The sequence below is a fragment of the Aegilops tauschii genome, chromosome 1 (genome assembly GCF_002575655.3).
Source record: "Aegilops tauschii subsp. strangulata cultivar AL8/78 chromosome 1, Aet v6.0, whole genome shotgun sequence".
Classification (NCBI taxonomy): domain Eukaryota; kingdom Viridiplantae; phylum Streptophyta; class Magnoliopsida; order Poales; family Poaceae; genus Aegilops; species Aegilops tauschii.
The window spans coordinates 120,604,207-120,676,295 of NC_053035.3; positions in this window are offsets into that span (position 1 = coordinate 120,604,207).

The following is a 72,089-nucleotide window of genomic DNA, read 5'->3' on the forward strand; positions in this document are numbered from 1 at the left end:
AGTTGATGAAGAAAACTGATGACTTTGTCTGGAATGATGCTGCTAATACTGCTTTTGAGGATTTGAAGAGACAGCTGGCGGAGCCCTCAGTCCTTGCTGCTCCGGTTGACAAGGAGCCTTTATTACTGTATGTAGCTGCTAACACACAGGCCGTCAGTGTGGCTGTGGTGGTGGACCGCAAGGAAGAGGGTAAGGAGCATCTGGTTCAGCGACCGGTTTATTACGTTAGTGAAGTGCTCATCGAGTCCAAACAGCGGTATCCACATTGGCAGAAGCTTGTTTATGGTGTGTTCATGGCAAGCCGGAAGCTTAAGCATTATTTCCAGGGTCACCCTATCACTGTGGTCAGTTCTGCTCCCCTTGGAAATATCATCCAAAACAGAGAAGCCACAGGAAGAGTGGCTAAGTGGGCTATAGAGCTCGGGCCTCATGGTCTGAAATACGTACCACGCACTGCTGTTAAATCTCAAGCCTTGGTGGATTTCATCAACGATTGGACAGAGCTACAAGTGCCCGAAGAAAAGCCGGATAACACATATTGGACTATTCACTTCGATGGGTCCAGGCAATTGGAGGGCTCGGGGGCTGGAGTTGTATTGGCTTCCCCTAAAGGTGACAAGTTTCATTATGTGCTACGATTGATGTTTCCTTGCACTAACAATGCGACTGAGTACGAGGCCTTGCTCCATGGTCTTCGGATGGCTAAGGAGATGAGCTTGAGCCGGGTAAGGTGCTTCGGCGACTCAGACTTAGTGGCTCAACAAGTAAGGCAAGTGGGACTCCAAGGACCCTCTCATGGCGGCTTATCGCCATGAAGTTGATGCCATTGCTGGACACTTTCAGGGTTACCAAGTAGAGCACATCAATCGCAGGAAGAACGAGGCGGCTGATGCATTAAGCCGGCTGGGCTCTCAGCGAAAACCGGTGCCGCCTAATACTTTCCTGGACATCTTGCATAACCCTTCTGTTAAGGTACCTACAGAGGAAGATGTGGCTGTCCCTGACCCGGAGGCACATTTGGTGGCGGCTCTCCACATCACCCCGGACTGGACGGTGCCATACTTGGCTTACATGACCCGGGGAGATTTGCCTGAGGACGAAACTTTGGCCAGACAAATAACCCGGCGGTCTAAGTCAATGGTTGTTATCAATGGTGAGCTGCATCGCCGCAGTGTTACGGGAGCGTTCCAGCGTTGTGTTTCCCCTGAAGAGGGTCAAGAAGTTTTACGTGAGATTCACGAAGGAGATTGTGGCCATCATGCTGGCTCAAAATCCCTTGTGGCCAAGGCTTTCCGTCATGGTTTTTATTGGCTGACGGCTCATGCTGATGCGGAGGACTTGGTCAGTAAATGTGATGGTTGCCAGAGGTTCTCGCGACGGGCTCATGTGCCGGCTCAGGAGCTGAGGATGATACCAATCACTTGGCCATTTGCGGTCTGGGGGCTTGATATGGTTGGGCCTTTTAAAAGGTCCAAGGATAAAAAGACCCACCTCTTGGTGGCAGTTGACAAGTTCACAAAGTGGGTTGAAGCAGAGCCAGTTAGTAAGTGTGACGCAGCCACGGCGGTTCAGTTCATGAAAAGGGTGATATTTCGCTTTGGCTTTCCACACAACATTATAACTGACAATGGCACCAATCTATCTGAGGGCGCTATGGAGGAGTTTTGTCAACGAGAGCATATTCAACTTGATGTTTCATCAGTGGCTCATCCTCAATCCAATGGTCAAGCTAAGAGAGCTAATCAGGAAATCTTGAAGGGCATTAAGCCCTGGCTTTTAGTCCCTTTGCAACGAACGCCGGGTTGTTGGGTGGAGGAGTTACCCTCCGTGTTATGGAGCATCAATACTACTCCTAACAGGTCTACGGGTTACACGCCTTTCTTCATGGTTTGTGGAGCGGAAGCAGTCCTCCCCAGTGACATCCGTCATGACTCGCCTCGAGTGGCGGCTTATATTGAGGCGGATAATGAACAGGAGCGCCAAGATGCTCTTGATTTGTTGGACGAGCAGCGTGACATGGCAGCAGCTCGCTCAGCAATTTACCAACAAGACCAGCACCGTTATCACAGTCGCCGGGTTAAGTCCCGGGTCTTCCAGGAAGGTGATCTGGTGCTCCGGCTCATCCAAGATCAAACAGATGCACACAAGCTATCCCCGCCTTGGGAAGGACCCTTTGTGGTCAGCAAGAACTTGCACAACGGGTCATATTACCTCATTGACATTCGGGAGCACAAAGATTCACGCAAGTAGGAGGAGGAGACCCGTCGGCCGTGGAACATAGCTCAGCTTCGGCCTTATTACACTGGAGCCACCAGCTCTCATAATGTACATATTTCTATAAGCCATGTATATATTATGATAAGCAATAAAGCAGGACCTCTGTCCTTTTTCTCCTCCAAAGGTAAATGTGTTGTTTCCATTACAAGATCATATGGTAACTTGGAGGTGAATCCGGCTTATGATCGTATTCGAATCTAGTCGTACGCAATATAATCACTTGGGGGCTTCCTGTTCAAACATAGGTCGTATTCGAACCAAAGAGAACATAGCTGTCGATACCCACTTGATTGGCAAAGTGCCGAGCTCATTGGGGAGTTTTCTTTGATCATATTTGAATCATAGCTCAACCCCCTTTGGGAACCGACGTGGATCGTATTCGAATCAGCGTCGTTAAACAATTCTTAAGGTCATTTGGGGGCTTCCTGTTCAAACATGGGTCATATTCGAACCAAAGAGAACATAGCTGTCGGTACCCTCTTGATCGGCATCGCCAAACCCACTAGGGGCTATATGATCGCATTCGAATCTTAGCTTAACCCCTTTGGGACGGGTCTCTGGTCGTATTCGAACCGAAAGCCCCTAAGTTTTGATTTTCTGATTTACAACAAGTTCTTCTGGTTGTATCAACAGTGTACACGGCGGTTCTTATTCCGCCGACTTAACTTTGATTCACAGTGTTAGTCACACACAATCAGCGTTATCAAGACTGGTAAACCGGAGTTGAGGTACCAACCTTATTCTCCGGGTTACGTAAACTGGAAGCATACTTGAAGGCCTGTAAGTATGCTATTATGGTTACATCAAGGACATAATTGAGGACCAGTCTTCGATGACTTAGATTCATATTCCGGGTTATATGTATGAGACTAAGATTCTCAGTGCGGTAAGCCGCCTAGAGACTTGTGACTTGTTTTTCTATGCAGGATGGTTAAAGACAGCTATTTGAGCTTAAGGAAAATAAATGATCAATTATGACCCGGAAGAATATAAGGAGGCAGCTTCAATGGAGCTAAGCATTCAACACATGCACGATGGCACGACAAAGTTAAAATGTTGGTCCTACTCTATTACAAGACTCCCCGAGTCCAAAAGGGTGAAGCATTGTTTAACACGCATAATCATGGGCCGTCTAAAGAGTCAAGATGCTTGCCGGGTCGAAGCTTCCGGCTCATCCCTCTCCGCTCCTCCGGCTGTTCCCATGACCTGGAAGGTTGACGATTTCCAGTCAATGCCGCTCAAAGCTTCAAATTGAGCTCCTCGTCAATTAACCCGGCCAGGTCAATTTCTGGGGCAAAGGTGTGCTTATGAGTCGGCGGGACCAAGCTGATGGCTTCATAACGCGGAGTAGGGATCCTCTGATTCTCTGCGTCGTAGCCCGGCTGGTACTTGGTCAGATCGGTGTCATTCCCAATTAGGGTGGCCACCGGGCGCACGATCTTCACACAGGCAGCAAAGTCTTTTTGGTCGAAGGGGGTACCGTCTTCCTTCAGGCTGGGGTAACCAAGTGCAATGTCAGCCGGGTCTAGCTCTGGAAGGAAACCCTTGGCCCGGCTCAAAGCAGCTATGGCTCCGGCTCTTGCAGAGGCCCGTCGCAGCTCTTGGAAACGCTGAGGAAGAACGGCAAGCCGGCGAAGTACGTCCGCTAGGTGAGTCGGAACCTCATTGGATAGGGCCACCACGGCCAAAGCGCGCTGTGACCCGGTGTAGAGTTGCTCCACCAGGGTGTACACGGCCTTCAGCTTGGTCAGCACATTCTGATTGAGGTTGGCGCTTCTGGGACCTGTTTAACAAAGTAAGATAAGCCGTTATCAATGATGGGAGTTATGAGACATAAAGACTGTAAACTTGTTCAAAGCCTGCAGAATGACTTACCGAAGATTGCGGCGACCATCTGTGACACATGGCGTTTTAAGCCGGAGAGTTCGGCGGTTCTCTCCGTCAGAGCCTTCTCCGCCTGTTCGGCCCGGCTTACAAGAGCAACCTTCTCTTCGGCCCAAGTCTTCCTTTCAGCTTCAAACTTCTTCTTCAGCTTCTCTTGAGCAGCAATGCTGGATTCAAATTTGGCGTTGGCCTTCCGGGTCTCAGTTTCCTGAGTCTTCAAGCAGTTCTTCAGCTCAGAGATATCAGCCTCAAATTTCTTGCAAGCAGCCTGTACAATTTCCGGGTTATAGTATGAATAATTATTATGCAAACTTAAAAGTCCCAAGCACTTTCCAAGCAAAAACACTTGGCACTTGGGGGCTAATGCATGTCGAAAGTTTCTATCTACAAAATTACCGGTTCATGAAAGTAAGCCGGAAGTTAAGTCTACAACATATTCTATCATAAGTAGTAGACTTGGGGGCTAGAGTATGGTAAAGAGGACTATGCAGTAAGCAATAGAGTGGTACCTCAGACTTCTGCTGTATCTGCTTCACCATGTCAATCTCCAGGTCCCGGCTGCTGTGCACTTGATTGACATAGCCGGAGATGATATCTCTAATGCTCAGGTTGGCATAGTTGGTGATGTCCAGCTTGGCCCTGCGGCGCTCTAGCAACGCTTCCTTTGCAGAGCACTTAGCCAGCGCAGTGGGTCTCCCCGGCTCGACAAACTCCGTCCGAGTGATTACCACGTCCGGGTCATCGGCCGGCTGAGCCGGGCTGGAGATGTCCGGGTTGGTGGAAGTCTCCACGGCTGGCTCGTCGGTTGGAGCGGTGGCTTCAGGAGCAGAGGCAGCTGGCGGCTCTTGAGCTGAAACCTCCGGCTCAGGCAAGACCGTCTCTTCGACCGGTTTATTCTTCTTCGCCCTCTTGCTGAGCTTTGCCTGGGCACTGAAAGGACAAAAGGTTAGTACAAAAGTATGAGTAAAGATAAGCACAATAAGGGGTGATCATCATTACCCGGGTACGGTCTTGAAAGCCGGCAGGTTCGATTGCATAGAGTCACCAGAGGAAGGTGAAGTTTCCTGATAATTTGAATCAGAAGAATTAAGCGGTTGACGTATAACTCCCGCCAAAGGATGAAAAGGATATAAGTTGGAGATAACCTCGGTCCGGCGCTTCCTTGACGCTTCAGGTAAGCCGGAGGAGAGGTCTGCATCCTTGTTGGTCCGGGTGTGCTGCCGGCTCTCATGAATCTGTTGCTTCAAAAGAAATTGAGGATCTTGATAAGCTAAAGGATGTGAAAATCTTACTTTCCGGGTTACTCTTTGGACTTTCAGCCTAGGCAAGGGCTCCGAGTCGGAGGAAAGTGTCATTACCTCTTCAGTCACCGGGTTACTTGCTCCGGTGTCATCCTGCTGATGATCAGTATCAATAAGGTGGATAGGAATAAACAAGAAACAAAACAAGAGCTTACAGGTTCAGGGGTTACCTCTGACTCGGAGCTGTCACTTAGTTGAAGCAGCTCTGAGGCAGTAGGCCTGCTTCCCTTCTTGCGGGGAGCGGCTCTCCTTGCGGCTTTCTTAGCCTTTCTGGCTTTTTTAGCCGCCTCATGGTCATACTTGACCTTCCAGAATTTATCATCAGCCTAAAAAATACAATGAAGACTTCTTAAGGTTCAGATGAAAACTATCTAAGGAGAAAATAAGGTGTTCAGATCAGTGGCTTACCGCTGGGGCCGGGTTAGTCTTGCAGAAGGGGCTTAAGCCGGTCCTCCCACAGTCGGCTAAGCTCTCATTCAGGAGAGACTTGGTCATGTCGTCCACAACGTCCTCAGGAAGATCATTGGGGCTGTGCCGTAGAGGGTCATCCTTCCGGCCCGTGTAAGCACACATTAAACCGGGGCGCCGGCTTAAGGGGATCACCCGCCAAGAGATCCAGACCCGGACCAGATCAATGCCGTTGAGGCCATTTCCCAGGAGAGCCTTAATTTTGTTGATGGTGGGGATCAGAGGTTGACGCTCGGCTTGGGTCAGCTTATCCGGCAGAGAGTGATTTGGCTCCAGACGCAGGGCACGAAAGCCGGGCAGAGGGCTCTCGTCAGCCGGAGAAGTGTCCTGGCAATAAAACCACGTCTGGTTCTAGTCCTTCGGATGGCTTGGCGGCTCAGCATAAGGAAAGAGGCAGTCTCTCCGGCGTTGAATGGAGATTCCACCAAGTTCCAGGCTCGGCCCGTTGGCACACTCGTTCTGGCGGTTCAGATAAAAGAGCTCTCTAAAGAGCAGCAGGCTGGGCTCTTCTCCAAGATAGACTTCGCAGAATACTTGGAAGTTGCATATATTTGACACGGAGTTGGGTCCTATGTCTTGTGGCCGCAGATCAAAGAAATTCAGCACATCTCTAAAGAATTTTGAGCCGGGCGGTGCGAAGCCCCGGCTCATGTGATCCGCAAATATCACCACCTCCCCATCCCTTGGTTGCGGTCTCTCCTCCGACGGATCAGGGGCACGATAAGACATGATTTCTTTCTTGGGCAAGTAACCCGTCTTTACGAAATCAGCTAAGGTGTCGTCGGTGACGTTGGACCTCATCCAGTTGCACGTGATGGGTGCCTTGGGAGCTTTGGGAGGCATTGTGAAAGATGAAGCCTATGACAAAAGGAAAATGTCCGGTTCAATTATTAGCCGGCAGACGTTTACAGTTTAATATTCCAATGGCGGCTTATGAGAGGGGCCTAATGACATATGGTTAAGTGCATCGGGTTATCTAAGCCGCTGGAGGTATCATGAGTAATTCAAATTGTCTACAGCTTTATCATAAATGAGCCGGAAAATTTACGGCGCATGGTTTCTTTTGAGCCGGAAATATAAGCCGCCATAGCTCAGCAGATGCAATTTTTCACTAAGTGTGGTGAAAACAAGTTTCACAGATCGCAGTAATTATTTTGGATCAAAACGGTCGGCTAAAGAAAAAATTTCTAGACCTAGAACTGACGCAGAAGAAGTTCATGGGTTCAGAATGGGATTTTATTTCAAGCAAAGGGGATCTACTAGTGCAAAAATGGATGTGCAACAACTACCGCAGGAGCTCTGTACTGCTCTCAGATCAAATGTGACCATAGTGGAAGAAACTACAGAAAACTTGAGAAGAACAGCGAAGAACTGCGAAGAACAGTGGAACCCTAATGTGGATCTACGGTGGAGAGGTGCAGTGACTTACAGATGCGGAGTTACGGCGGAGGTTCGTCGCGTTTCTCTGGTCACGTCAGGTTGATGCAGCGGCCTGAGTTGGTGACGGCAAGGAAACCCGCGGTGGTGGCGGCGGAGCTCGGGCGACAACACAGTGGCGAGAGGAGGAAGAAGATGAAGGCGACGAGTAACTGGAGGCTCACGGGCCGGGCTATTTATAAGGTGAGGCTCATAAGTGGGCGCGAGAAACGAGGAGGCCACGGCGTGATTATCTCGCCACAAGGGCGCCTCGATTTTCGGGATGACCATTAAAGATAAGATCCGTTGGAGATGCGACAGAATAAAAAATTAACTCAATGGAACATGACGTCACGGCGGGTTACCCAGAATCCAGAAGATGACGTCACGACGGGTTATAGCCTTCACACAATTGTAAGCCAGAAGATTTTCTATCGAAAGGATTGAAGATTGACATGAGCCGGCTCAAATCAATCAGGGGCCTAATGTTGAGGATATAACCGTTGGAGTCACCCGCGCAGGAGGGGCCGGGTTACCCATGATGGTTACTACGCGAAGCCCAGTACCAAAGATGAAGACGGCGGGTTAATAACGGGCCCAAGACCCGGAGATGGCTTAAGGCCCGTAGTTATAACCGCCATTATGGTAGAACTTGTAGTGTAAGGCAAGAATAGTTGAGAGTCCGAGCCGGACACTCTTATGAGCCGGCCGGGACTCTGAGAGCCGCTGGGCGTCAACCTCTCTATATAAAGGGGCGACCCGGCGGCGGTTTAAGAAGGAGGAAGATCTCGTCGAGAGCCAGGCATAGCAATTAAGCTCCCTGGTCATCGGAACCATAAGTAATACCACCTCAACTGGACGTAGGCTTTTACCTTCACCGTAAGGGGCCGAACCAGTATAACCCTCGTGTTCCTTGTCCCGTTTAACCCCTTTAAGATTCCTAGTTGCGATGGATCCACGACTAAGTCCTAGCACGAGGACATCTGCCGTGACAATTCCACGACAGATACCTTCAGCACTCCAGATAAACATGAATAGCAAGAGGTGGAAGATTAAGAGGTGCACCGGCATGAGAAAACATTTGAAACGAGGAAAAGAATACGGTCAACACTGAAAGCTTGACTTGAGTCCACCGGAGAAGAAAAAGAATGAAGAATGATAAACTTGAAGAACATCTTCATGAGAACCACCGGGTAAGAACATTGATTGAAAAGAATGAGGGGACTTCACATGAATAAAATGGATACTTGGTTAAAATATAAGAGTCCTTGAAGAAAAGGGTGGGAGGGCGGGAAAACAAAGGCAACTTGGGTCGGATGAAACAAACACCGTTGCAAAGAACTGAGAATTGATCTCACGAATGTTGAAATGATCGGATCCACTTGAAGAGAAGCACGCCGGTTGGAAAAGAGTTGACATGACAACCTCAGAGATCAAGAAGGATTAGCATCCACATAAAAATATGAGAACACCACTTAGAATAAGGTATGGAATCAACACTTGACAATGAAGCAACTCGAATACCACAATTCAAAACAAAACAAAGTATTGGCTTGCAGAATAAGCCGGAACAAACATATGATAGAGATTTCGTCCGAAGTTTTCGTGGTGGGGCCCACACGGGCTCGATCGTACAGCACCATCATGTACAAGGCAGTGCACATGACATACGAAGCATCCCCGAGTCGGCATAGCCAAGGGCTCTTTAAGACACTACGAGACCACTGTAAAACCAACCGTGGAAAGGCGGACCACTAGACGTCGAACCCCAATCTCATATCATGCGTCTATCGGAAAGATCCTAGGAGCTACTTGAATTCCCACTTAAAAACTCCCGAAACTTTCTGGTTATGCAATCTGGTGTTGGGGATACAGGGGACACAAAATATATCACCCAAACTAGCAATCCCTAGATCCAGCTGTATCCATCCGTCAACTCATAACCAAGAAACCTTCGGAAATCGTGTACCTCAACCTTCGAAAAGCATCCGTTATACGAGTTATGACAATACTCCCGAACTCCCGCCCCAGTACTGGGTGGCGTCGAGGTGATCTCACCAACAATTGCATAAAAGAGATTTCAATGTCGGCGAAACTCAGGTATTCCAGAACTGCAATGATAAAATTGTGACGACAACACCTCGGAGCTCAACTCCCCGGGACACTGCCACAACCCCTAAATGTCAGGAGGCACCAAGAATAATGTTCTCTTCACAAAATCATCGGAACGATTCTAAGATACCCGCGTGATCCTAATTTTTTTTAGTGAAATTTGAGGAGAGAAGAGTCAAAACTTCTACGTCAGGAGGCCTCACCAGAGCGACGAAGGGACTGAGGAGTAAAAAGAATCCTACTCTCCGATATATATAATCCTAAGACTCAAAACATTTTTGTTCTAGACTCAACAACGCCAGCGATTCGATCAAGCAGGGGCTCCTAAGTCGGGGATGGCTCTGATTACCAACTTGTAACGCCCACGATGCGGCTATATCTCCGACGTGTCGAGGCACGACTTAGAGGCATAATGTGATGCCCGGATAATTAGACTACAGTAGTTCCCTACTAATGATGCCATGTCACCTCAGTTACTGTTGATAATCTCGCGTTAGTTCGAAACCAGTTTGTATTCAAATTCAAAATCAAGCAAACAATAAAAGTTTTCAAATGTCAAAACTAAAATGTTCTAAAAGTGACAAATAAATCATATGTAATATTGGTGGAGGAACCAAGTCTTTATAAAATGTTTAAATGCACCAAACTAATTAAATCAGTAGCTAAAACCATTAATTAAATGCCTTTTGTATTTTGTAAAATATTAAACTATATTATTTTGGGATGAAACTTTTTGTGGTTGTGACATAATTTGTAACAACAATTTAGGTGCCACTTTGGTATTTTATTCAAACTAAAATAAATTGGAAGTTAAAAGAAATCAGAAAATAAAATAAATAAAAAAGATAAAGAAAAACAAAAAAAAATCAAAAGGATAGACCCCCCAGCTCCCATGGGCCTTGGCCCATACCAACTCAGTCGGCCACCCCCTACCAGGCCGGCCCAACCCCCCCCCCCCACTCCCTTAACCCCCTGGACACCCAAACCCTAACCGACACCCCCTCCCACTTCTCCCTCCCCAGTTCCCCACTCCCCTCGCTCCCTCCCCACTCCCCGATCCCCTTCTGGATCGGGGCAACCACCTCACCGCCCGGCGCCTCCGGCCACCCCCTCGCCGGCGCCTGCCTCCCCGACTCCCCCCGCATGGCGCCCGCCCCACCTCTACCCGAGCTAGATCGGGATCGACCCCGCGCGCCCGACGCCTTGCCACTACGCCCATCGCTGGCGCCCCGTCGTCCTTGACGCCCGTCTCCAACCACCGCCGCCTGAGGCCCCGACGACGGCGCTGCTCTCCCCGTCGCCCCGCCCCGCTTGACGCCCCCGCCGCTTCGACGCCGTGCCCCTACCTCGGGTCGTCGTCCACCCGTCGCCTCGCCGGCGCCGCCCGAACCGCTCCACCGTCGCCAACGCCGCCTCGGCGCCCCCTCTCCCCATCAACGCTGGTGAGGCCCTGGGCCTCTGCCCTTCTCTGCACGCGGCCGCCTACTCCCCCTCCCGCGCGCCCACTGCCGCCCGGCCACGCCACCAACCCCGCCGTCGTGCGCCGCTGGTCCGTCCGCGCCGTCCCGCTCCCCGTGCCCTCACGCCGGCGCTCGTCCGCGGCACTGCTCCACCCGCGCCACGCAGCGCCTTGCTGCTGTTCGCGCGCGCCCCGCGACCTCCCGTGGCCGCGCCCGTCGCGCCCGCGACCTCCCGTGGCTGCGCCCGGAGTTCTGCTCCCCTGCGCCTGCTCCACTTCCTCCGCCGCCCTGCGCCACTCCGGCCGGCTGTGCCTCGCCGGCGCCGGACGCAACCCCCACCCCGTGGCTGGCCTGGGCCAGTGCCCAGTCGGGCTAGCGCCCGCGCGCCCGTGCCCGCTGTGGCCAGGGCCACTTACCACTGGGCTAGTGCCCCTGGCCCTATGACATATGGGGCCCACCCCTAGAACGTTAAAAAAAGAGAATTAAAAATAATATTAATAAAATAAATAAATAATAATTAAATTAATTAATTAATTAATTAAGTTAATTAATCATATTTAATTAATCTAATTAACTAGTTAGTTTAATTAAATAGCAATTAGATTAGTTAAACCCTAATTAGACTAAACAGTCAATGACGAACGGGACCCACACGTCAGTTGACCAGTCAACTCCCCTGTTGACTGCTGATGTCATGCTGACGTCAGCGTGCACTATTCTGGATAATGTTGGATTTAAATAAATAATTAAAATCAAAAAATGATTAAATCTTTAGAAAATCATATAAAATAAACCGTAGCTCAGATGAAAATACTTTCTACATGAAAGTTGCTCAGAACGACAAGACGAATCCGGATATGCAGCCCGTTCGCCCGCCACACATCCGTAGCATAGCAAACCGTTAACATTTCACCTTCGGTTCATCTGTCCGAAAACGCGAAACACCGGGGATACTTTCCCGGATTTTTCCCCTTTCGCCAGTATCACCTATCCCTACGTTAGGTCACCCCTAGCACAACGTATCACCGCGTCTTGCTTTGTGTTACATTTGATTGCTCTGTTATTTATTGTGTTCCCCCTCCGTTACTTCTTTCCGGTAGACTCCGAGACCGCTGCCGATGTTCGTGTGTTCGACTACATCAAAGATGACCCCTCCTACTTGCCAGAACAACCAGGGAAGCCCCCCCTGATCACCAGATATCGCCTATTCTTCTCTATACTGCTTGCATTAGAGTAGTGTAGCATGTTACTGCTTTCCGTTAATCCTATCCTGATGCATAGCCCGTCATTGTTGCTACAGTTGTTACCCTTACCTGCTATCCTACTGCTTAGTATAGGATGCTAGTGTTCCATCAGTGACCCTACACTCTTGTCCGTCTGCCATGCTATACTACTGGGCCGTGATCACTTCGGGAGGTGATCACGGGTATATACTATATACTTTATATACATGACACATGTGGTGACTAAAGTCGGGTCGGCTCGTTGAGTACCTGCAAGTGATTCTGATGAGGGGGCTGAAAGGACAGGTGGCTCCATCCCGGTAGAGGTGGGCCTGGGTTCCTAACGGCCCCAGACAGTTACTTTGTGGCGGAGCGACAGGGCAGGTTGAGTCCACCTAGGAGAGAGGTGGGCCTGGCCCTGGTCGGCGTTCGCGGATACTTAACACGCTTAACAAGATCCTGGTATTTGATCTGAGTCTGGCCATTTGGTCTATACGCACTAACCAACTACGCGGGAACAGTTATGGGCACTCGACGTCGTGATATCAGCCGAAGCCTTCGTGACGTCAGCGACTGAGTGGCGCGCGCCGGATTGGACTGGAACACCTACTAGGCTAGGTCTGCTTTCGGCCGTGTTCGCAACGTGCAGGTGTGCAATGGGCGATGGGCCCAGACCCCTGCGCCATAGGATTTAGACCGGTGTGCTGACCTCTCTGTTGTGCCTAGGTGGGGCTGCGACGTGTTGATCTTCCGAGGCCGGGCATGACCCAGAAAAGTGTGTCCGGCCAAATGGGATCGAGCGTGTTGGGTTATGTGGTGCACCCCTGCAGGGAAGTTTATCTATTCGAATAGCCGTGTCCCTCGGTAAAAGGACGACCCGGAGTTGTACCTTGACCTTATGACAACTAGAACTGGATACTTAATAAAACACACCCTTCCAAGTGCCAGATATAACCCGGTGATCGCTCTCTAACAGGGCGACGAGGAGGGGATCGCCGGGTAGGATTATGCTATACGATGCTACTTGGAGGACTTCAATATACTCTCTTCTACATGCTGCAAGATGGAGGCTGCCAGAAGCGTAGTCTTCGACAGGATTAGCTATCCCCCTCTTATTCTGGCATTCTGCAGTCCAGTCCACCGATATGGCCCTTTACACATATACCCATGCATATGTAGTGTAGCTCCTTGCTTGCGAGTACTTTGGATGAGTACTCACGGTTGCTTTTCTCCCTCTTTTCCCCCTTTCCATTCTACCTGGTTGTCGCAACCAGATGCTGGAGTCCAGGAGCTAGAGATCCCGAGGATAATTCTACATGGAGTTCGGCTTCGAGGAGTAGTTAGGAGGTCCCAGGCAGGAGGCCTTGCCTTTTCGATCGTTGTTACTTTTGTGCTAGCCTTCTTAAGGCAAACTTGTTTAACTTATGTCTGTACTCAGATATTGTTGCTTCCGCTGACTCGTCTATGATCGAGCACTTGTATTCGAGCCCTTGAGGCCCCTGGCTTGTATTATGATGCTTGTATGACTTATTTATGTTTTAGAGTTGTGTTGTGATATCTTCCCGTGAGTCCCTGATCTTGATCGTACACGTTTGCGTGCATGATTAGTGTACGGTCAAATCGGGGGCGTCACACATAACCGCATTGTGGTTTTGTCGCAAGAAGGGTCATCTTCACACAATCCCATGCAATGAACAAGAACGGGATAAAGAGTTGTCTTACAATCGCCACTTCACACAATACATAAATATAATTCATACATCATCCAAAAACCACACATAGACCGACTACGGTCAAATCCAAATGAAAATAAGATAACCCCAAATGCTAGATCCCCGATCATCCCAACTGGGCTCCACTACTGATCATCCGGAAAAGAAACATAGTAACGACCACGTTCCTCGTCGAACTCCCACTTGAGCTCGGTTGCGTCATCTGCACTGGCATCGTCGGCACCTGCAACTGTTTTGGTAGAATCTGTGAGTCACGAGGACTCAGCAATCTCACACCCGCGAGATCAAGACTATTTAAGCTTATAGGAAAGGATGGTGTAATGAGGTGGAGCTGCAGCAAGCAATAAGCATATATGGTGGCTAGCATACGCAAGTGAGAGCGAGAAGAGAAGCAACGCAACGGTCGCGAAGCTAGAGATGATCAAGAAGTGATCCTGAAACTACTTACGTTCATGCATAACTCAAACCGTGTTCACTTCCCGGACTCCGCCGAGAAGAGACCATCACGGCTACACACACAGTTGATGTATTTTAATTAAGTCAAGTGACAAGTTCTCTACAACCGGACATTAACAAATTCCCATCTACCTCATAACCGCGGGCACGGCTTTCGAAAGATAATACCCTGCAGGGGTGTCCCAACTTAGCCCATTATAAGCTCTCACGGTCAACGAAGGATAAACCTTCTCCCAAGAAGACCCGATCAGTCTCGGAATCCCGGTTTACAAGACATTTCGACAATGGTAAAACAAGACCAGCAAAGCCGCCCGAATGTGCCGACAAATCCCGATATGAGCTGCACATATCTCGTTCTCAGGGCACACCGGATGAGCAGTCCGTACAACTAAAACCAGGCCTCATGTTTCCCCGAGGTGGCGCTGCAAAGGGCTCTAGTTTGGACCAGCACTCAGAGGAACACTGGCCCGGGGGTTTAAATAAAGATGACCCTCGGGCTCGCGAAAACCCAAGGGAAAAGGCTTAGGTGGCAAATGGTAAAACCAAGGTTGGGCCTTGCTGGAGGAGTTTTATTCAAGGCGAACTGTCAAGGGGGTCCCATAAATCACCCAACCGCGTAAGGAACGCAAACTCAAGGAACATAATACCGGTATGACGGAAACTAGGGCGGCAAGAGTGGAACAAAACACCAGGCATAAGGCCGAGCCTTCCACCCTTTACCAAATATATAGATGCATTAATTAGATAAGAGATATTGTGATATCCAAAAAAATATCCATGTTCCAACATGGAACAAACTTCAACTTGACCTGCAACTAGCAACACTATAAGAAGGGCTGAGCAAAAGCGGTAACTTAGCCAAACAATGGTTTGCTAGGAAAAGATGGTTAGAGGCTTGACATGGAAATATGGGAGGCATGATATAGCAAGTGGTAGGTAGCGCAGCATGGCAATAGAACGAACAACTAGCAAAGCAAAGATAGAAGTGATTTCGAGGGTATGGTCATCTTGCCTGCAAGGTTCTCAGAGTTGTCGAAAGCTTGATCCTCGTAAGCGTACTCAACAGGTTCCTCGTTCACAAACTCCTCTCCCGGCTCTACCCAAAATAAGAACACAAGCAACGGAACCACAATCAATCACGAGAAATGCACAAGCAACATGATGCAAAACATGAATGATATGCAAGATATGATATGCGATGCATATGCGTGCTCTGGAGGAAAAAGGATGAACAAGGCAGTAACTTGGCAAACCAAGCATGCCACTGGAAAGATGAGATGATTTTGGTCGAAATCGATATAAAGATCACCGGAAACGGATGCAGGTTTGCAAATGGCAAGCAAAACAAGAATGACACGAATCTGCGATTAACAGCATGATAGCACTTAGAATATATCAAGAAACTATGCTACAGCACTCCAACATAGCAACAAAGCATATGGCAGTAATCTACAGGAGATGCTTGACAAAAGATGAACACTGAGCTACGACTATATCACAACATAACAGGTTCAAACAAGCATGGAAAAAGTGCAAAAGATATCAGGTTAAGGTAGCAATGTTCAGAGCATGAAATAAACATGTTGCAGGAACTTAACATGGTACAACAAGGCATGGCATAAATCTACTAAATGCATATGACAAAAGTCCCTTACGGACCATAAGCCAAAAAGGAACAGAAGATATGATGGCAACCATGTAAACATAGCAAGTTTCGTTAACAGGTTTCAGACAGCAGAAAACAGAGCATGGCAGAAAACAGTAATATGAGGGCATCTTGGTGAGCTTGACTCACTCACCACAAGGCAATGCATGACAAAAACAAGCATACCTACAGCAAGATGGCACATTTATGAAGCTATCCATGACAAGAGCAAAGTCATAGCATGAATGAAACAACTACAACAACCTTGGCAATATTGAATAACACGTAAACAATCTGCCAGAAATATTTTATAGCAAAAGTAGAACAAGAGTGAGACATGCTATGGTACTCCATAATTGCAAACAAGAGCATGGATGGATAGGGCACAAATATATCTACAAAACATCCTTACTGAACATTACCAAAAGAAGCATGGATCTCTCTGTAGCCACATGGATACATAGCAACAAAATAACAGCAGTCACAAACAGTAAAATTCACTAAGTCCCTGAAATCAGAAACATCACGAAGCCTAGTTTGCATGATTGTGCTAGTCACCACAGAGATCACAAAAATACATGGCATACACCTCTGTAAAGATGGTATGGCATACATAAAAACACATGTAGAGCTCATGCCCATAAGATGCACACATTAAATGCAACAAAAATAACAAATCCTTATGTTCTGATAAGTAACAGCAGGTAACAGCATATAGCCCTCTTGCACCCGAGATTTTGGCATCAAGATGGACACAAATGAATATGACATAATGGAACACAATGAAGAGCATCTCGAGACGAACATTTCGGTATATTACACGCATGAAACAGAGCTATATGCAGAGAGTTATCATGCAATGAACAGAGCAAGATAATGTAAAAACTTAAGGACTTAGAATTTCGGGGAAGGGGAGAAGAAAGTCAACCGTTGACTGGATCGGGATCTGGCCTCGAGCTCGCCGGAGCTACTGCCGGAGACGGAGGACGGGGCGGCCGGCGACGAGACGGAGAGGAGGTGGAGGAGGCGCCGCGGGGGAGGAGGAAGACGGGGGCCGGCCGGAGACGACGGTGAGGCGCGCGGAGACGGCGGCGGGAGGCGCGGCGACGGCGGCGGCAAGGGCGCGGCGGCGCCGGCGAGAGGACGGGCGGTGGCGTGCGGCCCCGGAGGAAGACGGAGGCGGCGGCGCGGGAACGGGCGACGGGCGGCGGGCGGACGCGACGTGGGCCGCGGGGGCCGGCCACGGGCCTCGCGGGCTCGGCGGCGGCACGGTGTACGGCGGCCACGTGGCGCGCTGTGAGAGGCCGTGCGCGGCGGCGGGTTTTGTCCGGCCGGAGGCGGACGTGTCCGGCGGCGCGAGGGGAGCGGGCTAGGCTTTCATCTGCGTGGGAAAACCGGGAGAGACACATATTTATAGGTAGAGAGAGCTAGGAGGCTCCAAATGGAGTGCGGTTTTCACCCACACGATCGTGATCGAACGACCTAGAGCATGGAGGGGACTTAGAGGGGTTTTGGGCTGTTTGGAGGGGTTTTTTGCTGAAACACACAAAAGGACTTTGCAGTTGACCGGTTAACCGTTGGAGTACCAAACGACCTCCAAATGGAACGAAACTGGACAGGTGGTCTACCGGTGGTGTACCAAGGCCACTTGACAAACCTCGGTCCATTCCGAGAACGTTCAACACCCGCTCACGAAAAGAAACAAGAGGGGTGCGCCGGAGGAGGTGGGAGTGCCGGATTGCAAAACGGACAACGGGGAAAATGCTCGATGCATGAGACGGACACGTATGCAAATGAGATGCTCATGATGACATGAAATGAGATGCATGCCAAGAAGAAAATGCAAAACAAAAAACAAAACCCAACCACGGAGGGAATATCATAACACATAGCCAAAAATGGCAAGAGTTGGAGTTACAAATATGAAAAGTTACATCCGGGGTGTTACAACTTGCCTGCCTGCGGCCCATGGCGTGGCTCTGCGCGTGGGCCCGTACGGCCCATCTTCGTCAACAAGGTGTTCAAGACCCTCACGAGGGGCCAAGCCTCGCGAGGGGGACGACACAAGACCTCCTCAGGAGCGGCCTCACCAGGTTGGCTCGCGAGGAGCGGAGAGATCAAGGCGAAGCAAACCTCACGAGGTTCTCGTGACGTGAGCCATGATGATCAAGATCAGGTGGGCGCCAGGCGGGCGCTAGCGCGCGTAGTGTCCTTGTTTCCTCTTCGGTGCTAAGGAAGCAAGCGCAGGCACGGAGTACCGAGGCGTCAAGCAAAGGTTTCCATATCGGTGCAACAAGACCAAGACCAGCAGGACGGCAAGACGGAGGTCACCATGGAGCCCAAGGCGGCATCACCACCAGAGACTTTTGCACGCAAAGACCACTTTTGTCAGGATAAGCTGTACTAGCTGTCCCTTTTCAAATTGGCCGGTTGTTGGCTCCCTTCCCGCTCAATATTTCGGGAGAGGACCAGGGCCTATATAGGTAGAACTAGCCACCACTGTAGGGGGCAGTTGATTGAGAGCCAACTCATTCGGAGGCATCTGATCTTTAGCTGATCCTTAGCCACACACCAAGCACAAGAACACCTCGACCTCTGGAGGCTGTTCTTCCCCCTTTGTACTGTTCATCATCAGCCCGAGAGGCAATCCACCACCACCACACTGGAGTAGGGTATTACACCACAACAGTGGCCTGAACCAGTATAAATCTTGTGTCTTTTGTGTTGTGAGTTCGTCCGCGAGATCTTAGCAAGCTAGGGCGTGGATCGGTAGGGGGGAAAGAACTTCGCGCGCGCCCCAGAGTTTGAACCTTAAGGGTTTTGCCGGAACCCGTGATCCGACAAGGATAATTCAGAAAACAGACAGAAAATACTATTTTTGCTTTATTTAATATAAATAACAGAAAGTAAAAGGAGGGTACAAAAGGTTGTGCTTTCTAACTTCATCCATCTCATGCTCATCAAAAGGAATCCACTAACAAGGTTGATCAAGTCTTGTTAACAAACTCATTCTGAATCGCATGAAACCGGAGAATTTTCGAATAGCACTAGGTTACCTCAATGGGGATATGCACATCCCAAACAATAAGAATATCATATTTCTTCTTGACAGTAGGAAGAGGAAATTCAAAACCTCCAATAGTAATAGATGAAACTTTTCCAATAGAATTGATACTATGGACTTGAGGTTGTTTCCTCGAAAAGTGCACCGTATGCTCATTACCATTAACATGAAAAGTAACATTGCCTTTGTTGCAATCAATAACAGCCCCCACACTATTCAAAAAGGGTCTACCAAGGATAATCGACATACTATCGTCCTCGGGAATATCAAGAATAACAAAGTCCGTTAAAATAGTAACGTTTGCAACCACAACAGGCACATCCTCACAAATACCGACAGGTATAGCAGTTGATTTATCGACCATTTGTAAAGATATTTCAGTAGGTGTCAACTTATTCAAATCAAGTCTACGATATAAAGAGAGAGGCATAACACTAACACCGGCTCCAAGATCACATAAAGCAGTTTTAACATAGTTTCTTTTAATGGAGCATGGTATAGTTGGTACTCCTGGATCTCATAGTTTCTTAGGTATTCCAGCCTTAAAAGTATAATAGCAAGCATGGTGGAAATTTCAGCTTCCGGTATCTTTCTTTTATTTGTAACAATATCTTTCATATAGTTAGCATAAGGATTCATTTTTTAGCATATCAGTCAAACACATACGCAAAAAAAGGTCTAATTATTTCAGCAAAGCGCTCAAAGTCCTCATCATCCTTTTTCTTGGATGGTTTAGGAGGAAAAGGCATGGGTTTCTGAACCCATGGTTCTCTTTCTTTACCGTGCTTCCTAGCAACGAAGTCTCTCTTATCATAACGTTGATTCTTTGATTGTGGGTTATCAAGATCAACAGTAGGTTCAATTTCTACATCATTGTTATTGCTTGGTTGAGCATCAATATGAACATTATCATTAACATTATCACTAGGTTCATGTTCATCACCAGATTGTGTATCAGCATCAAAAATAGAAATATCATTGGGATCCTCAGGTGTGTCAATAACAGGTTCACTAGAAGCATGCATAGTCCTATCATTTTTCTTTTTCTTCTTCTTAGAAGAACTAGGTGCATCAACATTAGTTCTCTGAGAACCTTGCTCAATTCTCTTAGGGTGGCCCTCAGGATACAAAGGTTCATGAGTCATTTTACCCCGTCTAGTCATAACTCTAATAGCATTATCATTTTTCTTATTATTTAATTCATTGAGCAAATCATTTTGAGCTTTAAGCACTTGTTTACTTGAGTGGTAACCATAGAAGCATGTTTACTAATGAGTTTAAGTTCACCTTTAACTCTAGACATATAATCACTCAAGTGTTCAATCATATAAGCATTTTGTTTCAATTGTCTACCAACATAAGCATTGAAGTTTTCTTGTTTAACAAAAAAAATATCAAATTCATCTAAGCGTTGGCTAGCAAACTTATAACGAGGAATATCACCTTCATCAAATCTATAGAGAGAATTTACCTTTACTACCTGTGTCGGGTTATCACGACCATGTATTTCTTCAATAGGTCGTAAATTCTTAACATCTTCAGCTTTAATACATTTTTCTTTCATAGATTTCTTTGCCTGTTGCATATCTTCAGGACTGAGAAATAGAATACCCCATTTCTTTGGAGTTGGCTTAGACGTTGGTTCAGGAAGTGTCCAATTATTTTCATTGGTCAACATATTATTCAATAGAATTTCAGCTTCATCCGGTGTTCTTTCCTTGAAAACAGAACCAGCACAACTATCCAGGTGGTCTTTGGAAGCATCGGTTAGTCCATTATAAAAGATATCAAGTATTTCATTTTTCTTGAGAGGATGATCATGCAAAGCATTAGGTAATTGGAGAAGCCACCCCCAAGCTTGTGGGAGACTCTCTTCTTCAATTTGCACAAAAAATATATATTTCCCTTAAAGCAGATTGTTTCTTATGAGCGGGGAAATATTTAGCGAAGAAGTAATAAATCATATCCTGGGGACTACGCACACAACCAGGATCAAGAGAATTAAACCATGTTTTAGCATCACCCTTTAATGAGAACGGAAATAACTTAAGGATATAGTAGTAACGAGTTTTCTCATCATTAGTGAATAGGGTAGCTATATCATTTAATTTAGTAAGATGTGCCACAACAGTTTGAGATTCATAGCCATAGAAAGGATCAGATTCAACCAAAGTAATTATCTCAGGATCGACAGAGAAATCATAATCCTTATCGGAAATACAGATAGGTGAAGTAGCAAAAGCAGGGTCATTTTTCATTCTAGCATTCAAAGATTTCTCTTTCAGCTTGGCTAATAATTTCTTAAGATCATATCTATCATTGCAAGCAAGAAAGTCTCTAGCACTTTCTTCATCCATAACATAACCCTCAGGCACAACGGGCAATTCATATCTAGGGGGAGAATCTTCATCATCACTTTCATCAATATTATGAGTTTCAATAATTTCATTCTCTCTAGCCCTAGCAAGTTGTTCATCAAGAAATTCACCTAGTGGCGCAGTAGTATCAAGCATAGATGTAGTTTCATCATAAGTATCATGCAAAGCAGAAGTGGCATCATCAATAACACGCGACATATCAGAATAAATAGCAGAAGCAGGTTTAGGTGTCGCAAGTTTACTCAAAATAGAAGGTGAATCAAGTGCAGAGCTAGATGGCAGTTCCTTACCTCCCCTCATAGTTGAGGGATAACTTTTGTTTTTCTCGTCTTTCAAGTTCCTCATAGTGATCAGCAGATATAAATCCCAAGTGACTCAAAGAATAGAGCTATGCTCCCTGGCAACGGCGCCAGAAAATAGTCTTGATAACCCACAAGTATAGGGGATCGCAATAGTTTTCAAGGGTAGAGTATTCAACCCAAATTTATTGATTCGACACAAGGGGAGCCAAAGAATATTCTCAAGTATTAGCAGTTGAGTTGTCAATTCAACCACACCTGGATAACTTAATATCTGCAGCAAAGTATTTAGTAGCAAAGTAGTATGGAAGTAACGGTGGCAAAAGTAATGGTAGCAGTTTTGTAGTAATTGTAACAGTGGAAACGGAAAAGTAACTAAGCAAAGAGCAATATGTGAAAAGCTCGTAGGCATTGGATCTGTGATGGATAATTATGTCAGATGTGATTCCTCATGCAAAACTTATAACATAGGGTGCCACAGAACTAGCTCCAATCCATCAATGTAATGTAGGCATGTATTCCGAATATAGTCATACGTGCTTATGGAAAAGAACTTGCATGACATCTTTTGTCCTACCCTCCCATGGCAGCGGGGTCCTATTGGAAACTAAGGGATATTAAGGTCTCCTTTTAATAGAGTACCGGACCAAAGCATTAACACTTAGTGAATACATGAACTCCTCAAACTACGGTCATCACCGGGAGGGGTCTCGATTATTGTCTCTTCGGGGTTGCCGGATCATAACACATAGTAGGTGACTATTGACTTGCAAGATAGGATCAAGAACTCACATATATTCATAAAAATATAATAGGTTCAGATCTGAAATCATGGCACTCGGGCCCTAGTGACAAGCATTAAGCATAGCAAAGTCATAGCAACATCAATCTTAGAACATAATGGATACTAGGGCTCAAACCCTAACAAAACTAACTCGATTACATGATAAATCTCATCCAACCCATCACCGTCCAGCAAGCCTACGATGGGATTACTCACGCACGGCGGTGAGCATCATGAAATTGGTGATGGAGGAAGGTTGATGATGACGATGGCGACGGATTCCCCTCTCCGGAGCCCCGAACGGACTCCAGATCAGCCCTCCCGAGAGAGATTAGGGCTTGGCGGCGGCTCCGTATCGTAAAGCGCGATGAGTCTTTCTCTCTGATTTTTTTCTCCCCGAACGTGAATATATGGAGTTGGAGTTGAGGTCAGTGGAGCACCAGGGGGCCCACGAGGTAGGGGGCGCCCCCTAGGCGCGCCCCCACCCTCGTGGACAAGCTGTGGGCCCCCTGGCCTTGATTCTTTTGCCAATATTTTTTATATATTCCAAAAATATTCTCCATGAAGTTTCGGGTCGTTCCGAGAACTTTTATTTCTTCACAAAAATAACACCATGGCAATCTGCTGAAAACAACGTCAGTCCGTGTTAGTTCCATTCAAATCATGCAAGTTAGAGTCCCAAACAAGGGCAAACGTGTTTGGAAAAGTAGATACGATGGAGACGTATCACATCACGTCCCTGCCCGGTCATTATTTCGAACCGTTTTTTAGCCTCCCGCTCCATATTTCGAGATGCGGTTGTATTGGCACGTCTTGTCAAAGCAGAGATCGTGTCCCCTTATTGCGGATTCTCATCAATACGGGCGTGGGTAACCCAACCGTTCCGTTGGCATGATCCCTTGGAAATAGGCAGGCTTTAAGGCCCATGAGGAGACGTTTGATATTCATCGCCTTTATAAAGGGGCACGTGTCAGCGTTCTGGGAACGGGGGTCCCCAGACTTGCCTACCTGTGGCCCACGGCGTGTCTCTGCGAGCGGGCCCGTATGGCCCATCTTCACCAACAAGCACTCAAGACCCTCGCGACGGGCCAAGCCTCACGAGGCGGACGGCGCAAGACCTCCTCGGGAGCGCCCTCACCAGGCTGGCTCACGAGGGGCGGAGAGTTCAAGGCAAGGCAAACCTCGTGAGGTTCCAATGACGTGAGCCATGACGGTCAAGATTAGGCGGGCGCCAGCGCGCACAGTGTCCTTGTTTCCTCTTTGGTGCTAAGGAAGCAAGCGCAGGCGCGGAGTACCGAGGCATCCAGCAAGGGTTTCCATATCAGTGCAACGAGACCAAGACCAGCAGGATGGCAAGACGGAGGTCACCATGGAGCCCAAGGCGGCATCACCACCAGAGCCTTTTGCAGGCGAAGACTGCTTTTGTCAGGATAAGCTATACTAGTTGTCCCCTTTCAAATTGGTCGTTGTTGGCTCCCTTCCAGCTCAATATTTGGGGAGAGGACCAGGGCCTCTATAAATAGGATTAGCCACCACAGTAGGAGGCAACTCGTCTCGAACTCATTCAGTTCATCCTCACACCCACCAAGCACAAGAATACCTCGCCTCAGGAGGCTGTTCTTCCCCTTGTACTGTTCATCCTCAGCCCAAGAGGCAATCCACCACCACCACACTGGAGTAGGGTATTACACCACAACGGTGGCCCGAACCAGTATAAATCTTTTGTCCTTTGTGTTGCGAGTTCGTCGAGTTAGCCCTTGAGATCTTAGCGAAGCTTGGACGTGGATCGGTAGGGGGAGATCTTCGTGCCCACCCTAGTGTTTGAACCTTGAAGGTTTTGCCGGAACCTGAGATCCGACATTTGGCGCGCCAGGTAGGGTGCGCCGTAGCTTTCCTTCCGTTGATCTACGCTCCGCCGCCACCTCGCTTCGCCCTCATGGAAGGCGTCTCGCTCCCGGCTCCGACGACCGGTGCCGACAGCGGGGCTAGGGGGCTCCTAGCCTTGGCCCCCGCACTACGGCAGGTGCAGTGGTCACCCAAGTTCAAGCCGGAGATGCTGCCGCGCTACAACGGCGCGGCGGACCCGTCGGATTTTCTGCTAGCGTATGAGGAGGCCGTCCTCAAGGCCAGGGGCGAGGATAAGGTCATGGCCAACTGGCTTCCCATGGCCCTCACTAGCGCACGGCGCGCCTGGCTACTCAACCTCCCCGAATCCACGGTGGCATCTTGGGAGGAGCTGTGCAGCCTCTTCACTGCGCGCTACGCGGCGCCGGCGCACCACGAGGTCGCAGCCCTCCTAGGCGGCTCGCAAGCACCGCCTTCAGATCGTCATGTCAAGCCGTTCCTTCGCCATATCGGCACCGCTTCCAAGCGCTCGGGGGCCCAGCCGGGCTGGGCCGCGCCCGAGGCCAACCTCACGACACAGGGGATCACCCCGCCTCTACCGTCGGCTCGGGCATGCTTCCCATGCTTAGCACGCCCACCATCTGCAACGTGGCCGTCACCAAGACCCTCATCGATAGCGGCGCCGGCCTCAATGTGCTCTCCGTGGAGGCCTTCAGCCTTTTGCACATATCGCTCGAGCGGCTCCGCCTCAGCAGGTCCTTCTTAGGGGTTGGCGGCGGCACCGCCCACTCCCTGGGACAGATCCGCCTCCCTGTCACCTCCGACACGCACGGCAACTACCGCACAGCGCTGGTCGACTTCGACATCGCCCGCATGAGCCTCCCTTACAACGCCATCCTCAGGTACCCAACTCTGGCCCAGTTCATGGCAGCAACCCATCCAGCTTACAACCTCATGAAGATGTCGGGGAGCAAGGGTGTCCTCACCATCAAGGGGGACGCCAAGGAGGCCCTGGCGGCGCTCAAGCTTGCCCTCAAGACCGCCGCGGCAGCACAGCCCGCCGGCGTGGGTGCCTCCGAGGCCAAGGGAGCCGCACCAACCAAGAAGAAACAGATGTTCACCCACGACAAGGCAGAAACCAAGCAGGTGCCGGTCGATGAGGACGGGTCCTCAGGAGCCACCTTTACCATAGGTGCCGACCTTGACCCAAGCCAAGAGGAAGCGTTGGTGAAGTTCTTGCACGCAAACAAGGAGATATTTGCATGGGAGCCCAAGCAGCTGGTGGGGGTCCCGAGAGAGGTGATTCTGTCGGCGTTCTGGGAACGGGGGTCCCCAGACATGCCTGCCTGCGGCCCACGGCGTGGCTAAGCTAGCGGGCCGTACGGCCCATCTTCATCAACAAGGCATCCAAGACCCTCGCGAGGGGCCAAGCCTCGCGAGGCGGAGGACACAAGACCTCCTCAGGAGCGACCCCTCTAGGTGGGCTCACGAGGAGCAGAGATATCAAGGCGGGGCAAACCTCGCGAGGCTCAAGTGACGTGAGCCATGACGATCGAGACCAGGCGGGCGCCAGGCGGGTGCCAGCACGCGCAGCGTCCTTGTTTCCTCTTTGGTGCTAAGGAGGCAAGAGCAGGCGAGGAGTACCGAGGCATTAGGCAGAGGTTGCCATATCGGTGCAACAAGACCAAGACCAGAAGGACGGCAAGACGGAGGTCATCGTGGAGCCCAAGACGGCGTCACCACCAGAGCCTTTTGCAGGCAAAGATCGCTTTTGTCAGGATAGCTTGTACTCGCTGTCCCCTTACAACTTCGCCCGCCGATTGTTGGATCCCTTCACGCTCAATATTTGGGGAGAGGACCAGGGCCTATATAAGTAGAGCTAGCTACCACGGTAGGGGAGATCGAGAGAACCCTAGCCACAAGTTCACAGAGCACAAGAACAACTCAACCTCAGGAGGCTGTTCTTCCCCTTGTACTGTTCATCATCAGCCCAAGAGGCAATCCACCACCACACACACTGGAGTAGGGTATTACACCACAATGGTGGCCTGAACCAGTATAAATCCCGTGTCTTTCTGTGTTGTGAGTTCCCCGAGTTCGTCCGCAAGATCTTAGCGAGCTAGGGAGTAGATCGGTAGGAGGCAAGATCTTCGCGCGCACCCGAGATTTCGAACCTTAAGGGTTTTGCCGGAACCCCACATCCGACAGATTCAGCATCACTTAAGGGTGTGCCCCAATATACGCCCTGTGAAGCAGCGGGCGAGACGGCAGTCCACGGAGAAGCATGCCTTCATCATCCAAGAAACCCGCAAGTTAGAGGCGGCGGGTGCCATTCGTGAGGTTCGTTACCCCGAATGGCTGGCAAACCCCGTCGTTGTGCCGAAGAAAGGCGGGAAAGAGCGAATGTGCGTCGACTTCACCAACCTCAACCAGGCCTGCCCCCAAGATCCGTTCCCATTCCCACGCATCGACCAGATCGTCGACTCCACCGCCGAGTGTGACATGTTGTGCTTCCTGGATGCGTTCTCAGGGTATCACCAGATCAAGATGGCGGTAGAAGATGTAGAGAAGACAGCCTTCCTAACCCAAGATCTGGAGGAGACTTTCGCGAGCCTACGCCAGGTGAACTTGCGACTTAACCCAGAGAAGTGCGTGTTTGGTGTCCCTTCTGGCAAGCTGCTGGGTTTCCTTGTATCCCACAGAGGGATCGAGGCGAACCCAGAAAAGATCAAGGCCATTGAAGACATGAGCCCACCGCAGGCCCTCAAGGAAATGCAGAAGCTGGCTGGTCGGGTGACTGCGTTGGGGCGCTTCATCTCCAAGCTGGGAGAGCGCGCCCTACCCTTCTTCAAGCTGATGAAGAAGAAGGGCCCGTTCGTGTGGACCCCGGAGGCCGACCGAGCCTTTCAAGACCTCAAGAGATACCTGACCAGCCCTCCAGTGATGGTGGCGTCACGACCTCTCGAGCCCCTAGTGCTTTATCTTGCCGCCACCCCGTACTCCGCCAGCGCGGCTCTAGTGGCGGTTCGAGAAGAGCATCAAGCCAAAGGCGCGTCGCGCCGAGCTACGCCACCAGCCGAGATGACGCAAGACCAGGAAGGTGCCGCAAGAGCCGTAGCAGCATCAACAGAGGACCAAGCTCGGCAGGACGCCGCCACCGAGGTCCCGACAAGCGATCAAGCATCGGGGGTTCCAGTACCTCAGGAGACGCCCCAACTTCTGCAAGACACGAGCCTCACTAATGCGCCAGCTCTCGTCGAGCACCCGGTGTATTTCGTCAGCACAGTGTTGCGGGACGCAAGGGCACGATATCCCATCCCTCAGAAGCTCTTACTCGTGCTCTTGGTGGCCTCGTGTAAGTTGCGACACTACTTCCAGGGCCACCCCATCAAGGTCATCTCAGCCTGCCCATTGGAGAGAGTGCTCAGGAGCCCCAACTCTGCTGGAAGGGTTGCTGAGTGGAACATCGAGTTGCAAGCAGTCCAGTTGGAGTTCAGCACTACCAGGGTCATCAAGGGAGCCGCACTCGCTGATTTCGTGGCAGAATGGACGGACGCCCTGGCGCTTGAAATAGGCGAAGATCAGTCCCTCTCGTCGGGAAGTGAGGCACCTGACGGCTGGGTCATGTATTTCGATGGTGCTTTCGCACACCAGGGCACGGGGGCTGGAGCGGTGCTCATCTCACCCACTCAGGACAAGGTCTACTACGCTGTGCAGCTCTGCTTTCAGTAGGGTGAGAAGGTCTCCAACAACATCGCAAAATACGAAGGCCTTATAGCTGGCCTGAAAGCTGCGGCAGCTCTGGGGGTGAAGCGCCTCACTGTTAGGGGCGACTCGCAGCTCCTCGTCAACTTCTCCAACAAGGTATACGATCCGAAGGACGAGCACATGGAAGCATACCTCGCGGAGGTGCGCAAGATGGTGAAGCAATTCCTGGGCCTAGAGTTGCAGCACGTGCCCCGTGGCACCAACAAGGAAGCTGACGACATCGCCAGAAGGGCATCCAAGCGGCACTCCCAAGAGCCCGGCGTCTTCGAGGAGCGGCTCTTCAAGCCATCAGCAACACCACCGCTTTCAAGAACAGCTCAGCCTCGAGAGGAACTCCCGCAGCCGCCTGCCACATTAGCCCCAGCCTGTGGCCCGACCTCGGGAGCGCGCCTACTCTTGGCGCTCGAGCCCCAGGAGGGATGCTGGACCAAGGAATTCAAGGAATACCTGATGCAAGGGACGTTGCCGGAGAAGGAGGAAGACGCGGAGCGTGTGGCCCGACAGGCCACGACATACTTCATCCGGGACGGTGAGTTATACAGGAAGCGACCAAATGACGTTTCACTGCATTGTATCTCCAGGGAACAGGGGAAAGAGCTGATAGCCGACATACACGGCGGGGACTGCGGGCACCATTCGTCATCGTGAACCCTCATCGGTAAGGCATTCCGTGGAGGATTCTACTAGCCTACAGCACTCAACGGCGCAGCTAAGCTGGTGAGGTCCTGTGAGGCTTGTCAATTCCACGCCAAGCAAATCCATCAGCCGGCTCCGGGCCTCCAGACCATCCCACTCTCGTGGCCGTTCGCAGTCTGGGGACTGGACATCCTGGGTCCATTCCCTCGAGCGCCGGGGGACTACCGGTACCTCTACGTTGCCATCGACAAGTTCACCAAGTGGGCGGAGGTGGAAGCCGTCCGCACCATCCCAACCGGCTCTGCGGTCAAGTTCATCAAGGGTCTCGTGAGCCGATTCGGGATCCCCAACCGCATCATCACCGACAATGGCTCGCAGTTCACTAGTAATCTCTTCAAAACATATTGTGCTGACCTTGGAATGCAGATCTGCTACGCTTCAGTGGCGTACCCCCGGAGCAATGGACAAGCCGAACGCGCCAACGCGGAGGTCCTGAGGGGCCTCAAGACCAGGACCTTCAAGAAGAAGCTCGAAGCCTACGGCAGGGGCTGGCACGACAAGCTCCAGTCCGTGTTGTGGTCAATCCGCACCACTGCCACCAAGCCAATGGGCGAGACCCTGTTCTTCCTCGTCTATGGAGCAGAAGCGGTCCTCCCTCACGAGGTCAAGCATCACTCCGCACGGGTCCTGGCGTTTGATGAGACGCAGCAGGACGCCACGCGGGGGATGGACCTCGTGCTGGGGGACGAACGCCGCCGCGAAGCTGCACTACGGGCGGCAAGATACTAGCAGGCGCTGCGGCGGTACCACTGTCGCAGCGTCCGCTCCAGGACTCTCGAGGTTGGTGACCTCGTCCTGAGGCGGGTGCTCTCTAGGGAAGGGTTGCATAAGCTCTCACCCATGTGGGAGGGCCCGTTCAAGGTCGCCCACGTCTCCATGCCTGGCGTCTCGCGCTTGGAGACGCAGGATGGGGTACCCATCCAGAACGCCTGGAACATCCAGCACCTCCAGAAGTTCTACCCGTGAAGAAAGGCCCAACGCCTGTGAAGAAGGCCCGCCTATGAAGATCTCCGCCCGTGACACTCTCACGTAATAATAAGTGGGGCTGTACATGCCCCGGAGTCTCAGGAGTGCCGCCCTCGGGCGATCCACTCATCCCGGACGCTATGTTTGAAGGCCGCGAGGGCTTCGGCGTCCGGACAATCGACAATTTGGTTCTTTTTAATTAAGAACCTAGTCCAGAGCTTCCTGGCTGACTCTCCGGGCTGCTGGATGATGTGACTTAGGTCATCGGCGTCTGGTGGCCGAACATATGTACCTTGGAAGTTATCGCGAAAGGCGTCTTCCAAGTCCTCCCAGCTTCCAATGGAGTTCTCTGGAAGGCTATTTAGCCAGTGCCGGCGCTGGTCCCTGTAGTTTTAGTGGGAGGTAATTGATGGCGTGAAGATCATCACTGCGGGCCATATGAATGTGGAGAAGGAAATCTTCGATCGATACCGCGGGGTCTGTTGTCCCATCATATGATTCGATGTTACGAGTTTAAACTCTTATGGTAATTCGTGTTCCATTACTTCATCAGTGAAGCAAAGGGGGTGTGCGGCGCCTCTATATCGGGCCACATCGCGATGTAGCTCGGATGGAGTCCGTCTGCAGTTTTCGGCCCGGGCGTGATTATGCTTGTCACGTCCGGCTAGGTAGCCGTCGTCGCGTGTAGGGGCACGCCCCCACAATCCGTAGATAGATCTGTTCTGTCCCGCTCTACTATCCAGGTCCTGCCGCTGGTCATATGTATATCCCCGAGCTGTTTTATCTCTGTCTTTACGGTGAGGTAGTACGGGCTGGTGTTCGGCTTGAGTTGCCGCTTTGTCCCGGCCACGTGGTGGTCGGTCAGCCGCATTGCGTGATCATGGTACGGGCTCCAGCGCCTCGTCATCGAACTGAGGTAGCAATTTGCGCTTCGGGTAACTTTTGGTTGGGCGCTCGAGGCCGTATTCCTCGGCTGCCAGGACATTAGTCCATCTATTGTTGAGCAGATCTTGATCAGCTTGAAGCTGCTGCTGCTTGTTTTTCAGGCTCCTTGCAGTGGCTATTAGCCGGCGCTTAAAGCGCTCCTGCTCAAGAGGTTCCTCAGGCACGATGAAATCCTCGTTGCCGAGGCTCGCATCATCCTCGGAGAGCGGAAGATAATTACTGTCCTCCGAGTCTTCGTTTACGGCCTGTTCATCGGGGCTTACTCACCCATCTTCCCGTTTGTCCTGTTCGGAAGTTGGCTCAACGGGGTCTTCATTGTCTTCGGTCCAGAGTATTGTTTTCTCCTGTGCCGGTATTGCTGTTTTTTCCATGGCGTGATTTAGAGCGGCGCCGCTGACGTCGGCGCTTTGGCTGTAACCCAGGAGGTTTATCCTCGACTGGATCTTCCTTATCGTTGCCGCTATTCTCTTTGGGTGTATCCACCATGTATACGTCATACGAAGAAGTGGCCGTCCAGCGTCTGGTGAACGGCGGGTTTTGGGCCTCCTCTTCTCTGGCATCGTCGTCCATACCGTCGATGTTTTCGGAGTCATAATCAAGCATGTCCGTTAAGTCCTCGACAGTGGCTATATAGTGGGTGGTGGGTGGGATGTAAAGTTCCCTGCTCTCAGCCCCTAGCCCGAGCTGGGCGTAGTTCGGATGTTGCTCCTCTGTAATGATAAGGGATAGCATTAAGTCCAGAGCCTCACTTAAAGGCGAGGGTTGATCGGAGAGAAGAGAGTCCGTGGAGTATGGCGGTAGGGAGACCCCCTGGCCGAACTCGCACGATGTCGGTCATGAGAATTCGGAACCAGTATTCGGGGAAGAGTCCGGTTTTGCGATGGGTGCCGGTGACACTACTTCCTCCGCCTCTCCCGTACTGGGTTTAGGGGCCGTAGATGGTCCGGCGAGCTCAGGGAGCCCATCTTCGGATCTGGCGACACGCTCCGGATCTAAGGCCAGAGCGGAGGTTGGGGGCGCGAATCCTTGGGAGATCAAGTCTCCTCGGATATCAGCGACATAGTCTAGATTTCCAAAACTAATCTCGTGGCTTGGCGCATAGCTGTCGATCTGCTCTAGCTGGCCAAGCGAGTTGGCCCGCATTGCAAAGCTGCCGAACACAAAGATCTGGCCAGGGAGGAAAACCTCCCCCATGGCAGCATTGTTGTAGATGATTGATGGATCCATCGAACCTTCTGGTGACGACTCAGCGGAACTCTCGATGAAAGCACCAATGTCGGTGTCAAAACTGGCGGATCTCGGGTAGGGGGTCCCGAACTGTGCGTCTAATGTCTATGGTAATAGGAGACAGGGGACACGATGTTTACCCAGGTTCGGGCCCTCCCTATGGAGGTAATACCCTATTTCCTGCTTGATTGATGTTGATGAATATGAGTATTACAAGAGTTGATCTACCACGAGATCGTAATGGCTAAAACCCTAGAAGTCTAGCCTGTATGATTATGATTGCCTCTACAGACTAGACCCTCCGGTTTATATAGACACCGGAGGGGACTAGGGTTGTACAAAGTCGGTTACAGAGAAAGGAATATTCACATCCAAACGCCAAGCTTGCCATCAACGCCAAGGAGAGTCCATCAGTCCGGCCATGGGAGAGAGTCTTCTGTCTTGTATCTTCACGGCCCATCAGTCGGGCCCATGTCCAACAGGTCAGACGCCCGAGGACCCCTTAATCCACGATTCCCTCAACGCCCGCGCACGTCACCTCAGCGGGCCCTCAAGTGCCTTCACCTTCTTGCAGAACAAACAGTGTCAGACCGGCAAGCTTGGTTACAATTTGTACCCCTCCTCACGCTAACCTGCAGGAACCTCCCGAGGGCGATAGCAGGCGGCACCGCGGGCTCCTTCCTTTCCCATGCAATTCGCTTGCGCGTTGAAAGGGGGGCTACTGAGCATCGCGACTCAGGAGCTCTTACTGGCTCTCCAGCCCTCACCCCCTGGCCTTGACCACGGCATCGCGACCTGGCATACCAGCGGTGACTGAGCTCGCTCGAGGGCCGGGACCCGAGGATGTAGAGCACATGAAAGAGCGTGGAGAAGATGGGGAGACTCGCACGGCCTAACCTGGCTACACTACGGCCGCTGACGCACAAGGAGTCTAGCGCTACACATGGAACCGACTCTGGACCACTAAGATAAGTTTCGCACCCGGGTCAGCCGAGCGCTGCGGCATCGGATTCCCATCTCTTGCAGCCCTGTTACGGATACATCACCTCCCTTTCCCACCTTTAGGTAGCCGCTTGCACGCTAAAGGGGACCTCTTGAGCATCGCGCCTCATGAGCTCTTACTGGACCTCGGGCCGCTCACCTCCTGGCCTTGACCATGGCATCGCGACCTGGCATACCAGTGACGGCTGCAGCCTGCCTGGGGACCGGGACCTGTCGGCGTAGAGCACCAAGCTACCGCGAAGTTGGAAAGGGGAGACCAAGCCGAAGAAGGACATGCATTCGTAAATCTTCATAAAAGTATGATATCAACAAAAGGCATTACAGACCTGTTACACCCCCCACGAGGTCCGTCTCGATTCCTCGCAGGGAACAAAAGAAGGAGGTTTCTAGGAGCCCTATCTACACGTGCCAATGCCGCCGACGCCATCATCAATAGTGGGCCATGGGAGGCCGGCGCCAACCCCATCCAGATCAGCGACGGCAATGGCCGGACGCTGCGACTGCGCTCCGGGCACGGCGTGAGCTCGGGGGCACATAGTTGTCATCGCTCATCTCCGAAGTCTCGTAGGGCTCGAGAGAGTCGCTGGACTCCCAAGCGCCACCGCTGCTGCCGGAGGAACCGCCGGCGAGGCCAGCGGCGGGCCTTGCCCCTGCCGCAGCGCCGTCCCGACGACCCCCTCTAGGGCAGCACTCTAGGCAGCGGCCTTCCGCGTCGAAGACCTTGAAGAACATCATGGAAGCGCCGTCGTACTCGAAGTGGATGGCGAGGGCACCCTCCGTACGGCAAACTCGGGCGACCTCACCCCAGCCGCGAGTCCTGAAGATCTTGCCCGGGGAGACAGCCTCAACCTCCGCCCCTATCGCTGGGGCATCGCACTCAGCGTGCTGCAGCCAAAGCTCGAGGGGACCCCTCGACGGCATCTCAGCGAAGAAGAACTGCGGGAAGCGAATCCAAGTGCGCGGAGGCATCACCGCCCACATCAAGAGTTCGCGCGGGGAGCCCTCGGCGTGTGTTCCTGGGGCGATGGCGCGCGCCACCATGGCGCAGCGACCACGGCCGCGACATGGACGGTGCTGGTCACTGCCTCTGCCTCCAGAGCCCTCGGCCTGGGCATACAAGGGCAGCAGATACCCGGGGGAGGCCGCTCACACCAAGGCCTCGACACCTCCGGCCTCACGACTACATCGCGGCGACGGGCCAGCCTCTTCTTCGGTGGAAGCGGCCCCGGCTCGTCGCGGGGGGCTTTTCGCTTTTCTGCGGCTGAGAATCTCTGACTCGGCGCCATGGGAGTCGCTGCGAGTGATGAAGCAAGGGAGGAGAAGCGAGTGGAGCAGGAAGAGATGGGCGACGGGGGCTCCGCACCCTTCTCATTTATAGCAGGGGAAGGCCAACCGGCGACCCCCACGATCACACGTAATGATAGTTTTCTCTGCATGCATCAGGGACTCGTCAAGTCGGGCAGTTGCTGAGGCAGCGTGGGGAAGCGGAGACGCCCACGTCCCATCAATCGCCACGCGTCAACTGAGGCCGCAGGCTGTTGGGGCCCGCGGCGCTCCGCACTTGCCCCTTGGCTTCGCCTCGAAGCCAAGTCCGAGCGCGCCTTGGGCCCGAGTGCTACTGTCGGCGTCCTGGGAACGGGGGTCCCCAGACTTGCCTGCCTGCGGCCCACGGGGTGGCTCCACCAGCGGCCCTGTATGGCCCATCTTCATCAGCGAGCACTCAAGACCCTCGCGAGGGGCCAAGCCTCGCGAGGCGGATGACGCAAGACCTCCTCGGGGGCGGCCTCACTAGGCTGGCTTGCGAGGGGCAGAGAGATCAGGGCAAGGGGCACCTCGCGAGGTCCCTATGACGCAAGCCATGACGACCAAGGCTAGGCGGGCGCCAGCGCACACAGTGTACTCGTTTCCTCTTTGGTGCTAAAGAGGCAAGCGCAGGCGAGGAGTCCCGAGGCATCAGGCAAAGGTTTCCATATCGGTGGAACAAGACCAAGACCAGCAGCACGGAGGTCACTATGGAGCCCAGGACGGCATCACCACCAGAGCCTTTGGCAGGCGAAGACCGCCTTTAGTCAGGATAACTTGTACTGGTCGTCTCCCTTCAAATTTGGCCGTTGTTGGATCCCTTCCCGCCTACATTTGGGAAGAGGACCACAGCCTCTATAAATAGGACTAGCCACCACAGTAGGAGGCAACTGATCTTGGACCATTCAGATCATCCTCAACCACACAAGCTCACCGAGCCTAAGAACACCTCTCCTCAGGAGGCTGTTCTTCCCTTGTACTTGTTCATCCTCAGCCCAAGAGGCAATCCACCACACCACACTGGAGTAGGGTATTACACCACATCGGTGGCCCGAACTAGTATAAACCCAGTGTCCTTTGTTCTGCGAGTTCGATGTGCTGAGCCTTGGGATCGTGGGGAGTGGGTGGGCTAGGGAAGAGAGAGATCTTCGTGCGCACCCCAGTGTTCGAACCTCGAGGGTTTTGCCAGAAACCGAAATCCGATAGCCTCCCAGCTGGAGCTGTCCTCTGATGACAGCGGAGTGGCTGAGTGACGACGATAGACCGGTGCCATTGGCAATTGTGAGAGAAGCAGACGAGATAAGCTTCAGGGAGGGAGGGGAAAATGCGACGCAAGACTCGCCGGCCGTGAGGGTTTTTATAGCAGGCTGGTAAGCATTGGGAATTTGGGGGATTTCACCGAGTCGGGGGGAAGCTTGCGCGGGAACGGGCTCACCGACGATTCATTGGCGCCACCGTTTGGCCCAAAGAACGCCCGCGCGCGCTGTGCAAGCTTGCGCTGTGAGCCGTCTGCGGCAGCGGGGTGACAAGACGTGCGAGAGGAGGATGAAAGGCCACGTACACATACGGTTAATAAAAAACGTTTGCGATTTAATTACCTACTATACCCCGTCCTGGTTTATAAGTATGATTTAACTAATAAAATACGAATGCATGTCGCCAAAGATTATATAGTTAGATTCGTATTTGAACATAGTTTCCAATTATATAATTTTTATAACATGCATTAACATTTTGTTGGTTAAATTTGAGGGCAAAGTATGGCACAGAATATAAAGGGGACTATAGACTAGACAGAGGTGGTATCACACGGCCGCTCTCTACGCAGCGACGCAACTGTCGGCTGGCTTGTAGGCGACCATTTCCTGCGTGTTCAACTGCACTATGCGTGTGGTTGCTTGCGGTTTAGGCGGCCGCGGCGCGCGCTCTGCTCTTGCGTCCCTCCGGGTGCTCTGCTCGCGTCCCTCCGGGTGCTCTGCCCTCGTCCCTCCACGCGCACTGCCAGTGTTTGGGGCCGGCGCACGATCACTGATGACACACAAGTATAGGGGATCTATCGTAGTCCTTTCAATAAGTAAGAGTGTCGAACCCAACGAGGAGCAGAAGGAAATGACAAGCGGTTTTCAGTAAGGTATTCTCTGCAAGCACTGAAATTATCGGTAACAGATAGTTTTATGATAAGGTAATTTGTAACGGGTAACAAGTAATGAAAGTAAATAAGGTGCAGCAGGATGGCCCAATTCTTTTTGTAGCAAAGGACAAGCCTGGACAAACTCTTATATAGAGAAAAGCGCTCCCGAGGACACATGGGAATTATCGTCAAGCTAGTTTTCATCACGCTCATATGATTCGCGTTCGTTACTTTGTTAATTTGGTATGTGGGTGGACCGGTGCTTGGGTGTTGCCCTTTCTTGGACAAGCATCCCACTTATGATTAACCCCTATTGCAATCATCCGCAACTAAAAAAGAAGTATTAAGGTAAACCTAACCATAGCATGAAACATATGGATCCAAATCAGCCCCTTACGAAGCTACTCATAAACTAGGGTTTAAGCTTCTGCCACTCTAGCAACCCATCATCTAGTTATTTCCCAATGCCTTCCTCTTGGCCCATACAATGGTGAAGTGTCATGTAGTCGACGTTCACATAACACCACTAGAGGAAAGACAACATACATCTCATCAAAATATCGAACGAATACCAAATTCACATGACTACTTATAGCAAGACTTCTCCCATGTGCTCAGGAACAAACGTAACTACTCACAAATCATATTCATGTTCATAATCAGAGGGGTATTAATATGTATAAAGGATCTAAACATATGATCTTCCACCAAATAAACCAACTAGCATCAACTACAAGGAGTAATCAACACTACTAGCAACCCACAGGTACCAATCTGAGGCTTTGGGACAAAGATTGGATACAAGAGATGAACTAGGGTTTGAGAGGAGATGGTTCTGGTGAAGATGTTGATGGAGATTGACCCCCTCCCGATGAGAGGATCATTGGTGATGACGATGGCGATGATTTCCCCCTCCCGGAGGGAAGTTTCCCCGACAGAACAGCTCTGCCGGAGCCCTAGATTTGTTCCGCCAAGGTTCCGCCTCGTGGCGGCGGAGTTTCTTCCCGAAAGCTTGCTTATGATTTTTTCTCGGACGGAAGACTTCATATAGCAGAAGATGGGCACCGAAGGCCTGCCAGGGGGCCCACGAGGCAGGGGGCGCGCCCCCCACCCTCGTGGCCAGGGTGTGGGCCCCCTCTGGTACTTTCTTTCACAAGTATTTTTTATTAATTCCAAAAATAACTTTCGTGATGTTTCACGAGTTTTGGAGCTATGAAGAATAGGTCTCTAATATTTTCTCCTTTTCCAGCCCAGAATTCCAGCTGCCGGCATTCTCCCTCTTCATGTAAACCTTGTAAAATAAGAGAGAATAGGCATAAGTATTGTGACAAAACGTGTAATAACAGCCCATAATGCATTAAATATCGATATAAAAGCATGATGCAAAATGGACGTATCAATCACGCACGTTCGTGTGCATGCGGTTGCGCCGGGTGCGGCGCGACGATGCAGTTACCCGCTGCAAAAACTGCCATGCGGACGCGCCGAGAATCCACGCCGCCCGACCCCCTTTTATTCCTGCGGCCATTTACCTTCATCTCTCGTCTCACACGACATAATAAGCACACCCACGAGGACACATACAGAGAGGACATCCAGCGGTTCCAATGGCGCTCCCCGTGGCTCCAATGGCGCTCCCAGCGGCCGACGACGACAACGGCGGGCAGTTCACCATGCAACACGTCGTGGACACCCACGTGAGGGGGAAGACTCTCTCGGTGGTGTACACAAACGATCCGGTCTCGGTGGAGAGCTCCATCCAAACTATGGAGCAGTTCCTTGCCGAGGACAAGTACCAAGTGGTCGGCTTCGACCTCGAGTACACCATGGGTCATATCGGACACGATCAGAAGGTTGTCGTCGCCCAGTTGTGCGTGCGACATGACGTCCTCGTCTACCACTACCACCTGGCCACAATGCCTTGCGAGCGTTTCTCCAGGTTTATCAACAGCTCCGACTAGAGTTTCGCCGCGGTGGACACCACCAACGATCTAAAAGCGTTCAAGGTTTCGGGCTTAAAATGCCCGAATCTTGTCAATATCCAGCGCGACTACAAGGTCTAGGGCAGTGAAAAAAACAAACTGAACTCCCTGGTTGACCTAACCTCGGCCATCATCGACCCCTACTACATGAAGATGAATAATGAGAGCAATAAGGATAGGAACGACTGGCACAGTGTGTGGCATGAGAGACTGGATGAACAACATGAAAAGTACGCGGCCATGGACGCGTACACAAGCTACGAGATGTACAGGCAGATCATTGACATGAGGAACTGTCTTCTTCCTGACCCAGACGAGGGATCGAGCCACATAGCAGTGGCGGGAGCGTCACAATAAGTAGATGACTAGACGATCGTTTCTCCTACTTTAGAATGCATGCAATTATTTATTGAGGTGTGTGCCAATGATCTGTATAGTCACTTATGTAATTGGATGTTTATTTTAGTTATATATATATATATATATATATATATATATATATATGCATGTTATTCTACTGTAGGCAGAGCAAATCACACGGCTTATTAGCAGCAATCGTCTGTGTTATTATTGGTCTTCGCATACATTTCTGATTACGGACCTATTTGCCGCGTATCACACACATCTTATTCAGCTGAACCATTTCCATTGTGTTGCCTAATCACACACAGTTCATCCTAGTGAACCGTATGCTATATATAGCACACGCCTTCATCTGGTGTTAATTGAACTGAACCGTATGCCCTGCATCGCACACACAACTAAAATCTGAATCGTGTTTGATGCATCCGTCATCGCAAATGTTTTGCACCTTTTTTGATGGTTTTTTTACACCACCGTTTGCGATTATGGCATCGCACACAGTTTCATCGAAGGGTCTCTGATCGTAGTGTCGCATTTGGACCATCCTGCAGTAGTGTATGTTTCATGAATGGATCAATGATTGAGCATGATGGGCAAGGGGTAACTTACTTTAGCGTTGATATTTTGAAAGACATGGTTGCTTGTTGGTATGCTTGAGTATTAAAGTCCTCATTTCAAAACTAGACTATTGCTTTTAACCATATAGAAGTCCAAATGTCCATGTTACAAAGAAAAGAGTTTATGATGAATATCATAGGTAGCATTCCACAACAAAAATTCCATTTTCAATTGCTACTTTATCATGATAAGTTTTATGAGAAAGAGTTTCTGTTATGATGCTAGGAAAAGTGATTGAAATTATCATTGATCAAACTTATGCACTTTGCTAGCATTCACACTTCATAAATAATTTCTTTTATCTTACCTACTCGGGGACGAGTAGGAATTAAGCTTGGGGATGCTTATACGTCTCCAACGTATCTATAATTTATGAAGTATTCATGCCATGTTTACAACAATTTTATATGGTTATGGTATGATTTGCATGGAACTAATCCGAAATGACGCTATCTTCAGCAGAACTACCGTGGTGTTGTTTTTTGTGCAGAAATGAAAGTTCTCCAAATGAGCTGAAACTTTTTGACGATTTTTTTGGAACAAAAGAGACCCCGAAGCTTCGTGGGAGGGCCAGAAGAGCCACGAGGAGGGCACAACCCACCAGAGCGCACCTGGTAGGCCTGGCTTGCCCCGGTGGGTTGTGCTCACCTCGAGGCCCATCTTCGTGTGAAACCGACGCCAAAAAATCCTATAAATAGAGAAACCATCAGAAGTAAACCTAGATCAGAAGTTCCGCCACCGCAAGGCTCTGTAGCCACCGAAAACCAATCTAGACCCCGTTCCGGCACCCTACCGGAGGGGGGAATCATCTCCGGTGGCCATCTTCATCATCTCGGTGGCCATCACGATGAGGAGGGACTAGTCCACCCTCGGGGCTGAGGGTTTGTACCAGTAGCTATGTGTTTAATCTCTCTCTCTCTCGTGTTCTTGAGATGTCACGATCTTGATGTATCACGGGCTTTGTTAATATAGTCGGATCATATGGTGTTTTCCCCTCTCTATCTTATTCTGATGAATTGAGTTTTTCCTTTGAGATTTCGCTGTTATCGGATTGAATACTTTTATGGATTTGAGAGCACTTGATATATGTCTTGCATATGAATACTCGTGGTGACAATGGGGTATCATATTGTTTCACTTGATATATGTTTTAGCACTCAACTCGCAGATTCCCGAGGTGACATTGGGGTAATCTATGCATAGGGGTTATCGCACGTTTTCGTCCTTGTTTCTCTGGTAGAAATCTTGGGGCACTCTTTGAAGTTCTTTGTGTTTGATTGAATATTATGATTCTGAATTTGCTTCGGTGTTATTTTAGTACGAACTATTGGTTAGATCGATCGAAAAGAATAGCTTGGTGTTATTTTAGTACGAACTCTAGGATATATTGATCGGAAAGAATAGCTTTGAGGTGGTTTCGTACCCTAGAAACAATTCCGTCTTATGTTCTTCGCTAGATAAGAACTTTGGAGTGATCCTTCGTTGCACGTTGAGGGATGGCTATATGATCCAATTATATTAGCACCATTGAGAGATTGCACTATCGGAAGTACGGACTGCCACAACCTGATTTTTAGCCCTTTCTTTTTCTTTTGATTTTCTGAGATTTTTGCTTAAGTTTTCTTTTTTCGTGGCTATGTGGTCTAGAAACTGAAGAAGGTGACCTCTTCTTTCTTTCCAGAGTGGCTTGTCATCCTATTATCCATCCCTAGACCTTGCCATTTCCATCTTGGACCTACCCCAATAATCTTTTCCTTGGGAATATTCCTTTTTCTATTAAAGGAATAATCCAGTTTGCCCTAGGTTGTGAAGCAACCTATATTTCTATCACTCCCAAAATTCAAAAATAATTCTCATAAATTTTTTGGGTCGTATCTTCCTCAAATATAGCAAAATATTTCATTGGCCATGTTTCCCATCATGCTCAATTAATTCCTTTCCTAATCTGTCCTGAATGGCAGTTTGTGAAGCAAGTGCCATTTACCTTTGCCCAATTGACCCCAAACGTTTTGGACATCTTTTCCTATCCAAATAATTGCCTCGTGCCAAAATTCAACTCCATTTGCCTAGTAAATATTTCTGAGTAATTTTTCAAAGTTCCTGTCTAAGGGAATTCATTGTGAAGGAAGTACTAGCTAGGCATATCCAAATGATTTGAAATTTTGCAAGGCCCTTAATATTATCAAATCATGATTCTCCACCAAATTTGAGCTCATGTAACTCATCTATGTGAGCCCAGCCCCAAATCTTGGTTTTTGGTCCTATTTTCAGTTTGTGAAGTGACTATATTTTATATTGCTTCATTTAAGTTGAATATTTTCCAGGGAATTATCCCATCCATATAAACTCTCTCCACCAAGTTTTGGCCCATTTCGTCAATCCATTTGCCCTGTGCAATTTTTCCAAATTGTATCCAGAGAGATGCATTGTGAAGCAACTGCTACTTTGGCACGTCCAAATGGATGAAACTTTTTGAGCATCCTCATATCTTCAAATCATTGGGCCATGCACAATTTCAGATCAACTTGCCTCTCCATATGAGTGCATCATCCAAATACCCTAATCTGGCCAGTGTGGCACTTTCTACAGCAACCCTCATCTAAACTCCTCCTCTTAAGCTTATTTTTGGTGATCAACATCACCTTAGTGTATGATCATCACCAGACAAATTATTTCATTCGTTCCCAAGCTGGTGTCCCCACTGCATAGCACAAACACTTGGCTGCTGGTTTGCTTTGGGGCCATCTGCAAATCTCTTATTTACCCCTGGACCCAGTTCTTTCTTAATTTAGACTCAGGGCACTAAGGTCTACTCAGTAGACGTGGTTGGTCCGGTCAAAATGAGCCATTTGCTCCAGTGCCCGTGGTGATCACGCTGGCGTCATGGCTAAACTCGTGCTCTGGCTTGTTCTGGCCACTGTTCTCGTCGTCTCCCTCGTCTTCTCGACCTCCATTCATATCCTGGAGCCCTGCGTCGCCCTGCGTCGATGCCTCGTCGTGGTTCACCATAAATGCATCGCTAGATCCATGTCCGTGCCACAAGTAACCCCTGTCCTCCATTAAAGCTTGGCGTGAGCTTTCCCGTGATGCTCTAGAGCTCTCCCCCGCGCCTATTTAAGCTCCCCCAAGGTCCTCCGCACCTCACTCATCCCTCCCCCGCCTCTCTAGTCCACAGGATTCACCTCATCTCGCCGTTGTTCGCCGTCTTCCTCCATGGCCACCTCGGCCTCGGCTTGGGTCCGGCCACCACAGGCCTCCCCTCGTCTCCCCAACACCTCCACTACCCTCCCCTCGTCCCTATGAGCCGCCCCACCCACTTGCCCATAGCCGGAGTTGGCCGCATTGCCGAAGAATCCCACCGCCCGAAGCTCTCTGCCGCCTCCCGTCGCCGCGACCTCCCCTCCACCCCACTCCTCCCCGGCGGGCGTGTCTCCCCTTAACGGGTGCGCCTTGCTCCTGCGCATCCGCCGGTGACCTCCGCCTGGCCGGACATGGCCGGAGCCGGCCGGTCTCCTCGCCTGAGCGCCCCTGCCCTGCCTCGTCTCCTCCTCTGTTTCCCTTGTGAGGGAACATAGAAGGAAGAAGACGAGCCTAGCTCCCCCCTGTTGCGTGGGACCCAACCGTAAGTGGCTCAAAACCCGGGCCCAGGTACATTAAGTGGAAACGTATTCCTGAAATATGTTTTCCTCTTCGGAAAGCGACTTTTATTCTGCTTCAGCCTATAATATGTTTTCTCAGTTCTGGAAACGGATTCCTCTGAAAGGCGTTTTCTATTTTCAGCTGCCAGGGACTTGTTGCTGACGAAAATACTCACAGATTGGTCCTTCATCTTCTACACCTCATAACTCCGCAACCGTAACTCCGTTTGAGGTGATTCCAAACCCTACTTCTTCATCTCGTCGAGCTCTGTCTGTTAGTATCATTTTCACTATGGTTTGAAATATTGGAAATGACCATTTTGCCCTTGCCCTAATCAGCCTCCTTCGGGAGAGAAACCTTTCCGGCGATTCCTTCCGCGATCTTTCCACACATCTCTGGGGTGTATTCTTTATCCTCAGACAAGCCACAACACCCACTTGCATGATAGCCATGCAGTAGCCATGGTTTTCAACTTGAATATTTAATAAATGTCTGCTTGTTTTGATACGGTTATCGTTGTTTCGGTAATGCTTATGGATTTGTGTTCACTTTCATGCTATGCTATTATGCTCCTGGTTATCATGTATTTCTTGCTAGTATTATTTTTGTAAGACATGCTGGGTAATAGTACATGTTGGTGTTGGTCATGTTCTTCGGTGCATGACTATTGTCTACTACCAAGTACCGTGAATATGCATGTTCCTTTGTATCTAGCTGGTTATATGCTTACTTGACAGTATTCTTGATGTGTTCTTGCATTATATTTATTGTTGATGCTAGTGGCCGTGTTATGCTATGAGTAGTGTTATACTTGTGATGTTCATGCTAGTTAGTATGCCATGCTCATTCGGATATATGCTTTATTATTATCGATATGCCCGATGATTAGGTTGTACCCCATGCTTATGTTGATATCGTGCATGCTAGTTGCATCATGTTATATTATGACTCGGCATCATTTGCATTCAAGTTTAACCGGACTTAAATGAACTTGAACAACTGTTGGCTGAGTCATGGTGCCACCATATCAAGCTGACAAGTGCAGCCACATTTGCCTTTATGGGAAGGTCCTAGCTGGGTCTATTGTCATGCCTCTCGCCGGTGCCTCCACTAGGGAAGGTTATGCGCGGGCGCTACCCTGATCAGGTAGGACGGCATAAGCCTTGTGTGCCCGTTGTTGTGATTGGTATACCATTTTCTCCGTTTGGGACCGTTGTTAGTTTTGCCACGACGGTGGCCGTTGATGCCTTTGTAGGCACGGGGCCACCCATGACTTAGCCTAGAGTGGAGTTTGTCGGAGTGGCCGGGAGAGTGTCATGGGCAGTAGATCGGTTTTGTCGGAACGCCGTTGGTCCACCCAAATGGGAGTGCGAGGCCATGGGTTCTGTGGTGTGGGTAATGTGTGCTACCTCCGCAGAGTGTGTATTAAATCTATCGATAGCAGCGCCCGCGGATAAGGGCCCAGTTCGTAGTTGGTCACGCTATGGGTCAACAGTAATATAATGTGCTTAATAACAACCCTGGTTCTATGATTAGAAAGAGATTGGTTGTGATCGTGAGATGATCACCGTGGTATCGAGGATACCGAGTTGATGGATATTTGTGGTATTATGCGAGAGTCAAGGGTAAAGATCAAGCTCCTTGTGGTCATGTAATGATTACAACGGTATTGTTGATACCAAGTTTGATTGGATCCTGAGATGATCGTGTGATGTCCGTGATGGTTACGAGGTAACCCGAACAGAGTAAGTTGGTGCATGATAACATCATCATGTCGCATGATAGTGTCACCATGTTGCATGCTAGTATTGTCATGTTCATATGTGCATGCCATGTTCGTATTGTGCTAGCTGTATCATGTTGTTCATGCCACGTTGTTCTGATAGTATCATGTTAATCCTTGTTAACCTGTAAATGCCATGCTGTTGTTTGTCTTGATTGCTCTTGGTTGCTGTGAGCTTGCAAGTACATTCAATGTACTGACCTGGCGTGTCATGCCAGTTTGCACGTCATGCCGGATTTGATTGCTTGTTTTCCGTGGATCCCTTGTTTGCGAGCTAGAATAAGCGTTCCAGACAGAGTCCCTACGGAGTGGAGTTCACCACCGTCATCGCTGTTCCGCTGCTTTGTGTTGTTCTGCTTCTTGCATGGAGCAACCGTGGCAGGCGTAGTGTCGCCATGTCGATGTAATCTCCTTGTATCCATATAGCTTGTAATAAAGAGCTGATTTTTTCTATGCTAAGTAGTGTCGTATTCTAGAAGACTTCTCCTCGATCTCTAGGCTGGAATATGGGGTGTTCCGGTTTCTCTGAGTCGGGGTGCCACACGGACCCTAGGCCTCATTTTCAAGCATTGCAATACCATTTGTGCTCCGTTTTATCAATTGCTACCTTGCTGTTTTTATTTGTTTAGATTATAAAAATATATTTCTACCATCAATATTACGCTTTTATCACCATCTCTTCACTGAACTAGTGCACCTATACAGTTTTTCATTGTATTGGGTGTGTTTGGGACACAAGAGATTTCTTGTATTTGGTTGTAGGGTTGTTTGAGAGAGACCATCTTCATCCTACACCTCCCACGGATTGATAAACCTTAGGTCATCCACTTGAGGGAAAATTGCTACTGTCCTACAAGACTCTACGCTTGGAGGCCCAACACGAGTCTACAAGAATAAAGTTGTGTAGTAGACATCATGAACTTGCCCAAATCATCACGAAGGAGGTCCTCGAAAAAACAGGGATGTTCTATGAAGAAGGGCAAATGTAGTGGGAAGACGTCCGAACACACGTAGCCGCTCAGCGTCTCGACCTGAAGCCTTTCACTTCGCTCGGGGACTTCCTCACTAATTTGGATGGATGGCATGATATGTTGGAGTGAATAACGGCATATGACAATGTGTCCGTTTAGTCACTACTTTCTCTATGATGAAACTTTGAGTTATGCACAATGATACTTTGTGATGTAATTAAACCATCCTCCTCAACTAGTGAAGATCACTCTAGTTAGGGCATTTTGGGTACGATGAACTTTGTTATTTATGCTTATGATATGTTGCTTCTATTTTTGTTAACTGTGTCTCTTTCTGTTGCTCAACTATATATGTTGCATATTATCGACTCATGTGACGATGCAGGTACATAGATCATCGACAGCGAAGAAGTGTTACGCCGTGTACGTAGGGCCAATGTGCACCAGTTTTCGGCCGGCAGCCATAGAGCGTTCGATAGTAGAGCCTAAGTGGAAGATAGTTACTTGAGGTTGACACTAGCGCAAGAGAGGCATCAGAATTGACGCCTCAAAAACTACTACATGTCACTTAACTTGTATCGCTATATCATGATTATGATGAGACGACATGATTTGTGTTGGATGATATATGATGAGACTACTATGTGTATGATTGATGGAAATATGCCCTAGAGGCAATAATAAAATGGTTATTATTATATTTCCTTAATCATGATAAATGTTTATTATTCATGCTAGAATTGTATTGACCGAAAACTTAAATACATGTGTGGATACATAAACAAATACCATGTCCCTAGTGAGCCTCTACTAGACTAGCTCGTTGATCAAAGATGGTTAAGGTTTACTAACCATAGACATGAGTTGTCATTTAATAACGGGATCACATCATTAGGAGAATGATGTGATGGACATGACCCAATCATTGGCATAGCATATGATCATTCAGTTTACTGCTACTGCTTTCTTATTGTCAAATACATGTTCCTTCGACCATGAGATCATGCAACTCCCGGATACTAGAGGAATACCTTGTGCGCTATCAAACGTCACAACATAACTTGGTGATCATAAAGATGCTCTAGAGGTATCTCCGAAGGTGTCTGTTGACTTGGTGTGAATAGAGATTGGGATTTTTCACTCCGTGCATCGGAGAGGTATCTCTGGGCCCTCTCGGTAATACACATCACAAGAAGCTTGCAAGGTAAGTGACTAAGGAGTTAGTTGCAAGATGATGTATAATGGAACGAGTAAAGAGACTTGCCGGTAATGAGATTGAACTAGGTATAGAGATACCGACGATCGAATCTCGGTCAAGTAACATACCGACAGACAAAGGGAATTACGTATGTTGTATAAAGGTTAAACCGATAAATGATCTTTGTGGAATAAATAGGAATCAATATGGGCATCCAGGTCTAGTATTGGTTATTGACCGGAGAGGTGTCTCAGTCATGACTACATAATTCCTGAACCCATAGGGTCGCACGCTTAACGTTCGTTGATGCTAGAGTAGTATTGGGATATTTGATGAGTGGTAACCAAATGTTGTTCGGAGTGCCGCATGAGATCCCAGACGTCACGAGGAGTCTCAGAATGGTCAAGAGGTAAAGATTTATATATGCGAAGTCATATTTTGGGTTCCGAAAAAAGGTGCAGTTTTTTCGGTATTGTACCGGGAAGCTTCCAGAAGGTTCCGGAGGATTCTGGAGTTGTTCGGAAGTCCACAAGTGAGTTCATGACCCAAGGGCTAGCATGGGCTGTGGGGAGGTGCCCTGGCCTTATTGGGCTAGGCGCACCAAGTCCTCAAAAGCCCATGTGGCTAGGGAAGGCAAAAAAGGAAGGAGTCGTACTAGGAATAGGATTGGACTTGGAGACCAAGTCCTCTCCCCCTTAGCTGCGCCCTAGGGCTTGGAGGGTCTGTTTCCCACGCCCCTCCACCTATATATAGAGGGGAGGGGGCGCCCTAAGAGGATACACCAAGCCCTTGGCGCCCCTCTCTCTCTCGTTACTCCGTAGTTCCACTGCCTCGTCCCAGCGACGCTTAGCGAAGCGCTGTCGGTGCTCCACCACCACCATCACCACCACACAATCATGTTGGTTGTGATCGCATCTACTTCTCCTCTCCCGCTTGCTGGATCAAGAAGTAGGAGACGTCATCGAGCCACACGTGTGCTAAACTTGGAGGTGCCGTCCGTTCGGCACTAGATCGGTTGGATCGTGATCAGATCACGAAGAGTACGACTACATCAACCGTGTGATAAACACTTCTGCTTAGCGATCTACAAGGGTATGTAGATGCTCTCCCCCTCTCATAGCTATGCATCTCCATGGATAGATCTTGCGTGTGCGTAGAATTTTTTTGTTTTCCATGCAACGTTCCCCAACAATGATATGATGAGCATATTGCATGTTTAGGAAACGATTAGAATATTGTATAAAACCTATACAAAACACCGCAAATATGTAGCTGAAAAAATATATATGAAAATATAGCAGTAGCTCTCTTTAGCAGGAAGAAGTAGCGTCGCACAGAAGCGCTGCAGCTATTTATCAGTAGCGCTGGGTGGACAAACGCTACTACTAAGCTACTTAGCAGTAGCGCTTTTCCGGACAATGTTACTGCTAAGTAGGTATAGCAGTAGCGCATGTCAAAATGCGCTACTGCTACAAGTTAGTTGTAGCGCCTTACTAGTAGCGCCTACCCCCGCGCTACTACTAGCATTTAACCCGCGCTACTGCTAGGCTTTTCCCTAGTAGTGGTACATGGTCTATGCAACTTCTACTTCATCTGCTAGAGCTTTTCCATTTTCCTAGTAATTTTCATATCCATGACACTGGCAACCAGAACTTATGACAGAAAATTTCTGAATAAAGTTAGTTAACAAAGGAGTATGATGAGAGCGAGAGGAAACGAGGTGTCTCACCTGACAGTCGGGTAAGAGTTTTGACCATTCAAGGCATTCCACATCACGGTCGAGGCCAACCTTAACACTACATATGTCGTATTGTTTATTATCATACATCCATAGCGTGCCACAGAAACCGAGGTCATGAGATCGCAATGTGATAGGACTTCATGGAAGTCTAGCGCCCCCGAGCCATTCCCTCAGCGCCATCTTCAGTTGCCTCGAATCTGCTTCCTCTGTGCCGTCAACCACCCCAACCGCAGCACCCTCAGCGACTCATCATATGAAGTTGAGGCCTACCTGGCGCCACGAAAGAGGCTGCCCACTCATTGGATCGCTTGTTACCGCATCTTCTTGTTGATCTCTTAGAGTCTTACTTCATATTAGAGATAGGGCAAAGTTAATTTTGTACTCTTTGTCCTGCTTTAGGCTCGCTATCGTCCACCTCGCCAAAACTTCTTGAATGACGGAAGCGTCCACCATAACGGAGCTGTTACCTGCATGTTGTCTCCACCCGCTTCAGATCTTCTTCCCCTCCATCGATAGCCAGTGCAACCGCAACACTCTTAATGAGTTAGCAGATGATGCGCAGGTCGACACTGTGCCGTGAAGGAGGTTGTACAATCATTGTATTGCTTTTTTGTGTATCTTCGTGTCAAACCTGTGCAGTTTTATTTCAGATTAGAGATCAATGTTAACTTTGCGCGGTTTGTCTCGCTTCAGCTGTGCCGTCGTCTAGCTCCTCTCGGACTGCTCCATATAGGGAAGCATCAATCACACCAAACACTACTGGAATCAGAAGATTTGCCGTCTGCCACATCTTTGCCGTCTGCTAGCACACGGCAAAGAATGGCTTTGTCGTCAGCTACAAGAAAACAGACGGCAAAGAGCTAGCAGACGGCAAAGGGTGGCTTTGCCATCGGCCACCTCTTTGCCGTCTGCTAGCAGACGACAAAGAAGCTTTGTCGTCTGTTAGCAGACGACAAAGGAGCGGCAGACGGCAAAGGGTGGCTTTTAACTTAACGGGGTCGCGCCCCCTCCGTCGCCCTCTCTCTCTTTCTCCTCTTTCCTCCCGGCATGACGAGCACCGCTGCCGCCCCGTTGCCCCACCGGCCCACCCCTCTCTGTCGCCGCCCCGCCCCGTTACTGCCCCCTCCCCACCCCCCTCCCGAGCCTCCCCGCCGCAGCCGTGGGTCGACCGCCCAGCCGCCCCCGAGGAGCACCGCCCGTCATCTCCCCCTCCCCGCCCCGTCGCCACCCCGCCCCGTCGCTGCCCCCACGGTGAGCCCCTGGCACTCCTTTTTCCTGTTTTTCTTTTCTATTTTAGATATTAGATATATTAGATATAGTTAGCTAGATTAGATTTGTGCTAGGTTTTAGTTAAATAGTCATAATTAAAGGAAGTAAAAAAAGATGAAGAAAGAAGAAGAAAAGTAGAATAAGTAGAAGGGGGAAGAAGAAGAAGAAGAAGAAGAAGAAGAAGAAGAGGAGGAGGAGGAGAAGAAGAAAAAGAGGAGGAGATGAGAAGAAAAGAGGAAAAAGGAAAAGAACGAAGAAGAAAAATAAGAAGAAGAAGAGGAGGAGGAGGAGGAGGAGGAGGAGGAGGAGGAAAGAAGAAGAAGAAGAAGAAGAAGAAGAAGCAGAAGAAGAAGAAGAAGAAGAAGAAGAAGAGGAAGAAGAAAACGACACCCCGACCCCGACACGGCACCACGATCCTGACACAGCACCCCGACCCCGACATGACACCCCCGACACCCTGACACGACACCCCCGACCCCGACACAACACCCCGACCTCGACATGACACCCCCGACACCCCTGACCCCGACACAGCACCTCGACCCCGACACGACACCCCTGACACGTCTTTGGCCTCGTGGTGACTGAAAAGGTGCTCTTCGGCCATCTAGAGGCCGACGGGGTCATATATTTGTGAATTATGAGTTAGGTCATATGTTTTCGATTTTGTTATAAAACATCATACTTGTGTTGATCAGGTGGTCTTATATGTGCGGTTGTTTCACCACTGCGAGGGTCTTGTGTTCGACGACCTCCCCGTGCGTCCGACGAGCTCCGCCCCTGCGTTCGTGGGTGAGCACAAATGACATCTCCTCCTCCCCCTTCATTTGCTCTGTCCCGGTCTTCGTGTCGATGAAACTTGCTAGCTATAGGTGTCTTCAATCATCAGTATGTGTGACCACTATGCGTCTCCCGTACATGGATAAAGTTGGACAATTCGAAAGAATCGTGGTTATAAATATGCCCTATGAGAAGATACATGCCTGTGAGAAAGGATGTGCCTTATTTAGGCTTCAGTATGCGGACTTGAACTATTGTCCCATTTGCAAGTCATCCACGTATGTTGTGGTAGACAACGGTATGGGTGAGAAGATACAGACCAAAATCCCCGGTAATGTTCTTCGCTATATGCCAATCGTACCAAGACTTCAACATCTTTTCATGGTCGAAGAGACGGCCAGACAGATGACATGGCACAAAGCGGGCAAAAAACCAACTAGATGCAAATGGGAAGCTGATGATGGTGCACACATCGGACGGTGAAGCGTGGAAGCGTTTCCATGCATTACATGAGGAAAAAGCGGCAGATCCAAGGCATCCTCGAGTTGCCATCAGCACGGATGGGTTCAGTGTGTTTGGTCTGACGGCAATCCAATATAGTTGTTGGCCCATATTTGTCATTCCACTCAATGTCCCCCCAGACAGATTTTGCAAAGAAAGAACATTTTCCTGACATTGATAATTCCAGGGCCCAACTATCCGGGGAAAAATATGAATGTGTACATGCAGCTGCTGAAGGACAAATTGCAAGAAGCCTGGGATAATGGGTTCAAGACATACGACACCTTTAGCAAACAAAACTTCATAATGTGTGTGTGGTACATGTACTCGACGCATGACTTGCCGACGTATGCGCTATTCGTTGGCTGGTGTGTGCATGGAAGGTTCCTGTGCCCGACATGCAAGGGAGCTCTTTCGTTGGCTTCAAGCCGGTCGCAAGTTTTCTTGCTTCGACTTGCATAGACAGTTCCTGGATCCTCGCCATAAGTTCAGGAAAGACAAGAAGAACTTCATCAAAGGTAGAGTTGTCAAAAACTCTGCACCACCTACATTGATAGGCCAAGAGACCCTGGATCAGTTAAACACTCTCGAGCCAGACCCAGAGCGTCCAGGGTATTTCAAGAGGTATAATTCGAAACACGCCTGGACTCACAAGACATGCTTGTGGGATCTGCCTTACTTCAAAGACCTCCTTTGCCCACACAAAATCGACGTGATGCACACTGAAAAGAATATCACCGAGGCGCTGTTTGGTACATTGTTTGGCATATAGAGGAAGTCAAAGGATAATACTAAGGCAAGAGACGATCTGGAGGCGCTATGTGATAGACCGTTACAAAACATGCAACCACCGACAGGAAAGCAGAACTGGACAAAGCCAAAGGCATGGTTCAATCTTGGAAGGCCAACTATGAGGGGAATTATCTTGTGGGTGAAAATGCAGCTGATGTTCCCCGATGGGTATGCAGCGAATCTAAAAAGGGGAGCGAGTCTTGAAAAATTGAAAATATTTGGTCTCAAGAGTCATGATTGGCACATATGGATTGAGCGGGTAATGCCGGTGATGTTGCGTGGCTTCATCCCTGAGGATGAATGGCTAGTACTGGCAAAGCTGAGCTATTTCTTCCATGTTCTTTGTGTGAAAGAACTATTGCCTGGCCTGCTAGAAGAAATGGAAGAGTTGGTGCCGGAGTTGATCTGCAAGTTAGAGAAGATCTTTCTGCCGGGCTTCTTTAATCCAATGCAGCACTTGATTTTGCATCTCCCGACCGAGGAGAGATTGGGGGGCGTGCAAAATCGTTGGTGCTACGCAACTGAGAGGATGCAGAAGACGCTTTGAGAAAAATGTAAAAATAAACGTAGAATTGAAGCATCGATGGCCGAGGCATTCATTATTGAGTAGGCGGCAAACTTCTTGACAGCACACTATGAAGCCAAAAATCGTCATTTGCATAATCTGAAGCCTCGGTACAATGCTGGCGACCCTAAAAAAGGGTGGATCCAACCTCAGCCTATTCAAAGTGAATCTCACACCAGCCGGTGCTTCTAATTCCTTAACGTTGGATGTCGAAGAATGGCGGACCATTTCATTGTATATCTTCAACAACCTAACAGAAGTGCGACCGTACATCGATTAAGTTCGGTACATTGTTTCGCAACTTCTAATTCCTTTGAACTGCTCTTATTCCGGATATATTTGATACAGTTGATACGTGTCGCCAAATTCTCGTATGGAGTGGTGTTCCAAAAGGATTCCGTCGAAGAGTATGAGCTTCTGGCAAAGCATGGAGGCGGCTATCCCGGTTTCATCTCTTGGTGCAAACAAACGGTAATTTCCATTAGACCATTTCATCTCTTCATCTACTTTGCGGCTAATGCAACAATCCTTTCGTATTAAACATGTAGGCTAATTGAGAGTTTATGGACACGGAATTGAGACAAGTCGCTAATGGTTTTGACTTTAAGGTCCGTTCATTTGACAAATACAACATCAACGGTTACCGCTTTCGTACCTATGGCAAAGAGCTATCTGTGGCCGACCGAAAGTCTACAAATTGTTGTGTCTCTGCTATCGGCGAAGGAGATACCGAGTATTATGGAAGAGTTGAAGCAATTTATGAACTTCGATTCTATGGTGCAAACCCACCAAACGTCGTAGTCTTCAAATGTTATTGGTTCCAGCCGAAGGAGACTAGAAGGACTCATGAACATATAGGGCTAGTGGAAATCAAACAAAGCACCCATTTGGATGTTCCCGATGTCTATATTACGACTCAACAGGCAACCCAAGTTTTCTATCTACCGTGGGCCTGTCAAAGTGAACCAAATCTCAATGGTTGGGATGTCGTTTATGAAGTGTCGCCACGTGTTAGACCACCTCCCCCCAATGAAGAGGATTATGAACCTCACATTAACCCAGACACATATGAAGGATAATTCTTCCAAGAAACACGTATTTCCAAAAAAAATTCAAGAACCGCTCTACTTCACCCCAGAACATTGAAGTAGACAGCGACAATGAATCTGACTTCACCCTTGAGCTGGAACAAGAAGAGCCGGAACTAGAAGAGGTTACTGTTGCGGATGACCTGTCAATGCTTGACCGATTACGTAAAGGAGGCCTTCCACATGTTGATGCATTTATTGATGATGATGATGATGATGAGCACGTCATTACTAATAGTGATGATGATGATGCATTTATTGATCCCGGAGCATATATAGACGGTGAAGAGTAATATTAGTAATGTCAGGTATTCAATTATTATTATGTACATATATATATTATTAATTAGTTCATGTTATTAGGTATTCAATTTTTTATTATGTTTATGATGATGATACACTTAATTTTTTTAATTATGTTTATGTTGTACTAATTTCGTTTACTCTTTGTCATTGCAGGTGTTGACAGATGGTGGGCGCGGGTCGAGAGCGCTCCGAGCCTCCTTCCTCGGCACGTGCTGGGAGGGGTGCTTCCATTCCACCCCAGCACCTCCGGAGAGCACTACTAGACAATATCCAGACACCACCGGCGGGCGCTTCATCTTCGGCCAGGAGAGGTCAGGGGAAGACGAAGAGGGGTGCCAGAGGTGGACGTGGCCGCGGGAGAGGTAGGAAGGCTGCTACGCCTTCCTCGCCGTGTAACGCCACGGACACACCCACCGGTGGTTGTTACTCCTGGCGGGATCTAGACTGGCCCCACAGATCAATAAAAGTATTTTCTACGCACTTTGTCCTCACTTGTGCGCACTCGGGAGCAACTTCCCGGTTGGTCACCCATCCTGAAACTACTTCAAGCTGGGCATGCTTAACTTTGGAGTTCTGTCCGAATGGGCTCCCGAAAAAGAAGGAATTCCTTATTGATATGAGTAGTCTATCATCCCTAATAAGCCAGGCTATCACATACACCCCCACACAGAGGAACCGACGTCCTTGTCGGGCCACAGGAACGCTCCCTCTTGGCACATACGCCCGTGCTTCAAGTCCGGCACATGTGCCATGCCGTGTACCACGACTGGTCACAAATGTCATGCACAACATGACCGCACACCTGTCCGTAAACATCCATGTAACCGTGATGGTCGGCTCTGATACCAACTTGTAACGCCCCGAACACACCCGCCGGTGGTCATTACTCCTGGCGGGATCTAGACTGGCCCCACAGATCAATACAAGTCTTTTCTGCGCACTTTGTCCTCACTCGTGCGCACCCGGGAGCAACTTCCCGGTCGGTCATCCATCCTGAAACTACTCCAAGCTGAGCACGCTTAACTTTGGAGTTATGTCCGAATGGGCTCCCGGAAAAGAAGAAATTCCTTATTGATATGTGTAGTCTATCATCCCTAATAAGCCAGGCTATCACACGCCGCAAACCCCAGCTGATTCTCCCGACCACAGGACTGCTCCGTCTAAGGTGGACCCGTCTGACATGAACCCGTCTCGGACTCCGGTCCATGAGCCTCGGGCCGACGAGCCTCGGGTCGCCGAGCCTTCATCCGACGAGACTCGGGTCCCAGAGTCTTCGTCCCACGAGACTCTGGTCCCAGAGTCTTTGCCCCACGTGACTCCGGAGGCTAGTTGCCATGCTGATGGCGGCGAGGATAGCTTTTCTAAGGATAGCAATAGAGAGGGCGAGCTGGTTGAGGGGGGCAAGGTCTACCAGCATGGTGGTACAAAGCTCCCGCCCGTGCCGATGACCCACGATTAGAGGTGGTTGATTGTGCCTAATGGGGAGAAGTAAGTGCATTTACTCTTTTAACCTTTTGCCTTCACATTTCTTGAAATTAATCTCTAATGTGTTGGCCTTGTCATACTGTAGGGGTTGGAAACACGCCCCTGGTGTCCGCAGGCCCAACCAGGTCCTTGGTGTGCTTGCCGGCAGAACTTCCCGGGGTGGGTCATGTTGCCCGGTGAGGGTCAGGTTCCACAGCTAGCACTAAGCTGGGAGTTGTACTTGGCTGCCCCGGCCCCGCTGAAGGAGAGGGTCGATGGTGTCTTGTGCGAGACAGTGGCCGACATTGTGATCCAGACATTTTGGGTAATTTCTCCTTTACAGAATTAAAAGTCAACAGTACCTAGTAATTGTACTAATCAGTGTTGTCTTGTTTGATTGCAGACCTTCTACAGGTGTCTTGAGGAACAGGAGGAGGCCGCGGCTATAGATGTCGAAGCCGAGTGCAAGCGCCTACTTCAAAACTTACGACACGAGGCTCGGGTGCAGGCTGTTCGAGACTACTACGCCTCGACTGGTATTAAGAGGTCCAAGACGAAGTGCCGCGTCAAGTTTCTGAGTAAGGAGAAGTACATGAAGGTAATTACCTATTCTTAAGGCCATGTACTTAGTTTTCTTGATTTGATTCATAGGCGTAGCGCTGAAATTTCTCTTGACTAACTTAGGTGCCCCCAAGATGGTGTGCGGATAGGATGGACAGTTGGGAGGCGTTGGTGGATGAGTGGTGCTCTCCCCAATGGCTAGCCGTCCACAACGAGGCCAAGGATAAGTGTGCCCAAATGCAAGGTGTGCCACACCATCAAGGGAGCTCCAACCTGTTTGAGTACGGGGATAACTGGGTATGTGGTTTACTTCACGATTCATGCAATTTCATTCTTACTGCTAGCTTGAGCCCTTAACTAATATTTTGTTCCTCTCTTTTAGGCACGACACAACAAGAAGGAGGTGCCAGGGGTGTTCGACCTCTATGTCATGGCCTATACTGCCCCGTACAAGAAGGCCAACGCATTCTCTAAGTCTGACCTCGATCATCTAGAGAGCTTCACCGACATCTTCTCCCACCACAAGCTCATGAGGTACAGAGACGAGGGAAGATGAGGAAAGGGGAGGACTTTAACCCGAGCCAGAGTCCTTTTGATCCAGAGCTGGTGATGATATCTGGTGGTGGGAGGTCCCATGGCTCGGTAGCCATTGGGGATGGACTGATACGTTGTCCTAGAACTCTCCCGGAGATCAAGAAGCGCCAGACGAGCTTCGATCCTGAGATAAGGCCTCGTCCACAGCCAATGGAGCTCGCCATCGAGGCTAGGGACAAGGAGCTTCTGGTGGAGGCAAACAGGCAAGCGGCAGAGAGGGAGAGGGACATGGAGGAGAGGATGGCTAGGTTGTTGGAAGAGGAGAGGAATCGGAACGACGCGTCTCACTGGGCCCTATACGAGCTCCTCATGGTAAGTGTCTCCTGCATATTAGCCAAATCATGCACGTAATGTTCGTTTCATTACTAGCTAATATGACTGACTCATGAAAACAAAATGTGCAGTCCATGTGCCAGAGCAACGGTCAGACCCCACCGCTGATGCCCCAGATTGGTATAGCGCCCACGGTGAGTTTCATTTGAATGGTCATTAGTTACTAGTATTCACATTTGAGTTGCATCATGCTAACGAGACATTGCAAATGATCTTTGGTGCAACATGCCTCTCGACAAGCATCGACCGATATTCTCCGTCTGCCACTGGCGCAACCACGACCGGTCCTTCACCTCCATGATGATGGTAAGTTTTCCCAAGTGTTTTGCTTAACAAATGCATACTTAGCTTAAGAAATGACCTATTTATCTCCAAAATGACCTATACTTAGCTTATTTTCCTCGAAAATGACATAATAACCTTACTTAGCTCCAAGATGACATATTTTACCTAGGATAGCTATAAAATGACCTATACTTAGCATTTTTCCTCCAAAATTACTTAATATGCTTAGTTAGCTAAAAAATGGCATAACTACCTACGATAGGTTAATAATGATCTATACTTAGCTTAGCTAGTTCATTTATGACATAATTAGCTTACTTAGGTAAAAATGGCATAATAACCTTGGTTTAGCTCCAAACTGTCATATAATTAGTTTATTTTCCTCCAAAATGACAAAATAACCTTACCTAGCTCCAAAATGGCCAATTTTAACTAGGATAGCTCTAAAATGACCTACACTTACCATTTTCTCCTCCAAAATGAATAAATAGGCTTAGTTAGCTCAAAAATGGCATAACTACCTAGGTTAGCTAAAAAATGACCTTTACTTAGCTTCTTTAGTTCATTTATGACATAGTTAGCATACTTAGGTCAAAATGGCATAATAACCTTGGTTTAGCTCCAAACTGTCATATCATTAGTTATTTCCCTACAAAATGACAAAATAACCTTACCTAGCTCCAAAATGACCGATTTTAACTAGGATAGCTCTAAAATGACCTACACTTACCATTTTGTCCTCCAAAAGGAATAAATATGCTTAGTTAGCTCAAAAATGGCATAACTACCTAGGTTAGCTCAAAAATGACCTATAGTTAGCTTCTTTAGTTCATTTATGACATACTTAGCATACTTAGGTCAAAATGGCATAATAATCTTGGTTACCTCCAAAATGACACATAAATGTATATTTTCACAATCACACCGTTGGATCATCTTATTATATTAGAGTGAGGCTCCCCTATTTATTTCATATTTTTTACTTACTTTTAAACCGTTAAATGTTTAGCAAGCCTTAACTAGTTCTGTGGCAAGCTATGATAGACATAGTTTTACCTATATATATATATATATATATATATATATATATATATATATATATATATATATATATGTGAGATTGATTGAATTTAAGAAAAAAACAGAAAAAACAGGGGCAATACTGAAGGAAATATGCCCTAGAGGCAATAATAAAGTTGTTATTTATATTTCCTTATATCGTGATAAATGTTTATTATTCATGCTAGAATTGTATTAACCGGAAACTTGATACATGTGTGAATACATAGACAAAACATAATGTCCCTAGTATGCCTCTACTTGACTAGCTCATTAATCAAAGATGGTTACGTTTCCTGGCCATAGACATGTGTTGTCATTTGATGAACGTGATCACATCATTAGGAGAATGATGTGATGGACAAGACCCATCTGTTAGCTTAGCATAATGATCGTTAAGTTTTATTGCTATTGCTTTCTTCATGACTTATACATATTCCTCTGACTATGAGATTATTGTAACATCCCAAAATTCTAAATTTTGGAATGTTATATTAAATAGATAGATATGATTGATTGTTTGATTGATTGTGTGAAATTGAGTGAAATTCGAAACTTTTTGAAAGTTAAATGAGAGGGAATAAAAGGACTTTCCCAAGCTTTCATTTTGCTTTTATGATCTTCGTGAATTCAAATTCTTTTCAAATACAAAACCCTAGAGAGAAGATCATGACTTTTTCCATTTAAATAAATGAAAAGGGTTTTAGAAAATATTTGAATTTCATTTGGAAATATTTCAAATTCAGAAACTTTAAGCAACTCAATGATTTTCATGAGAGAAGATAAAATGACTTCTTCAAAACATATGAAATATGAGTTGGGAGTTTCAAAGAATTAAATTCAAAGTCCTTTTGAAATTATTTTCAATTTGGAGTTGTTTGAGTTTTATTCAAATTATTTTTCTCCAAAAATAAAATATATGGAAAATAGGGTAACATGATTCCCTACATCAGAAAATTGGAGATAAATAAATTTGAATTCATTTTGGTATTTTTAAAATGATTTTTATGAGGTTTTATTGTAGCAGTAGCACTCTTTGCTTTATTCGAATTTTTGTGGATTTTATTTGACTCTAGAAAAATGTTCATGCGGTAGAAAATGTTTTTCTTAAAATTTTAATATATTATATGCCTATATAATATTTTTATTTATCTAGTTTTTATTTTATTTTTATCAAATGTTAAAAAAAACTTTTCCCTGACTGGGCCGGCCCAGCCCAGCGCCAGGCCAAGCCCAGCCGCCAACCACCATCGCCCCCGACCCCGTGCCCGCGCCGGACTCTGGCACGGAGTCTGAGCCATCACCACCGTCGTCGCCCTCTGCTCCAAGTCGGGACCCCGACCCGGGGCCTTTATAAGCCGCAGCTCCACCGACCCTCCGCCCCTCCCGCACTCGTCGCCCGCATCTCGCGCCGCCGCCACAGATCGCTGCACCGCCGCCCGCGCCCGATCCGGGCCGCTGCCGATTTGGTCCGCCGCCGTCGCCTGCTGCTGCCGCCGACGCCGCTGCCGCCGACGCCGCTGCCGCTGCCTCGCGCCGAGTAGCCGCCCCGCGCCGCCTCCTACTGCTGTCGTCGCCTCGACGGAACTGCCGCGCTGCCTCGCCTCGCTGTCGCCGGAAACCGCCGCCGGTTTATTTCCATCCGAACCGGTATAAAACCGCCTGTCCGATCCGGTTTTTCTTTAAGTTCATTTAAAAAAACCTATACTAGATCTGTTCTTTTGGTTTTATTAAACAGCGAACGTCCACTGTTTAGGTCTTGTAAACGAACGTTCGTTATTTAGTTTTTTCGTTTCTGTTTATATTTCTGCCAGGGACCTATCCATAGTGTTTTATTTATAGATTAGTCCCTCTGTTTCAAACGACTACAACTTCTCGCTCGTTTATCCAAATTCAACAAAACCAACGCCCATGTCTTCGTGATGATCCCCTCTATCCAGATAATCAACTTAAACATGTTTTTGAAAAATTAAAATTTGGTTTCAAACAGATTTCAATTCAAACGTTGTTCGATCATAACTTGAGTTTATAACTCCGTTTTAGTTGATTCTTTTTGCTATTCGACGCTCTTGACCTAAATTTACTGATAAGGCCAAATTCACATAATTTCGGTACTGTTAGAAATTGTTTTATGTTGCAAGAGTTATTTGCTTGGTTTTGATGTTTTCTGAATTGTTTCTCCGTTCTTTCCGATCTTTTGAGTGATTGCTTATGTGTGGTTAGTATTGCTTGCTTACGATAGATTGAACGGAGTGTGACGAGTAGAACTATCAGGAGTTATGAGTGTGAATCATCTACATCAACCGTACAAGGCAAGTTCATAGTTTGATCATACTTTTCATTACCCAGTTTTTATGCATTAGTTTCAACCCTCAAACATTGCATGAGTAGGATTGATAACATGTGGGTATTGGGAAGTAGTTGATGAGGTAGGAGCCTATTGCCCTGCATTCAAACCTTGGGAGTTACTATTACGTTATGCTTATATTGTCATGCTATGCTCGTAGACGTGGATTGGGTTTGAGTGTATTCCATCACAGATGTGAGATTGTTAATTAATGGTTCAACTTAAGGTGGCTACTTTAATACACATCTGGGTGGATTGGTTGCGGGCACTTGGAGAATCCAGTGTTGTCCTAGGATATCCCGGAGGACCCGTGTGATCATCCTACGGCTCGCCACCCAGGCTCAAAGGGATCATAAGATTATTCATGCTAGAAACTTCCGTGTGCAGCCACAAGCTATTATGGGCTCTAGCATACTTGAGTATGTTGCATGACCTCTTCCAATGGTAGGCTAGCAGATGTAGGGGGGTGTAGGTTTATGACCATAGAGCCTCCACCAGCCAAATATGCATGTAGTGATAGCTATTATTCATCATTATCCTGTGGTGTGAATTTGCCAGTACATTAAATGCACTGACCCTTGTGGCTGCAACGTCTCATGTTGCAGGAATCTTACGATGAGTAAGTGATCGTTAGGGTTACGATTTCTACACTCAACTTTGCCGTTGGTGTTGATGGGAATCCACAACTTTGTTGTTACTTCTGCTATTTGGATTGAGGTAATAGTATTTACGTTACTTTATACATGTGATTTACCTCTGTTATAAATCCTCGAGTACTGTGTGTGTCAGCATACCGATCCAGGGATGACACTTAAGCACAGAGACTTGACCGTCTGAGGTCGGGTCGCTACAAGATGGTATCAAAGCACATGTTGACTGTAGGACGTGACCCTAGAAACTGACAATCCCATAGGAAAGATTTTCTCTACAACTTCATTTTCAAAAAGATCTTTTACCTCTCTTCTATTCTGAGCTTATTCAAAAATTCCTTTTAGTGAAACTATACCCCTTTCCCCTTTTGACCATGAAGATTAGACTGATGAGACCACTCCAAGGATACAAGATATCGGACAACTAAGACCATTTGGAATGAAGAGGATTTTACCGTGCATTACAATAATGGAAACTACAACAGATGAAGAATCCGAAGACTAGGAGAATTTGAAGGCTCTGAAGAATTTCCGGATTTGTATGACCTAAGAAGGCTACCCTTATGGAACTTGGCAGATTATGGAAGTTGTCAATACCCGAGAACAAGGTGTATCGGAGAAAGACCGGAACATGGAGCATAAGAATTCAAAGTTTTGTCAAGAAAACCCTAAAGACAGGGATATCAATTATGGAATGAAAGCTCATGGCCGTAACATGGGCATAGACACGGCTAATCATGGTGTTATCGCCCGCTTATGCTATTGTCATCATGTGGAGTTAAGCATGCATATGCATGGAAGGATTGGATGGTAGAAGGCTGATGGAGCATCTGTCAGCAAAGGATCAGCTTTAACCTTAGCAGATGTATCACCAGGATCTGGAGCAGAAGTTAAGATGGACCTGCAGGAAGCCGTATTTGACGAGAAAGCATTTCGTGAAGAACTTAGGACCCAGGAGCTGAAGTAGCCAAGCTGGAGGAGCAAAACCTTGAGATACCAAAGATTCATCAGGAACTAAAGTACATTAGGATCATGGTTCATGTCGAGGTTGATGAAACCAAGAAGTTTGGAACGCAACTCCAGAAATATTAAAGGACGTCATGATAGACTTTGCGACAACATAAATGATCTGGCAAAAGAATTTGAGAAGTTCAAGCACGATCAGAAGAAGCCATCGAAGACATGAACAAGACTTGAAGAGTTTGGTGACCTTGAAGATTGTTGACCTTTAGAAGACCAAACCCCTGTTATATACTTATGTTAGATGCGATGATTGTGAGCTGTCGCTTGTTTGATGTTTTTCCGACAGCAACAAAATAAAATATGTCTTTTCAAAACTTTTGTTTGTATTGTGTGTTTTCCTCTTGATCTCTCTTATCTCACCCCAAAACCCTTGGACCCAATAGAGGATGAATGGAGATGAGCATGTATTTTTCTGGACCGATAAGTCAATTGGAGACAGACCGATGGATTCAGAACAAGGAGGATCACATGAAGAATAACCCTGTAGTCGGAAAGGATATGACCCAGCATGCTCTTCAGTGCTTTGAAAGAGGTGCTGCTACTTGGTGGAGGATGTACCAAACCATCAATGGATGGCAAGGAGTAACCACTGGGGAAGAATTTAAGTTGACTCTGTTAAAGTCTCGACTTGTGTCCCAGGAGTTGAAGCCTTATGGAAAGGATATGAAGAAACCTTGTGCATGCAAGCTCTGTGGAGAAATAGGACACACCCGTAAGGAACACAAGGATGAATGTCCTAATTGTGAAGAAAGTCACCCAGAGGAAGAATGCCCCACAAGGCAGATAACTTGTTTCTTATGTGAAGGGACTACCCAGTACCCTGCTCAGTGTCACATTTATCCCATGGTACAAAGAACCATCTAGCAGAAGAAAGAAGAAATGAAAGGAGCCCTTATGGAAAATTTAGAAGAACCTGTGATGAAGGAAGAGGTGGAGGACACACCCGAAGAAGACCCAGTTAAACCCTGCACCAAGTCGTGCTATTCATGTGGAGAAGAAGGACACATCTCACAGGATTGTCTGAATGGGGATCTAGTAGAATTCTCGACAAAGGAAGTAGAGTATGACCCACAGGAAATAGAAGCCCTGATTGGAACGAAAAAGTCCAGGAAGAGAAGTAGAATGGATTCCAGGAAGGATCTGAGTCATATCACCTGTTTCAGGTGCAAGGAACCGGGTCACTACTTCAGCCGTTGCCCGAAAAGGAAACCTCGAGACTTGTCAGAAGTAATATGTTTCTGCTGCAATAAAGCAGGGCACTTTGCCAGAGATTGTCCCAAAGAGAAGGAGACTCGTGATAAATAGTTGAGTTTGCAACAAGATAAGTATAGTAGTAGTAGTGAGAATATTTTCCTTTATATTGAGGCAATGAGTTGAGGAATGTAATGGAAAAGCAAGAGATTGTAATCATTGGAGAATCAATAAAGTTAGCATCGTTGGAACTGATTTGGTTTTTATGAGTTGCTATTCTATGAAGAAAGATTTTGACCATTTTCGAGGATATGAGAAATATGGTCTATGGATGAATTTGTGCATTTTAAGGGTGGTAGTACCATGTGAGGATATTTGACCCCTGGAAAGGATAATGATGTTCCACGGAGTGGACTTCATAAGTACGAGTTTTATCTCGATATGTGGGATACCCCAAGAGTATGAAGAGATGAAGTACGATTGGATATAAAGGAGGTATGATGTTAGTAATGTGGAGCAATTGTAACTCAGTGATGAGTTTGAGTAATCACGTCTTAGATTGGTGCAAATAGAAGGAAAAGAGACAGTACAATTGGATGGATTTTAAGTATGCTAGGAAGCAGGATGTTGGAATAATGATCAGTTGCCCTGAGCATGAGTTCAAGGATTACAAGTGATGAGATGGGCCAGAACCCACAGGCCCCAGGACCTGCCAAGAAGCAAGCACATTCTTGCTGAAGGAAAAACCCTGGAGGAGATTACGACCTTACTCACCGACGATTTTATAGGAGTAACACAAAGCCTGAGAGTTGTGAAGGAACGATAGATGTTTGTTTGGCTTGCAGAATCAATGGATTTATTCGAACTTGGTTCGTCGACAAGAGAAATTCTGCAATGCTTGTGAGGACGAACGAGTGTTACCATGCGAGATTCGCTAAACCATATACAGGGTAATGATTTGGGTGCGGGATGGATTGATCACCATACCGACTTACTCTTATTATTCGCCCTGCTATATGGGATGGTAAATCTGAGTGACTTACCTATAGTAGAGCGACGACGATATTAAACCTTGTTTGAACCTTAGAATGGTAGGACAATTATCCCTTTTACAAGGCAGCTGTTACCAATCGTAGGATATACGATGAGGCTCAACCTAGACCCATTTCCTGCAGGGGAAATCATAAATTGTTGACCACCATGAGATATCGATATTTGTTTAGTATTGGCGCCAGACCAGTCAGCTAAGAAGAACCAGTCTCGGAATAACCTTCCCAAGAGGAAAGGACAAAAGAATTGAGGAAAAAGTTATGCCACTACCGGAAGAGCCAGAGAAGGAATTATACTAAAGATCTGAGAAGACCGGCCCTGTCAAGAATAAGGATGGAGTATATAAGTATTGATGGGACCATAACCATGTTTCTAAGGGTGGTAGCACCCCAAACCCCTGAGACGGTCGATGGATTTTGAGAAGACCCCGAACCTAACATATTTCTTTCTAGCCTCTCCGAATCTCAAGGACGAGATTCATTTTAAGGGTGGTGGGTTTGTAACATCCCGAAATTCTAAATTTTGGAATATTATATTAAATAGATAGATACGATTGATTGTTTGATTGATTGTGTGAAATTGAGTGAAATTCGAAACTTTTGAAAGTTAAATGAGAAGGAATAAAAGGACTTTGCCAAACTTTCATTTTGCTTTTATGATCTCCGTGAATTCAAATTCTTTTCAAATACAAAACCCTAGAGAGAAGATGACATGACTTTTTCCATTTAAATAAATGTAAAGGGTTTTTGAAAATATTTGAATTTCATTTGGAAATATTTCAAATTCAGAAACTTTAAGCAACTCAATTATTTTTCATGAGAGAAGATAAAATGACTTCTTCAAAACATATGAAATATGAGTTGGGAGTTTCAAAGAATTAAATTCAAAGTCCTTCTGAAATTATTTTCAATTTGGAGTTATTTGAGTTTTATTCAAATTATTTTTCTCCAAAAATAAAATATATGGAAAATAGGGTAACATGATTCCCTACATCAGAAAATGGGAGATAAATAAATTTGAATTCATTTTGGTATTTTTAAAATGATTTTTATGAGGTTTTATTGTAGTAATAGTAGCACTCTTTGCTTTATTCAAATTTTTGTGGATTTTATTTGACTCTAGAAAAATGTTCATGCGGTAGATAATGTTTCTCTGAAAATTTTGATATATTATATGCCTATATAATATTTTTATTTATCTGGTTTTTATTTTATTTTTGTCAAATGTTAAAAAAAAACTTTTCCCCGACTGGGCCGGCCCAGCCCAGCGCCAGGCCAAGCCCAGCCGCCAACCGCCATCGCCCCCGACCCCGTGCCCGCTCCGGACTCCGGCAGGGAGTCTGAGCCATCGCCGCCGCCGTCGCCCCTACTCCAAGTCGGGACCCCGACCCGGGGCCTTTATAAGCCGCAGCTCCGCCGATCCTCCGCCCCTCCCGCACTCGTCACCCGCATCTCGCACCGCCGCCACAGATCGCCGCACCGCCGCCTGCGCCCGATCCGAGCCGCCGCCGCCGCTTTGGTCCGCCGCCGCCGCCGCCTGCCGCTACCGCTGCCTCGCGCCGCGTAGCCGCCCCGCGCCACCTCCTACCACTGCCGTCGCCTCGCCGGAACTGCCGCGCTGCCTCGCCTCGCTGTCGCCGCAAACCGCCGCCGGTTTATTTCCATCTGAACTGGTATAAAACAGCCGGTCCGATCCGGTTTTTCTTTAAGTTCGTTTTAAAAAAACCCTATACTAGATCTGTTTTTTTGTTTTATTAAACAGCAAACGTCCACTGTTTAGATCTTATAAATGAACGTTCGTTATTTAGTTTTTTCGTTTTCTGTTTATTTTTCTGCCAGGGACCTATCCGTCGTGTTTTATTTACAGATAAGTCCCTCTATTTCAAACGACTACAACTTCTCGCTCGTTTATCCAAATTCAACGAAACCAACGCCCATGTCTTCGTGATGATCCCCTCTATCCAGATAATCAACTTAAACATGTTTTTGAAAAATTAAAATTTGGTTTCAAACAGATTTAGATTCAAACTTTGTTTGATCATAACTTGAGTTTTATAACTCCGTCTTAGTTGATTCTTTTTGCTATTCGACGCTGTTGACCTAAATTTTCTGATAAGGGCAAATTCACATAATTTTGATACTGTTAGAAATTGTTTTATGTTGCAAGAGTTATTTGCTTGTTTTTGATGTTTTCCGAATTGTTTCTCCGTTCTTTCCGATCTTTTGAGTGATTGCTTATGTGTGGTTAGTATTGCTTGCTTACGATAGATTGACCGGAGTGTCACGAGTAGAACTATCAGGAGTTATGAGTGCGAATCATCTACATCAACCGTACAAGGCAACTTCACACTTTGATCATACTTTTCATTACCCAGTTTTTATGCATTAGTTTCAACCCTCAAACATTACATGAGTAGGATTGATAACATGTGGGTATTGGGAAGTAGTTGATGAGGTAGGAGCCTATTGCCCTGCATTCAAACCTTCGGAGTTACTATTACATTATGCTTATATTGCCATGCTATGCTCGTAGACGTGGATTGGGTTTCAGTGCATTCCATGACAGATGTGAGATTGTTAATTAATGGTTCAACTTAAGGTGGCTACTATAATACACATCTGGGTGGATTGCTTGCGGGCACCTGGAGAATCCAGTGTTGTCCTAGGATATCCCGGAGGACCCGTGTGATCATCCTATGGCTCGCCACCCAGGCTCAAAGGTATCATAAGATTATTCATGCTAGAAACTTCCGTGTGCAGCCACAAGCTATTATGGGCTCTAGCATAGTTGAGTATGTTGCATGACCTCTTCCACTGGTAGGCTAGCAGATGTAGGGGTGTAGGCTGGTACTGTCTACCCAGGGTTAGAGTTAATGCTTCTGAAAGACTGTGTCTCGGTCAACCGTTTCTCAAACACCATGAAGTGCGAGAAATCCAACGGAGGAGATCGAGTCTTGTGGGGAAAGTGCGCAAACCTCTGCAGAGTGTACAAACTAATCATGGTTAGCCGTGTCCCCGGCTATGGACATCTTGAGTATCTGGTTCTTGGATTATCATGTTGATCTCATCACCCTATATATTAAATTTGTTGGGTTGTTAATGAATACTTTTAATTGGGATTGAGTTGGAGGAACCTTCTCAATATTTATCAACCAACTTTGTAGTTAAATGAAATGTATTCCTTTGCAGTAGAGAAAAAATGGCTTTTCGCAAAAACTTTATAACCATAGAGCCTCCACCAGCCAAATATGCATGTAGTGATAGCTATTATTCATCATTATCCTGTGGTGTGAATTTGCCAGTACATTCAATGTACTGACCCTTGTGGCTGCAACGTCTCATGTTGCAGGAATCTTACGACGAGTAAGTGATACATTAGGGTTACGATTTCTACACTCAACTTTGTCGTTGGTGTTGATGGGAATCCACAACTTTGTTGTTACTTCCGCTATTTGGATTGAGGTAATAGTATTTATGTTACTTTATACATGTGATTTACCTCTGTTATAAATCCTCGAGTACTGTGTGTGTCAGCATACCGATCCAGGGATGACACTTAAGCACAGAGACTTGACCGTCTGAGGTCGGGTCGCTACAATCATGCAACTCCCAAATACCGGAGGAACGCCTTGTGTGCTATCAAACATCACAACGTAACTGGGTGGTTATAAAGATGCTCTACAGGTGTCTCCGAAGGTGTTTGTTGGGTTGGCATAGATCGAGATTAGGATTTGTCACTCCGAGTATCGGAGAGGTATCTCTGGGCCCTCTCGGTAATGCACATCACTATAAGCCTTGCAAGCAATGTGACTAATGAGTTAGTTGTGGGATGATGCATTACGGAACGAGTAAAGAGACTTGCCGGTAAGGAGATTGATCTAGGTATGAGGATACCGACAATCGAATCTCGGGCAAGTAACACACCGATGACAAAGGGAATAACGTATGTTGTCATTGCGGTTTGACCGATAAAGATCTTCGAAGAATATGTAGGAACCAATATGAGCATCCAGGTTCCTCTATTGGTTATTGACCGGAGATGTGTCTCAGTCATGTCTACATAGTTCTCGAACCCGTAGGGTCCGCACGCTTAATGTTCGATGACGATTTGTATTATGAGTTATGTGTTTTTGTGACCGAAGATTGTTCGAAGTCTCGGATGAGATCATGGACATGACGAGGAGTCTCGAAATAGTCGAGAGGTAAAGATTGATATATTGGACAAAGGTATTCGGACACCGAAATGGTTTCGGGACGTTTCGGATATTTATCGGGATACCGAGGGGTTACCGGAACCCCCGGTGAAGTAATGGGCCTTCATGGGCCATAGGGGAGAAAGAGAGGGGAGCCCGCAGGGTGCCCCCCCCAAGGGAGTCCGAATTGGACAAGGGGGAGGGGGCGCGACCCCCTTTCCTCTTTCCCTCTCCCTCTCCCTCTCCTTTCCTCTTTCCCCTCCATGAGAAAGGAAAAGGGGGGGCTGAATCCTACTAGGAGTGGAGTCCTAGTAGGACTCCCACCTTGGCACGCCCCTTGGTGGCCGGCGTCCTCCTCCCCTCCTTTATATACGGGGGCAGGGGGCACCCCAAAGCATAATAGTTATTCTCTTAGCCGTGTGAGGTGCCCCCTCCATAGTTTACTCCTCCGGTCATAGCGTCGTAGTGCTTAGGCGAAGCCCTGCGCGGATCACATCACCATCACTGTCACCACGCCTTCGTGCCGATGAAACTCTCCCTCGAGCCTCTACTGGATCAAGAGTTCGAGGGACGTGATCGAGCTAAACGTGTGCTGAACTCGGAGGTGTCGTACGTTCGGTACTACATCGGTTGGACCGTGAAGACGTTCGACTACATCAACCGCGTTAACCTAACGCTTCCGCTTTCGGTCTATGAGGGTACGTGGACACACTCTCCCCTTCTTTTTTCTATGCATCTCCTAGATAGATCTTGCATGATCGTAGGAATTTTTTTGAAATTGCATGCTACGTTCCCCAACAGTGGCATCCGAGCCAGGTTTATGCGTAGATGATATGCTCGAGTAGAACACAAAGAGTTGTGGGCGATAATAGTCATACTGCTTACCACCAACGTCTTATTTTGATTTGGCGGTATTGTTGGATGAAGCGGCCCGGACCAACCTTACATGACCACGTTCATGATACCAGTTCCACCAAGAGACATGCAACTTGTTTTGCATAAAGGTGGCTGGCGGGTGTCTGTTTCTCCAACTTTAGTTGAATCGAATTTGACTACGGTCGGTCCTTGTTGAAGGTTAAATCAACACGCTTGACGAAACATCGTTGTGGTTTTGATGCATAGGTAAGAATGGTTCTTGCTAGAAGCCCGTAGCAGCCACGTAAAACTTGCAACAACATAGTAGAGGACGTCTAACTTGTTTTTGCAGGGCATGTTCTGATGTGATATGGCCAAGACATGATGTGATATAAGTTATTGTATGGGATGATCATGTTTTGTAAAAGTTATCGGCAACTGGCAGGAGCCTTATGGTTGTCGCTTTATTGTATGAAATGCAATCGCCATGTAATTGCTTTACTTCATCACTATCCGGTAGCGATAGTTGTAGAGGCAATAGTTGGTGAGACGACAACGACGCTACGATGAAGATCAAGGTGTTAAGCCGGTGACGATGGAGACCATGACGGTGCTTTGGAGATGGAGATCAAAGGCACAAGATGATGATGGCCATATCATGTCACATATTTTGATTGCATGTGATGTTTATCTTTTATGCATCTTATTTTGCTTAGTACGGCGGTAGCATTATAAGATGACCCCTCACTAAATTTCATGGTATAAGTGTTCTCCCTGACTATGCACCGTTTCGATAGTTCGTCGTGTCGAGACACCACGTGATGATCGGGTGTGATAAGCTCTACGTTCACATACAATGGGTGCAAGACAGTTTTGCACGTGCAGAATACTCGGGTTAAACTTGACGAGCCTAGCGTATGTAGATATGGCCTCGGAACACTGAGACCAAAAGGTCGAATGTGAATCATATAGTAGATATGATCAACATAGAGATGTTCACCATTGAAAACTACTCCATCTCACGTGATGATCGGACATGGTTTAGTTGATATGGATCACGTGATCATTTAGATGAATAGAGGGATGTCTATCCAAGCGGGAGTTCTTAAGTAATATGATTAATTGAACTTTAATTTATCATGAACTTAGTCCTGATAGTTTTTGCATATCTATGTTGTTGTAGATCAATGGCCCGTGCTACCGTTCCCTTGAATTTTAATGCGTTCCTAGAGAAAGCTAAGTTGAAAAATGATGGTAACAACTACATGGACTGGGTCCGTAACTTGAGGATTATCCTCATTGCCGCACAGAAGAATTACATCCTTGAAGCACTGCTAGGTGCAAGGCCTGCTGCAGGAGCAACTCCAGGCGTTATGAACCTCTGGCAAGCTAAAGTTGATGACTACGCAATAGTTCAGTGTACCATGCTTTACGGCTTAGAATCGGGACTTCAAAGACGTTTTGAACGTCATGGAGCATATGAGATGTTCCAGGAATTGAAGTTAATATTTCAAGCAAATGCCCGAGTTGAGAGATATGAAGTCTCCAACAAGTTCTATAGCTGCAAGATGGAGGATAATAGTTCTGTCAGTGAACATATACTCAGAATGTCTGGGTACCATAACCACTTGACTCAGCTGGGAGTTAATCTTCCTGATGATAGTTTCATTGACAGAGTTCTTCAATCACTGCCACCAAGCTATAAAGTCTTCGTGATGAACTATAACATGCAAGGAATGGAAAAGACAATTCCCGAGCTCTTCGCGTTGCTTAAGGCTGCGGAGGTAGAAATCAAGAAGGAGCATCAAGTGTTGATGGTTAACAAGACCACTAGTTTCAAGAAAAAGGCAAAGTGAAGAAGGGGAACTTCAAGAATAATAGCAAGCAAGTTGCTGCTCAAGGGAAGAAGCCCAAGTCTGGACCTATGCCTGAAACTGAGTGCTTCTACTGCAAAGGGACTGGTCACTGGAAGCGGAACTGCCCCAAGTATTTGGCGGATAAGAAGGATGGCAAAGTGAAAGGTATACTTGATATACATCTTATTGATGTGTACCTTACTAATGCTCGTAGTAGCGCTTGGGTATTTGATACTGGTTCTGTTGCTCATATTTGCAACTCGAAACAGGGGCTACGGATTAAACGAAGATTGGCTAAGGACGAGGTGATGATGCGCATCGGAAATGGTTCCAAGGTCGATGTGATCGCCATCGGCACACTACCTCTACATATACCTTCGTTATTAGTTTTAGACCTAAATGATTTTTATTTGGTGCCAGTGTTGAGCATGAACATTATATCTAGATCTTGTTTGATGCGAGACTGGTATTCATTTAAATCAGAGATAATGGTTGTTCTATTTATATGAGTAATATCTTTTATGGTCATGCACCCTTGATGAGTGGTCTATTTTTTTTGAATCTCGATCGTAGTGATACACATATTCATAATATTGAAGCCAAAAGATGCAAAGTTAATAATGATAGTGCAACTTATTTGTGGCACTGCCG